At 45.1% G+C, this 71,030-nt stretch overlaps 1 protein-coding gene across 1 annotated transcript; it reads left to right on the top strand.

The window, feature by feature from the left end:
* The first annotated feature begins 20,952 nt into the window (after window positions 1-20,952).
* On the top strand, window positions 20,953-43,956 carry ATP5F1D (ATP synthase F1 subunit delta). The gene is made up of 5 exons (XM_044283953.1): window positions 20,953-21,160; window positions 30,051-30,204; window positions 31,730-31,818; window positions 43,126-43,254; window positions 43,918-43,956. Exons 1-4 carry the CDS (start codon window positions 21,038-21,040, stop codon window positions 43,246-43,248), a joined length of 489 nt encoding a protein of 162 aa, XP_044139888.1. The 5' UTR covers window positions 20,953-21,037; the 3' UTR covers window positions 43,249-43,254; window positions 43,918-43,956.
* Window positions 43,957-71,030: the final 27,074 nt, after the last annotated feature.

Here is a 71,030-nt window from a genome sequence, read left to right as displayed (position 1 = left end):
ACCCTTCAATCTGTTAGGCTCTGATCTTCTTCAGAAAATCCAAGCTAACATACAGTTCAGAGAGGATGAGGCAGCCACCCTCGGTACAGCCCTATAACTGGAAGAAACTTGCCTCCTCATGGCATTAACAACTCTTCAGATCACTGATTCATATGAGCAAGGGGATTCACTGTAAACCCTTTTGCACCTCATCCCTGATACCCTCTGGGCCAAAGGACCCCAGGATATCGGATGCCTCAATGTCCCACCAGTCACTGTGACCCTGAAGGACCCTGCCATACAAAGCACAATATCCTCTTTCTGTCTCACAACAGGATGCTATTACACTCCAAGTGCAGGCTTTTCTGCAGAATGGGGCAATCAAAATCACTAACTCTCTCTGTAACTCGCCCCTTTACCCTGTCCGGAAAAAGAGGGCGAAGGGACAACCTCCTATTTATCACATGGTTCAGTATCTCCAAGCTGTCAACGAGGCCACTGTCCTCAAGACACCTATTGTCCCCAAGTCCCACACCCTACTTGCTGGCATCCCACCCACCGCCACTACTTGATCTGGCCAATGCAATCTTTTCTGTTCCCTTACATGAGGACTGTCAATTCCTTTTTTGCTTACACTCATGCTGGCAAACAGTACACCTGGACTGTTATGGCTCAAGGGGCCCAAAACTGCCCTTCCTGCTTTAGAAAGGCTATGTCCTCTGTTCTGCAACCCTGGCAGTCCGACCACCCAGAATTGTAACTCCTGCAATATGTGGATGACCTACTCCTCTGTGCCTTTTCTCCGCAAGTCTGCCTATCCATCTCTGTTTCCCTTTTCCAGTTCCTGGCTTCTGCTGGCTGTCGAGTCTCACAAGCCAAATTGCAGCTGTGTCTCCCCAAAGTTGTCTTCCTAGATCTTCCTAAATCATGCTACTACTCCTTTCCAGATGACAGTGGAGGCCGGAGAAGCCTTTCAGTAATTGAAGGCCACCATAGCATCTGCCTCTGCCCTTGTTTTCTTGGCCTCCCCAACTACAACCTTCCTTTCCGACTGTATATCATGGAACGTCAGGGCCACGCGACCGGAGTCCTTACTCAAACTCATGGTGGCCGGCTAGACCCCAGGGTTACTATTCTAAGCACTTTGACCCCGTAGCCAGAGACGCCCCTTCCTGTGTCAGAGCCATCAATGCTGCCAGCTCTCTTCTGGACGTCACATCTGACATTGTGCTTGGTCACCCCATCACTATTTTGGCTCCCCATGACATTTCTGCCATCCTCCAGCAGACTTAACCTAAACACCTTACTGCACAGCGCCACCTCCGGCTCCAGTGTAGTCTGCTCCTGCCAGATAATGTCACCATTCAGAGATGCCACATCCTCAAACATGCTGCACTCCTTCCTCTTCCATGGGGGGAGTATACTGGAGATTCTGAAGATTTTATTGATTTACATTCTGAAGAGGATCTTCAGGAAGAAGAACTATGGACCTCAACCGACTCTCTTTATAAGGAATAAGATCATGATTGCATCACAATGATGGAAGCTTAAGTAGGGACACCACCATCAGTCCAAGACATTGCTCTGACAAACCCACATTAGACTCTCTTTATGGATGGCTCAAGGTATTCTGATGACAAAGAGAAGTTCCATACAGGCATGGTGGTCACCAGCTCTCAGACCAGTCAGCACAGGAGGCTGAACTCATTGCCCTCACTGAAGCCTGTCTCATGGCAAAAGACTCTACCGCCAATATCTACACAGACTCTAGATATGCCTTTGGAGTGGTTAATAACTTTGGAGTAATATGGAAAACCTGGGATTAATCACAGCCACAGGAACCCCAATCAAGAATGCTTCAGCAGTAGCGACTCTAATGGCAGCAGTACTCCTGCCCACACAAGTGGCAGTGATCAAGGTAAAGGCCCATACTCGAGCTAACACCTCTGAGGCCAGAGGAAACGCTCTAGCTGACCAAGCAGCCAAGAAAGCAGCAGTGGAAGACAAAAAGAGTCCAGTCAGACCAGATTATGGTAGCACAGGAAAACCTGGAACAAAAAGAAGTCACATGGGACCTACTAAAACAAATGCAGAAACAGGCCACTCCCATGGAAAAGTAAACCTGGTTGAAAGAGTCAGCCCTCGAAGAATAATCTGAACTCTGGACACAAGGAAAGAGAGTGTGCCTACCCAGAGCCCTCTATCCCTTAATAGCCTCAGTGGCCCATGGGCCCACCCACCAATCCAAAACTATCATGAAAGAACTAATTGACAAAATATGGGTGGCCCCAGGAATCACCCCGGTCCTGGTAAGACATACCCAGTCATGCCTCTGTGCCGAATGCAACCTAGGCAGGACTGAACCCACGCCCACCAAATGCCTTTTGAGAGCTCTGTACACATTCCAAAGGATCCAAATCGACCACATCCAGATGCCAATGTGCCAAGGGTTTCAATATGTGCTAGTAGTGATAGACTTGTTCTCTGTGTGGCCAGAAGCCTACCCCGTCCGAAACCAGACTGCAACCACCACTGCTAAGAAACTAATGCAGGAAACTGTTTGTAGGTTCGGGGTACCTGAGGTCATTGAGGGTGATCAGGGCCCAACATTCACTGCTAGTCTAACCCAAGAGGTCTGGAAGATGGCAGGATCACACCTAGCGTTTCACACCCCTTACTGACCCCAAAGCAGCGGCAAAGTTAAAAGACTGAATGGGGTGTTGAAATAAAAAATGCTGAAGATGACCAGGGAGACAGGGTTTAATTGGGTTCAGTGCTTGCCTATCACACTCTTCTCATTTAGGCACAGACCAAGGCCCCCACACAAACTGACCCCATACAAGATACTATTTGGGACAGGGCCAAGAATGGGACAGTATTTTCCGCAGCAGCTACAATGCATTATGAATCTGTTGCAAAATAACATACATGCACCAGTTCTCTCTTCCATTTCAGATCCAGACTCCCTAGAGGATGCCACACTCTGAAATCTGGAGAGTGGGTGGTAGTCAAGAAACATGTCAGAAGCACCCTCGAACCACTATACGAGGGACCCTACCAAGTGCTGTTGACTACCCCAACTTCCATGAAACTGGAAGGGAGACCCACCTGGATCTACGCCTCACATTGTATAGGAGTAAAGGCCATCCTGACGACCCTGGAACAATAACCCATGAGGAAGAAAAAAAGGAAACACCATTCAACACGGTCCCCCTCCCAGCTATGATACCGTGCAGAGATAGGGTAAGATGAATCCCGGGATACTATCATAAGCTCTGAAATCGGGAGCTTATCTATTAGAGATAAGTTAGAGATAAGTTAGGGATAGCCTACAATCAAGTTTCCAAGGGGGGACTGTTATGGACTATTGAAACAGTATGGATACTTGCTTGTTTTATACACTTGTGTCACACTGCTCAGTAGAAAAATCCTGCTTCCTGGATGTACCACCAGGCACGCACACAGCTTTCCCACTATCTTGAACATGGGAGGGGGGAAGGAGTGCATTCCAAGGCCCTAGGTACATGTCAATAAGGGTCTGCGGAGCTGCGCTATTAGATGATTTCATAAGTCAGCCTGATGAAAAAGAAGTGTAAGATTAACCCATTGAATGCTTGCTATTGCCTCCCAATAACCAATAAAAATGCACCACATTCTGTGTTCACACTTACGTGTGAACACGTACAATTAAACTAGAGATTTATTTTGACTCCAACTGGGTGTGTCAGAGTTTGATTTCTCTGTGCACGTTAAGACAATTTTCTACATCAACCTACCTGGTACTTTCACCAGATCCAAAACAGCAGCACAAAATACTGCCTCAGCAGAACCAAATACTACGGTGCAGCAGTAAATACTGCCTCAGCAGAACCAAATACCACAAAGCAGCACAACGCACTGCCCTAGCGGGACCAAAAACCACAGTGCAGCACTAAATACTGCCTCAGCACAACCAAATACCACAGTGTAGCAGTAAATACTGCCTCATCTGGACCAAATACCAAAGTGCAGCAGTAAATACTGCCCCAGCAGAACCAAATACTACAGTGTAGCACTAAATACTGCCTCAATAGAACAAAATACCACCGTGCAGCACAACATACTGCCCTAGCAGGACCAAATACCACAGTGCAGCAGTAAATACTGCCTCATCAGAACCAAATACTGCAGTGCAGCAATAAATACTGCCTCAGAAGACCAGATACCACAGTACTGCAATAAATACTGCCTCCGCAGAACCAAATACCACAGTGCAGCACTGTCACGCCTTACCCTGTGAATGTGCGGAGATCGGCCAGGCTGGCTTCACATGTTTGACTCGTCTCTTTGTTTTGGTTTGAGTTGAGCTGGATCCACCTTCCCTCAGGTGTACTAAGTTATTTGTTAGCGAGGCTATTTATTCCTCCTTCTTCCAGTGGCCTGTGCGGGTTATAGTTCATTCCTGTGGGCTTTGGATGTGTTGTGGATTGTCTGCTACAGCTCAACTCAAGATAAGTCCTCTCAGTTTCTTCTCTTGTTGTCTTTTGTCTAGGCCTCTAGGGAGACGCTTGCTTCCTCCTGCTTGAGGAAGCAGGTCGCCTCTTCCCCTTTTGCTCAGGGTTGTCCCAGGGAATATAGACGTAGGCACAAGGGCATGTGCATATCCACCATCAGGGTATGCACATGTGCACAGCAGTATAGGGAAAGCTTCAGGGATCGCTAGGAGGTGACCCTTTCTCCCTAGCTTTTGGGTCTAGTCTATTGTTCTGTTTGTTTTCCCTGTGTTTGGTTATTTCCCTGCTGATATACCTTCCTTGACATTATAACCCGCCATAAAACTGTCATATCCCTGCTGTTTGCGAAATGGAGGCTATGGATGCTTTGGCTGATCGCATGCAGGGATTATCTCTGGAGGTTGCTGACCTCCGCAGTTCTGTTACACGGTGCCAGAATGCTCTGGCGTATGGCGCTGTTGGAGGAAAACAGGTCTTCTTAGAGCCTAAAGTCGCTCTCCCTGATAGGTTCTCAGGGGGTGGTGATGACTTTATTCGGTTCAAAGAGTCCTGCAAGTTGTATTTTCGTCATGCAACCGATGTCATTTGGTGATGAGAATCAAAGAGTGGGGATCATTATATCTCTGCTCAAAGGGTACGCGCAGTCCTGGGCTTTTTCTCTGCTGACTGGTTCACCATCTCTGCGGTCGGTGGATACATTTTTTAGAGCCTTGGGCTTGATTTATGATGACCCAGACCGCGTCTCTATGGCTGAATCGAAGCTGCGCAGTTTGTTACAGGGAGAAAGTACTGCGGAGTCTTATTGTGCAGAATTTAGAAGATGGACAACTGACTTGGGGTGGAATGATCCTGCACTCGAGTCAGTTTTGTCAGGGGCTATCTGAGAGGTTGAAAGATGCCCTTGCTTTTCACGAGTATCCCGATTCATTGGAGACGGCCATGTCTTTGGCAGTGCGGCTTGATAGACGTCTTAGAGAAAGGTATAAGATTCTTCTCGAGTGGGGGGTCCCATCTGTAAGTGGATCCGTCCCACCTAGTCCCTGGGGTGATATGACTTTTGAATCTGGGGCAGGAGAGGAGCCTATGCAGTTGGGCCAGGTTTCCTTTAGCTCAGGTGATAGGAACTTCAGGAAGCTGAATAAGCTATGTTACTACTGTGGTAAAAAAGGTAATTTTGTTTATGCGTGTCCTTTTGTTAAACCTCAAAACGGTAATGAAAAACTACGGAGGTATTCAGATAAAGAGAAAGAAAAAACCTCCCTGACTCTTGGTAGTGTGAGTAAGCTAATATGAATTCTCCCTGCAATACCTGTTTTCTCCTGCCTGCCATGGTGGCGCTAGACTCAGGAAATTTTGAGGTATTTGTTGACAGTGGTACGGGGGTAAACCTTATTGACTTTCATTTTCTGCAAAATTTTGGTTTTAGAACTAGCGCATTAGAAAAGGTAATACCAGTGTTTGCTATTGATTCCTCCCCTCTCTCACAAAAGAGTCTTACTCATATTGTTCATGACATTTAGTTAAGGATGGGTGATTCACATGTTGAGTCAATTTCTTGTTTTGTTATGAGGGGCTTGCCTGCTCTGATGGTTCTAGGTTTACCATGGTTGGTAAAGCATAACCTGTCACGGCGGACAGGATATCAGATACACAGAAAAGTAAACAAACAAAGTTTCTAGGCGAGAAGCTGAGGATAACGGTCACCTCCTGGCAAATCCCTATCAGCTCTCCCTATACTGCTATGCCCACGTTCAGACCCTTAAGGTGGGAATAACGTGTCCTCGTGCCTGGGCTGAAAATACCCTAAAATCCCTAAGATGGTGAAAAGGGGAATAGAGGCAGCCTGCTCCCTCAGAACCTGGAGGGGACAGGCGTCTCTCTAACAGCCTTGTCACCAAACCACCAGATAACAAAAAAACAACTTATCTTTTCTGAGCAGGAACAGCCAATCCTTCTTTCCTTGCTTTCACAGAGACAGACAGAAGCTATAACCCGCACGGAACACTGGGAGTGGGTGTAATTTAAACCAATGACCCCACCCAGTGCACCTGAAGGGAGGCGGATCTAGCTCGACTCTGAAACAAAACAAAAGACACGTGCTGCTAATCTGGCAGACCTCCGCACGTAGCCCGAGCAGGGCATGACAGTACCCCCCCCCCCCCTTCTACGGGTGACCTCCGAACACCCCGGACCAACCTTTTTCTGGGTGGGATCTGTGAAAAGCCCTCACAAGTCGGCTGGCACTGACAACCCACATCCTTTCTTCAGGACCGTATCCCCTCCAGTGTACCAGGTACTGAAGGGAACCCCGAAGAACTCTAGAGTCAAGAACCCTGTAGATCTTGAACTCTAAATTTCCAAACCAGCACAGGAGGAGGAGGCAATGGCGATGGTTCCACCGGTTTCACATATTTTTTCAGTAAAGACCTGTGGAACACATCATGGATCCTCCAAGTCTGCGGAAGATCCAGCCGAAACGCTACTGGATTGACGACCGCAGATATTTTGTACGGTCCAATAAATCTTGGACCCAGTTTCCAAGATGGCACTCCCAGTTTAATATTTTTAGTGGACAACCACACCAGATCAGCCACACACAGGTCCGGACCAGTCACACGTCTCTTTTCAGCCATTCGCTTATACCTCTCACCCATCTTCTCCAAATTCACTTGGATCCTCCGCCAGATAGAAGACAAGGCAGAAGAAAATCTCTCCTCATCTGGCATCCCAGAGGAACTAGTCCCAGAAAAGGTACCAAACTGAGGATGAAAACCGTATGCACCAAAAAATGGCGACTTACCCATGGACTCCTGCCTACGGTTATTCAAAGCAAACACTGCTAGGGACAAGAATGAGGACCAGTCCTCTCAAAGCACCTCAAGTAGGTCTCCAGTTTTTGATTAGTACGCTCTGTCTGCCCATTCGACTGCGGATGAAAAGTCGAAGAGAACGAAAGTTGAATACCAAGCCGGTGGCAGAACGCCCTCCAAAACCTGGAGACAAACTGTGTGCCCCTATCAGAGACCACATCCGAAGGAATGCCATGCAATTTCATGATATTATCAACAAAAATACGCACAAGAGTCTTGGCATTGGGCAGACTAGCTAACGATATAAAGTGAGCCATTTTACTAAAACGGTCAACAACCACCAAAATTACTGTTTTCCCGGAGGAACTCAGCAGATCCGTAATAAAGTCCATAGACAAGTGCGTCCAAGGACGAGACGGAATGGACAAAGGAAGAAGTGAACCAGCAGGTCGAGAATGAGCAACCTTTGACCGTGCACAGGTTTCACAAGCTGCCACATAATCCTCAACGCTCTTACGTAACCCGGGCCACCAGAACCTCCGGGACACAAGATCAAAGGTGGACTTACCACCAGGATGTCCAGCAAGGACAGTATCGTGATGTTCCTTGAATACCTTGTATCGCAGTCCATCTGGAACAAACAACCTCCCTGGGGGACAAGAATCAGGAGCCCCTCCTGGGCTCCCAACACCTCCATCTCCAATTCGGGGTAGCCAAAATCGGAGCAGGATCCTCTGAATCACATCCCCCAGGAAAACTGCGAGACAATGCATCTGCCTTGACGTTTTTGACCCCCGGGTGAAAAGTAACCACAAAATTGAACCTGGTAAAAAACAGTGACCATCTGGCCTGTCTAGGGTTCAGACACTTGGCAGATTGCAGGTAAGCCAAATTCTTATGATCCGTATATACTGTAACGGGGTGCGACGCCCCCTCCAACCAGTGACGCCATTCCTCAAAGGCCAATTTGATGGCCAGCAATTCTCTATCTCCCACATCATAATTCCTCTCGGCGACCGAGAGCTTCTTGGAAAAAAAAGCACATGGAACCCATTTGCAAGGAGATGAACCCTGCGACAGCACTGCTCTGACCCCCACTTCTGATGCCTTAACCTCCACGACGAACGGTTGAGACACACCAGGTTGCATCAGAATGGGAGCAGACGCAAAACATTTCTTAATAGCAGAAAAGGCCTGTAATGCCTCATCCGACCAGACAGAGAGGTCAGCGTATTTTTAAGTCATATCTGTCAAAGGTTTTACAATGGTGGAATAATTCAAGATGAATTTTCTGTAGTAATTGGTAAACCCCAAAAACCGCATCAGAGCTTTCTGATTCTCAGGCCGGTCCCATTCCAGTACCACCCGGACCTTTTCTGGGGCCATACGAAAACCGGAGTCAGAAAGCAGATATCCCAGAAACGGAAGCTCCTGTACAGAAAACACACATTTCTCCAATTTGGCATATAATTTATTCTCCCAAAGAATCGTCAAAACCTGATCAGGAGAGTAAATTAAAATGTCATCCAAGTAAACTACTATGAACCTCCCCACAAAATGATGAAAGATGTCATTGACGAATCGCTAAAATACCGCTGGTATGTTCGTCAACCCAAAAGGCATAACCAGATTCTCGAAATGACCCTCGTGCGTATTGAAGGCCGTTTTCTACTCATTCCCCTCCTTGATTCTGATCAGATTGTAGGCCCCTCTTAAATCCAACTTGGAGAACACCTTGGCTCCAACAATCTGATCAAAAAGATCAGAGATCAAAGGAAGGGGATACGGATCACGGACCGTAATACGGTTCAATTCCCGGAAATCCAAACAAGGTCTCAGCGATCCATCCTTTTTCTTTACAAAGAAAAAACCTACTGCCACCGGAGACTTAGATGGCCTAATATGACCATTTGCCAAACTCTCAGCAATATACTTCCGCATGACCTCTCTTTCAGGTTGAGAAAGATTGTAAAGCCGAGACTTTGGCAACTTAGCCCCTGGGATGAGATTAACTGGACAATCATAGTCACGATGAGGGGGCAATTCCTGAGCCCCACCCTCCGAAAAGACATCCGCTAAATCTGAGAGGTACTGAGGTAGAGCCGTAGTAGATACACCAGAGATAGATGTGCCAAGACAATTATCCGAACAAAATTCACTCCAACCAGTGATCTGTCTTGCCTGCCAACCTAGAATTGGGTTATGTTTTGTCAACCACGGTAACCCTAAGACTATAGGAGCGGGCAAGTCCTTCATGACAAAACAAGACATAACCTCAACATGTGAATCACCCACCCTTAACAGAATACCATGAGCAATATGAGTGAGACTCCTTTGAGAAAGAGGGGAAGAATCACCGGAATCTCTCTTTCTAAAGTGCAAGTACTTAGACCCAGATTTTGAAGAAAAGGAAAATCAATAAGGTTTACCCCAGCACCACAGTCAATGAATACTTCAACAAAAAAAAATCTTGAGTCTAGTGCCACCATAGCTGGAAGGAGAAAACGAGTATTACAGGGAGCTTGCATAACTGCTTGCTCCACAACTCCATTCACACTACCAAGAGTCAGGAATGTTTTTGTTTTTTTCTTTAATTAAACCTCTTTGTGATTCTTTCTCATCAACCTGCGGTCTAACAAGAGGACAAGCAAAAATAAAATGACTACTTTTTCCACAGAAATAACATAGTTTATGCAATCTCCTAAAGTCTCTACTACCAGAACGGAAAGATACCTGACCCAGCTGCATTGGTTCCTCCCTTACCCCAGAGTTACATATAATATGACCCTGGGAAGCAGGTGAGACGAACCACTCACAGAAGAGATCCCTTGCGCGGAGGGAGCCTTACACCTTTCTCTAATTCGTCTATCTAACCTTACTGCCAAAGACATTGCATTCTCCAATGTATCCGTGTATTCATGAAAAGCAAGGGCATCTTTCAATCTCTCAGATAACCCCTGACAAAACTGACTAAGTAACACGGGGTAATTCTACTCTGACTCGGTGGCCCATCTCCTAAACTTAACGCAGTAAGCCTCTGCAGTATGTTCACCCTGTAATAAACTGCGCAGTTTAGATTCCGCCATCGAGACCCGATCTGGGTCATCATAAATCAATCCCAAGGCTTTAAAAAATTCTTCCACCGTCCGGAGGGCCAGAGAACCGGGCGGCAGAGAAAAGGCCCAGGATTGCGCGTCCCTTTTAAGCAGAGAAATGATGATACCAACCCTCTGACTTTCATCACCAGACGAAGATGGACGCAAACGAAAATACAATTTGCATGACTCTTTAAAACGGATAAAGTCATCCACACCCCCTGCAAACCTATCAGGGAGAGCGACTTTAGGCTCCCCATAAATTTGACTTGCACCTGATGCCAGAGCATTCTGACACCGTGTGACCGAATTACGGAGATCCGCAACCTCTAGGGATAATCCCTGCATGCGATCAACTAGTGCATCAATTGACTCCATCTCAAAACCGCTGAGCAATGGCAGTCAAAGTATGGGCGGGTTATATTGTGACGGCGGACAGGATATCAGATACACAGAAAAGTAAACAAACAAGTTTCTAGACGAGAAGCTGAGGATAACGGTCACCTTCTGGCAAATCCCTATCAGCTCTCCCTATACTGCTATGCCCACGTTCAGACCCTTAAGGTGGGAATAACGTGTCCTCGTGCCTGGGCTGAAAATACCCTAAAATCCCTAAGATTGTGAAAAGGGGAATAGAGACAGCCTGCTCCCTCAGAACCTGGAGGGGACAGGCATCTCTCTAACAGCCTAGACAGCAAACCACCAGATAACAAAAAAAACAACTTATCTTTTCTGAGCAGGAACAGCCAATCCTTCCTTCCTTGCTTTCACAGAGACAGACAGAAGCTATAACCCGCACGGAACACTGGGAGTGGGTGTAATTTAAACCAATGACCTCACCCAGTGCACCTGAAGGGAGGCGGATCTAGCTCAACTCCAAAACAAAACAAAAGACTAAACACATGCTGCTAATCTGGCAGACCTCTGCACGTAGCCCGAGCAGGGCATGACATAACCCTACTATTGACTGGCGAACAAGACAAATCAGTAGCTGGAGTGAATATTGTACGGACAACTGTCTCTGTGCTTCTATCTCAAGGGTGTCAACTACGGTCCTACCTCAGTTTCTCAATGCTATGCGGAAGTATATTGCAGAGAGATTGGCAAAGGGACATATTAGGCCATCCAAGTCCCCTGTGGCCGCCGGCTTCTTTTTTGCAAAAAAGAAAGACGGATCACTTAGACCATGTTTGGATTTCCGTGAATTAAATTTTATTACGGTCCGTGATCTGTATCCCCTTCCTTTGATTTCTGATCTATTTGATCAAATTGTCAGAGCCAAGGTGTTCTCCAAGTTGGATTTAAGAGGAGCCTATTATTTGATCAGAATAAAGGAAGGAGATGAGTGGAAAACAGCCTTCAATACACCCGAAGGTCACTTCGAGAATCTTGTCATGCCCTTTGGTTTAACTAATGCGACAGCGGTCTTTCAGCAATTTGTCAATTATATTTTCCATCATTTAGTGGGAAGGTTTGTTGTTATTTATCTTGATGACATACTAATTTACTCACCCGATTTGGAGACCCATCAGGATCACGTGAGACAGGTGTTAATAATTTGTATGCAAAATTGGAAAAATGTGTATTTGCTGTCCAGGAGCTACCGTTTTTGGGATACCTGCTTTTTGACTCTGGTTTTCGTATGGACCCCGAAAAGGTCCAGGTGGTACTGGAATGGGACCGGCCTGAGAATCAGAAAACTCTGATGCGGTTTTTGGGTTTAACCAATTACTACAGAAAATTCATCTTGAATTATTCCACCATTGTAAAACCTTTGACAGATATGACAAAAAAAATACGCTGACCTCTCTGTCTGGTCAGATGAGGTATTACAGGCCTTTCCTGCTATTAAGAAATGTTTTGCGTCTGCTCCCATTCTGATGAACCTGATGTGTCTCAACCGTTCGTCGTGGAGGTTGAGGCAACAGAAGTGGGGGTCGGAGCAGTCTGTCGCAGGGTCCATTCCCTAGCAAATGGCATCCGTGTGCTTTTGTCTCCAAAAAACTCTCCACCGCTGAAAGAAATTATGATGTAGGAGAGAGAACTACTGGCCATTAAATTGGCCTTTGAAGAATGGTGTCACTGGTTGGAAGGGGCTACTCATCATATTACTGTATATACTGACCACAAGAATTTGGCTTACCTGCAGTCTGCTAAGCACCTAAATCCTAGACAGGCTAGGTGGTCAGTTTTTTACTAGGTTTAATTTTGTGGTCACCTATCGCCCTGGGGTTAAAAACGTCAAGGCAGATGCGTTGTCACAAAGTTTTCCGGGGGGGAGTGATTCGGAGGATCCCTCTCCGATTTTGCCTGATGGAGTGGTGGTTTCTGCTCTGTACCCCGAATTGGAGATGGAGGTGTTGGGGCCAAGGAGGAGGCTCCTAATTTCTGTCCTCCAGGCAAGTTGTTTGTTCCTGCTGAACTGCGATACAAGGTGTTCAAGGAACATCATGATACGGTCCTTGCGGGATATCCTGGAAGCAAATCCACCATAGATCTTATTTCCTGGAGATTCTGGTGGCCAGGGTTGCGTAAGGGTGTGGCGGGTTATGTAGCAGCTTGTGAGACCTGTGCACGGGCGAAGGTGGCTCACACTAGGCCTTCAGGATCCCTTCTTCTTTTGTCCATCCCGTCTCGTCCTTGGACGCATTTTTCCATGGACTTTATTACCGATTTACCGAGTTCCTCTGGGAAAACTGTGATTTTGGTGGTAGTGGACCGCTTCAGTAAGATGGCTCACTTTATACCGTTAAATAGCTTGCTCAATGCCAAAACTCTCGCTCAGGATTAAAGTGGCCATGGTCCCTGGTAATAAACTTTGCCGACTTTCGACCCCCAGCCCTACTGGCTTGCATCTGTGGTGATCTGGGTGTGAGGTATCTTCTTCCATGTTACTCCTCTGGTCAAGTTCTCCTGGATCCTCCACCACTAAAGTGATTTTATTCTCTGAGGTATGGTAACCCTGTGATCTAGAGAGAAAACTTGTTTGTTCCATACTCTGAGTATCCACATTTGAAGAGGTCTGAAGTGAATCTGACACCATTGCACTGATGGGATGCAGAAAGTGAGGACGCCTAGAAGACTCATTGAGTCTCTGATGGAATAGGTTCTTTTGGATGAAAGTACCTTGATCTTCCGTTGGATGTTGGATATCTTGTCCCGAGGTAGACTGGTTCGCTGTTTTTGAGAGTCCAGGATAACTCCTAGGAACCTGATTTTGGTTGATGGTACAAGGTTCGATTTCGTTCAGTTGACCATCCATCCCAGTCTGTCCAATGTTAGTAGAAACACTTCCAGGTCTTTTTGTAGTTGGGAAGAAGAATTGTTGGTTATTAAGAAATCGTCCAGAAATGCGAAGATTGTTAATCCTTTTTTCCTCAGATATGCTACTACTTCTATTATCAGTTTTGTGAACACCCGATGAGCTGAGGATATGCCGAAAGGGAGAGAGGTAAATTTGTAGTGGAGAACAGCGCCCCTGTGATCCTTTATTGAAAACCTCAGAAATTCCTGGGAATTGTGGTGTATTGGGACGTGGTAGTAAGCGTTGCTTAAATCCACCGTGCACATCACTGACTCTTTCTGTAAGAGGGAAATAAATCTGATCAGAAATAAATCTGTTTAGGAGCTGCAGGTTTATAATGGTTCGAAAGGAACCCTCTTTCTTTTTCACCAGAAAGAGAGTCGAGTAGAACCCTTTCCCTCTTTCCAATGGGGGGTACCTCTGTTGTTACATGTTTGGATATTAATTCCTAAACCCCTTTCCAAATTGGGCTTTGATATATTGGAGTAGGGAGCCTTGAGACTATAAATCTTCTTATGGGAAGGGTAGAAAAATGAATCCTGTAGCCTGATTTGATAATCTTTAGCACCCATGGGTTTAAAGAGATTTCCTCCCAGAAGGGAAAAAATTTCTTCAATCTTCCCCCCACTCTGGCGTCACAAATTTTTGTTTCCTTTCTGGGATAGGGCGAGGAAACCCCTTCGTCCTTTGGGATAACTATAACGCCCCGTTTTTCCTTTACCACTGTACGGTTTTCTCTGATTAGAGGGGGCACAAAAGGGGTATTTCCTTTTGTAGGACTTTTCTTCTGGGAACCCCTTCTTTTTATCCAAAGCTTTTTCAAGTATTTTTTCTTATTCGGGCCCGAATATATACTCCCCCGAGAAAGGTATAGAACAAAGTCTCGATTTAGAGGCCTTGTCTCCAGACCAACATTTTACCCATAGGGCTCTCCGGGACGCATTTGAGAGTCCTGCGTCCTTAGCCGCAAACAAAACGGACTCTGCGAAGGCATCAGCAAGAAATGCCGTGGCATAGTGGGAGTGCACTTAGAAAACCGTGTCTCTGATAAGGAGGAAATCTTAACTCCGAAAGCTATACAAACATGGATCTGGCTACAGAGTTAGCAGCTATGTCAGATTTTAGATTGTACATAGCCGCCTCCCAAGACCTACGTAATAGACCATCGGCCTTCCTGTCCATAGGGTCTCTTAGTTGTGATGAGTCTTCAAAGGGTAGAGAGGTCTTTTTATTGACTTTCGCTACCTGAGCATCTATTTTAGGAATCATATTAAATATTTTGGCTTCCTCCTGATCAAAAAGTAGACGGCTCTGATAAGCTCTGGAGATTCCTAGACGATTTTCCGGATCAGACCATTCGTCTAATATCAAACCTTTAATGTTTTCATTAATAGAGAAGACTCTAGTTATTTTCACACGCAGTCCACCGAACATTTCTTCCTGAACAGAAGGGGTGGGTTGAATTTCTTCTACCCCCATCGTTGCCCTGACTGCTTTGAGTAGCTCTGGCTACTCTCAAGGATATCCCGTTCGGATTGTCTGTCATCCTCCTCCCATGCTTTGGAGGAAGAGGCGCCGTCAAATTCATCTGACTGAGGAAAAAGAGTCCCCTGTTCTCAGGCGCTTGTGTGGGGGCTCAACCTGAGGAGGGGTATCTTTGTGTAATACGGACAGAGATGCCAAGGAAGATTTATGTTCCTCCTGCATCATGGTTCTGAACTCATCCATTAAAGATGGTTGTTCGTCTCGTATAATCTTGGTAATACAATCACTACATAACTTTTTCAGATAGTCATCAGGCAAACGTTTAAAGCAAGAAATGCATTTTGTGGATTTCTTGGGCTTCCTTTGCGCTTCTTTAGAAATCTAAGGGCAGAGGAATAAAGCCCCATTAGAAGATAGAGAAGCCCAATGTATCCCAATATGGCCAGAAAAAACAGAAAACAGCATTGGATTAGATCTCCCCCACAGGGGGACTTACACAAGGCGGCGCAGCGGCTTCTGAGTGCTCCGATGCGGACATCCTGGAGGGATAGAGGAGACAAACTCACCACAACCAGAAAACGCTGGGGGAAGGAAAAGATTTCAAATTTTCTTCTGGTCCCGCCTAATATGCGCCACCTTCGTCACTTCCGGTGATGTCATCCCGGCGCCGGAAGTGACGTAACTTATATAGGCGAGCAACCCAGCTGGAACTAACGGAGCTTAAGCGGGAGACAGCAGCCCCGGCAGCAGGCCCCAGATAAGACCGGAGCGAGGCCTCCCGATCCACTCCCTGCCCAGCGTTAGTACGGAGACCGCGGGACAAGACAGGAAACACTGATGGTGTTGGTGGTGGGTATTTAAACCTTTCTCTGCTTCCTGCCCCTACAGAGGTCAGGGGTCAATCTCCTTGTGTTGCCGTCGTGGTGATGCTATGGAAAGGGTCTGTGCACTTTACAGGTAGAAGCCAGTACACAGGATGTCACAATACATAGTAATGGAGGCCCTAGACAGGCTATGAACCATGTTGCTCAGGCACCCTCCCACTGGGGAACCTCCCCTGGTATTCATCCTACTATCCCTGTTCAGGGATCTGGACTTCACTGCAGGGGGCCTCCAGGCCACTACCACTAAGGGTAGTCTCTGTTCAGTGGTTGCTGACTCAGGCAGGAAAAGAGACACTGGTGCATGGTACCAAAAGAACAGGCAGGACGTAGACAGAGGGCAAGCCAAGGTCTAAACAGGCAGAGTTCATACAAGGTAAAACAGGCAATAGGTTAGGACAGGTGGCACAGGGTCTATTTCAGTGATGGCTAACCTTGGCACTCCAGCTGTGGTAAAACTGCAACTCCCAAGATGCCCTGCTTGCTTGGCTGCTCTCAGAACTCTATAGAAATAAATAGAGCATGCTGCATGGCGAGTTCCTAGAATTTTTTATTTTTTGTCACAAGTTAGCGGAAAATGATGATTTTTTTTTTCTCTTTTTTCCTTACAAAGTCTCATATTCCACTAACTTGCGACAAAAAATAAAAAATTCTAGGAACTCGCCATGCCCCTCACGGAATACCTTGGGGTGTCTTCTTTCCAAAATGGGGTCACTTGTGGCGTAGTTATACTGCCCTGGCAATTTAGGGGCCCAAATGTGTGAGAAGTACCTTGCAATCAAAATGTGTAAAAAATGGCCTGCAAAATCTGAAAGGTGCACTTTGGAATATGTGCCCCTTTGCCCACCTTGGCAGCAAAAAAGTGTGACACATCTGGTATCGCCGTACTCAGGAGAAGTTGGGGAATGTGTTTTGGGGTGTCATTTTACATATACCCATGCTGGGTGAGAGAAATATCTTGGCAAAAGACAACTTTTCCCATTTTTTTATACAAAGTTGGCATTTGACCTAGATATTTTTCTCACCCAGCATGGGTATATGTAAAATGACACCCCAAAACACATTCCCCAACTTCTCCTGAGTACGGCGATACCAGATGTGTGACACTTTTTTGCTGCCAAGGTGGGCAAAGGGGCACATATTCCAAAGTGCACCTTTCGGATTTTGCAGGGCATTTTTTACAGATTTTGATTGCAAAGTACTTCTCACACATTTGGGCCCCTAAATTGCCAGGGCAGTATAACTACGCCACAAGTGACCCCATTTTGGAAAGAAGACACCCCAAGGTATTCCGTGAGGGGCATGGCGAGTTCCTAGAATCTTTTATTTTTTGTCGCAAGTTAGTGGAATATGAGACTTTGTAAGGAAAAAAGGAAAAAAAAGAAAAATCATCATTTTCCGCTAACTTGTGACAAAAAATTAAAAATTCTAGGAACTCGCCGTGCCCCTCACGGAATACCTTGGGGTGTCTTCTTTCCAAAATGGGGTCACTTGTGGCGTAGTTATACTGCCCTGGCAATTTAGGGGCCCAAATGTGTGAGAAGTACCTTGCAATCAAAATCTGTAAAAAATGGCCTGTGAAATCCGAAAGGTGCACTTTGGAATATGTGCCCCTTTGCCCACCTTGGCAGCAAAAAAGTGTCACACATGTGGTATCGCCGTACTCAGGAGAAGTTGGGCAATGTGTTTTGGGGGGTCATTTTACATATACCCATGCTGGATGAGAGAAATATCTTGGCAGAAGACAACTTTTCCCATTTTTTTATACAAAGTTGGCATTTGACCAAGATATTTTTCTCACCCAGCATGGGTATATGTAAAATGACACCCCAAAACACATTCCCCAACTTCTCCTGAGTACGGCAATACCAGATGTGTGACACTTTTTTGCAGCCTAGATGCGCAAAGGGGCCCAAATTCCTTTTAGGAGGGCATTTTTAGACATTTGGATCCCAGACTTCTTCTCACACTTTCGGGCCCCTAAAAAGCCAGGGCAGTATAAATACCCCACATGTGACCCCACTTTGGAAAGAAGACACCCCAAGGTATTCAATGAGGGGCCTGGCGAGTTCCTCGAAATTTTTTATTTTTTGCATAAGTTAGCGGAAATTGATTTTTTTGGTTTTTTTCTCACAAAGTCTCACTTTCCGCTAACTTAGGACAAAAATTTCAATCTTTCATGGACTCAATATGCCCCTCAGCGAATACCTTGGGGTGTCTTCTTTCCGAAATGGGGTCACATGTGGGGTATTTATACTGCCCTGGCTTTTTAGGGGCCCTAAAGCGTGAGAAGAAGTCTGGAATATAAATGTCTAAAAATGTTTACGCATTTGGATTCCGTGAGGGGTATGGTGAGTTCATGGGAGATTTTATTTTTTGACACAAGTTAGTAGAATATGAGACTTAGTAAGAAAAAACAAAAACAAACAAAAAATTTCCGCTAACTTGTGCCAAAAAAAATGTCTGAATGGAGCCTTACAGGGGGGGGGGGTGATCAATGACAGGGGGGTGATCAATGACAGGGGGGTGATCAATGACAGGGGGGTAATCACCCATATAGACTCCCGGATCACCCCCCTGTCATTGATCACCCCCCTGGTAAGGCTCCATTCAGACGTCCGTATAATTTTTACGGATCCATGGATCGGATCCGCAAAACACATGCGGACGTCTGAATGGAGCCTTACAGGGGGGTTATCAATGACAGGGGGTGATCAGGGTGATCACCCCCCCTGTAAGGCTCCATTCAGACATCCGTGATTTTTTACGGATCCATGGATACATGGATCGGATCCACAAAACACATGCGGACGTCTGAATGGAGCCTTACAGGGGGGTTATCAATGACAGGGGGTGATCACCCCCCTGTCACTGATCACCCCCCCTGTAAGGCTCCATTCAGACAGCCGCATGATTTTTTACGGATCCATGGATACATGGATCGGATCCACAAAACACATGCGGATGTCTGAATGGAGCCTTACAGGGGGGTGATCAATGACAGGGGGGTGATCAGGGAGTGTATATGGGTGATCACCCGCCTGTCATTGATCACCCCCTGTAAGGCTCCATTCAGACGTCCGCATGTGTTTTGCGGATCCGATCCATGTATCCATGGATCCGTAAAAATCATGCGGACGTCTGAATGGAGCCTTACAGGGGGGTGATCAATGACAAGGGGTGATCAGGGAGTGTATATGGGGTGATCATGGGTGATCAGGGGTTTATAAGGGGTTAATAAGTGACGGGGGGGGGGGGGTGTAGTGTAGTGTGGTGTTTGGTGCGACTGTACTGACCTACCTGAGTCCTCTGGTGGTCGATCCTAACAAAAGGGACCACCAGAGGACCAGGTAGGAGGTATATTAGACGCTGTTATGAAAACAGCGTCTAATATACCTGTTAGGGGTTAAAAAATTCGGATCTCCAGCCTGCCAGAGAGCGATCGCCGCTGGCAGGCTGGAGATCCACTCGCTTACCTTCCGTGCCTGTGTGCGCGCGTTCACAGGAAATCCCGGCCCTCGCGAGATGACGCATATATGCGTGACTCTGCGCAGGGCCGCCACCTCCGGACCGCACATCTGCGTTAGGCGGTCCGGAGGTGGTTAAAGTGGTTATGTCACTTCAGCAAGTGGCATTTATCATGTAGAGAAAGTTAATACAAGGCACTTACTAATGTATTGCGATTGTCTATATTGTCTCCTTTACTACCTGGATTCATTTTTCCATCGCTTTATACACAGTTAATATCCAGGGGTTTATGGGCACCGTTGCAGCACAGATATGAGGTGGCTGGGACAGGAGCTGGGTGCCTACATGCACTCCCCCGATACCGGCCAACAGAGAGGCGCTTTTTCCTATAGTGTACAAATAAGGCCACCACTGATGGATTGCAGGGTGATCGTAGCCATGGAAACAAGCCATGTATAACGTGATTTAAAAATGAATCCAGCCAGCAAAGGAGACAATATGGATAATCACAATACATTAGTAAGTGCCTTGTATTAACTTTCTCTCTATGATAAATGTCACATGTTGAGGTGAGACAACCCCTTTAATTCCTATACACTGAGATCCCCCTAATGGTGGCTGTGGGCAGCCAGCTTTATCGTGTGGAGGGAAAGCAGGGATTTACATCTGAATGGAGTGGCTTTATCAATGTACACCGCTGGAAAATGAGGTGCATCCTTTATATCCCCTCCGTTCCGGTTCTGCATTTGTCCATCTTCTGGTCCGCAGCTTATTTAATTCATCCCTGGCATGATCATTTGTTCCACTGCAGCCCATAACTGGCTTCTGTGGCGATGTGTCTCTTGTGGATATGTCCCTGCCAGGAGAAGTAAACAAGGATGGGACCGAAAGATGGACACACAGGAACCAATGGCAGTACCAGATCAGCAGGTATGAGTCGGTCCATAGCAGGCCTTTACTCCCAGACAACCCCTGATTAGAAGAGCTCCACTTTGTACACGTTTCTTATACTCCCAATTACACTTCCCCCTAAAAAATGCCCTTTTTAATAAAATGATAACACACTTCATCCATTTACTGCCCCCTAGACCACCACAATTAACCATTTCACCATCCTCAAATAGCCACTAAGATTAGGGGTTAACCCAACACCTGACAAACCCTCCACTATCGGGTGTTAACCCCTATACGTCCAAGAACCTATTAGGGGACCCACTGGAGAAGTACAGACATAATGTATTAACCCTTCCCCACCACAGCTCTGTTCTCCATATGAGGGAAAGCTGCCAGTAGCGGCGCCCGACTAGACCGATAAACCCCAGAGCAGCCCTGCAGTACGCCGTCCTGTCACGTACGCGGCCTCTGACGTAGCTCACGTCGCACGCCGGAACTTGTAGTTCCTGCAAGGTCGTGGGCGGCGCGTTACAGTCAGGGTCACACTACAAGTCCCGTCATCCCTTGCGCGCCGGCCTAACTTGTTATCCGGTGTCCTTGCTTCGGTCACAGTTTGCCCGGCTTCATCATGCTGTCTGCCCGTGGTCTTTTGGGTCTCCGCCGGGTAGTGCTGGGCCACATAAGATGTTACGCCGAGGCTGCACCGGCTGGCTCACCCGCCATGAGCTTCACCTTCGCCTCCCCTACCCAGGTTGTATGCTGTAGCGTCTATGTCATGTGTGTCCTTATTCTACATGTCACAGTTTCGGGGTGGCACTCAGCCTGGCACTACCGCCTCAGTGTGAATGTGACCTTACCCGGTAGTAATATAGTCAGGTGGGTATTGTCCTTCCTAGAACCCTGGCCCAGTGTGAAGGAATGGCCTCCTCACAGGTGTAAGGTGCAGAGAATGTGGTCCCCTGTATACTGGGCTTCTCTCAAGGTCACTGATGCAATGCATTGTACCCAGGATTCTAACAAAGGGTTAATGGCTCCGGTCACTACAAAACGCAAGTGTGAAAGTACCTTAGATAGGTCACCAATAAATAACTTTCAGGATACCCCTTATTAAAGTTTAGAGTGGGTATCTAGGGTTAGAAAAGCTTGCCCGCTTCCAGAAACGGTTCCACATCTCTCCAAGGGTATGGCATCTCATCTAAACTAGAATACCATACCACAACCTGTGGACTGTGTGACACTGATTCTGAAGCCTCTTAATACTGTACAACTCATCTTAATGGGGTTTCGCTGAGGGTCTGCGCTGATCAGCTGTTTGAGGAAGCCCCGGCACGCGCAGTAGTGCAGTTGCTTTCTCCAGCTTAGTGATATCATGTTCATCGTCACGTGGCCTAGGTGCAGCTCGGCCCCACTGGGGAAGAGAGAGGGGCCGAACTATACCATGCACAGCTGCTACACTATGTACAGCACTATGAGCTGAGAGAACGCTGCAGCGCTATTGTTGGTGTCTTCTCAAACAGCTGATCAGCGGGGTCCTGGGTGTTAGACCCCCACTGATCAAATACTGACGACCTATCCTGAGGATAGGTCATCACTATAAGTGTCAGAAAACCCCTTTATTCTAAATTGCGCCCACATGATACTTGGCTGAGGACTATTAGGCCTATGGTGCTCGATAGGTGGTAGCTTCATAGCGCAGTCTGCTCCTTGTATGTATTGTACGTTTCTAACATTTCGGGCTGTCCAATGTCATACAACCCCATCTCATGACAACATGTTACATGTATTTTTGAATAACACTTTCAGTATCTACAGTTGAAGTCAAGTTTATTCAGCCTTTGCAATTTAGGTTTACTAGCCAGATTTACATAACTGATATAACAAGTGGTTTCTCCAAGTTTAACCCAAATTGACAATTTGAATGACTATTGCCATCTGAGAATGATTCAACCCCTGAATAGAATCCCTCATAAGAGCACACATTTACATACCAATGGGGTCGTTTATCAAACTGGTGTAAAGTAGTACTGGCGTAGTTACCCACTGCAACCAATCAGATTACACCTTTCATTTTGGACAGCTCCTTTAGAAAATGAAAGATGGAATCTGATTGGTTGATATGGGTAGAGATGAGTGAAGTTCACACTTTGTTTGTTGGTTAAAGGTGAATTGCGTTATGGATTCCGTTACCACGGACCATAACGCAATTCTATGATGGAATGCATTCGGTCATAGAATTGCGTTATGGTCCATGGTAACGGAATCCATAACGCAACTTGCCTTTAACCAACAAGCGAAGTGTGAACGAATTTCATAAGCGGAAATGCTCTCCTCTCTAGTTATGGGCAACTAAGCTAGTTCTACCTACTTTACACCACTTTGACAGATGACCCCACAAGTGTAGTCACAAGCACATCAAGGGCTTCATTAGTGGCATCGGGTGAGCAAGAGAGTGGTCCAGATACTAAGGCCCCTTGCAGACAAGCGTTCCTCCCGCAGCGGGTCCGCAGAGCAGCTCCCGGCCTGACCTCCCAGCACTGACAGGATTCACATGGCATTATATTGATTTATGATGCTATGTAACCCTTACAGTTCTGGACTGTATTGTATGTAACGGACAGCATTATGCCAGTCTTATCCAATACATTCCAGAACTGTAAGGGTTACATAGCATCATAAATCAATATAATGCTATGTGACCCCCGGCAGTACTGGGAGGTCAGGCCGGGAGCTGTGTTGCGGACTCACTGCGGGAGGAACGTTCGTCTGCAAGGGGTCTAAGTGTCATGTTTTTTTTTTTGTTTTTTTGATGTGTAGGGACAGAGATGGGGATCATTTTTCTAAGGCTACTTTCACACTAGCGTTAATATTTTCCAGTATTGAGATTCGTCATAGGGGCTCAGTACCAGAATTTTTTTTTTCCGTTTTGTCCCCATTCATTGTCAATGGGGACAAAACGTAACGCTCCAAAATGCATTCCGTTCTCATAGCTCAGGGCAAACCACAGCATACTGTGGTTTTCTTTCCATCCTGGGATGCGCAGCAAGACTGATCCGTTTTCTCTGACACAATAGAAAACGGATGCGTCTCCCATTGACTTTCAATGGAGTTCAAGACTGATCCGTCTTGGGTATGTTTAAGATAATACAACCGGATCCATTCATAATGGATGCAGATGGTTGTATTATCAGTAACGGAAGCTTTTTGCTGAACCCTGCCTGATCCAGCAAGAACGCTAGTGTGAAAGTAGCATAATACAGTTTATTTAGATACATCTTACATTTATAGTAGAAAATTTGCCCAGAAATGTGCCTTAGCAGCGCTCTCTTCATGAGCATTGCTAAGACACATCAGTCTTCCTAAGGCCTCATTTAGACGGCCGTAGTGTTTGGCGGATCTGCAAAACACAGATACACGGCCGTGTGTGTTCAGCAATTTGCGGACCGCACATGGCCGCAACCATAGTAGAAAATGCCTATTCTTGTCCGCGATTGCGGACAAGAATAGGGCATGCTGTATCCTTTCTGCGGATCGGAACCACGGATGCGGACAACACACGGTATGCTATCCGCATCTTTTGCAGCCCCATCGAGATGAATGAGTCTGCACCTGTTCCGCAAAATTGTGAAATGGGTTGCGACTCATTCATACGGCCGTCTGAATGGGCCCTAGTGCAGTGCTGTATTGACTAGGAAGACTGGCTGGGCTGCTGCCCTCTCATAATGGATAGTAGATTAATATCTATACCCGAAATACATATTCTTCTCCCCACCATGGCCTGCACTGTCAGTGAGTGCTTCTGCTGTATTCCTGGGGCGCTGAGTAACTAACCAGCCGCCAGGAGATGCATGACGGGAAGAAGCTATTCTACAGTATATAGCGGCAGTTATAGTATACTCATACTTATAGAGTATTCTACTATAAATGTACAAAGTGCTCTTTATTTACTATAATATTAGAAAAATGTTCACTATCGCTGTCCTTACACATTAGAGGAAAAAAACAGTCATGCCAGTTAGACTTGGTAAGACAACTGCTTAGCACGAACAAGGATTCAAAAAGATAGCAAAGGCACTGAATGCTCCTTGAGATACAGTTGGAAGCATGGTTTGTAAGTTTAAAGTGGATACATTACCTGGATGTGGCAGAAGAAAGAAACGGTCACCGGCTGACACCAGATTCCTGAGGAGGAAGGTGGTCTACCCTCGACTGACTGCAAAGGAGCTGAAGCAAGATTTCCTGGCAGCAGGCACTGATGTTTTAGTTTAGGGCTCATGTACACAGCCGTAATTGGCCTGGCAATATCAGTCCTTGTGTCAGCCGCATCTACCGGGCCCACCGCAGCACCCCTGGCCTGAGCTGACTGTATCAGTCATATATGGTAGTCAGTTTGTATCCGATTGTGAGGCTATTGTAGTGTGCTCCATGATGACATGAGTACACTGCAATAGCCCCACAATCAGAGGCTTGACTGTATCTTCCATTACTTAGATAGTCAGGTCAGGGGTGCCGCAGTCAGCCAGGGAGATACGGCTGACACATGGACCACATTTCCAGGGCTGATCAGTTTTGTGCATGAGTCCTTACTGAGTAAGGCCCCTATTAAACATTGAAGTTCTTCTTGCCTGAACTCAGACGTCTACCTCTACAGACCCAAAAGCAGAAGAAGTCATCCTCAATATGCTCAAAACCATATAAATAAGCCACAGATGTTTTGGGCTTTTGTTCTGTGGAATGATGAAACATAACTGGAACTTTTCAGGCCAATTGATCAAAAGTATGTCTGAAGAAGGAAGAATGAAGCATAGGCTGAAAAGAACAGCCTGTCTACAGTAAAGCATGGTGGTGGCTCAGTGATTCCCTGGAGCTGCTTTGCCTCCTCTAGGAGTGGAAACCTGCAGCATATGGAGTTCAAGATTGATTTAAACAAGTATCAAGAAATCCTAGGAGGAAACGTCATGCATCCTGTGAGGAATCGGAAGATCATTGGACCTTTCAACAGGACAACGATCCCAAGCATATTTATAAATCCACCAGGCTTACTTTCAGAAGGAGTCCTGGAAAGGATCTGGAGTGACAGTCAGTCACCTGATTTGAAGAAGGTGGTTGTAGAACCAGAACGCAAACCTAAGAATATTAGTGAACCAGAGGTCATTGTCCATGAGGAATGGGTGAAGATTCCTCAGGAACACTGCTAGAAGCGTGTGTCTGGCTATGCATCCGGTTTGGAGCAGGTCTTAAAAGGGTGCAATACTAAGGACACTTGTCATAAAGGACTTGAATAATTCAGGGATGGCAGTAGCCATTTAGAGTGCATGTGTTGAGTTTGGATAAACGTGTTATTAGTTGTGTTGAGCTATTTAAAGGGAACCTGTCACCGGGATTTTGTGTATAGAGCTGAGGACATGGGTTGCTGGAAGCGGTGAGTACAGAGACGGGGGAGCGCTGCATTCACTCCTCCCCCGACCTCTGGTACTAATGAGCACTTCCATAATGGAAGCGGGGGGGGGGGTGGGGGGGTGTCCTTATGGGGTTGTTGTTGTACATGAGCCCTCTGATTGTAAAGATGTAAAGAGTGCCGGAATATGTTTGTAAGGAAACCAAGTATATTTAAACCACATTCGGTAGTTTCCTCCTGAACCGCCAGAGCCTGGTGAATATAGCGCTCCATTCGGCAGTTGAAGTAGACAAATTCCATCCGAAATGCCAATAACTTTATAAGATGATTCCCTTAATAAAGCATGCGGATCCCCAAACATCAGCCGAAGTCAAGAAGAATGGTACAAATAGAACACCCTTTAATTATCACACACAGGCTTTTTATGCAAGTCCCCATGCAAGGAGACATCTCACAGGGAGGGACACAGTATAGCCAATCCAGTACAATGGAAACATAAAACCATTCCAGCATAAACATTCAATGCCTTCCTCTAGTCCTGGAGATGATCAAGCCTGATAAAGTAACAACTTGATTATCTCTAGGCAGAAAAGTCGGTTTTCCCCAATATCTGGAACACCCCTTTATACATGAGGTATCCCCACAAATCATATGTCCCCTGATAGCCCCGATCTGGGTGATCAACATATTCCAATTTCACCCAGATCGGTTTAGGGGTTCTCAGAGACATGGAAGTCTTCTGTGACCGGTTCACCCTGGGTGGGCTTCGTTCGGTAGTTACACCTACTGAATGGCATAGGAAGAAATATTGAAAGAAAAGGGGATTTCTTCACAATGTTGACTATATAATTAAAGGTTAATATTACTAATAAGCCTAATTTGCATTGGGGGTTAATTAATTTTGAATGCAAGTGTGTATCGTTCGTGTATGAACATGTGAAGTGTGGTGATGTGACCCCATCCGTAGTGCTGCTTGGAAACTGTGTTAGGTCACGTCCATTTGCCTTCTACAGTAGCCATTTGTATCCCAAATTGCTGTGCAGACCTATTAACTTGAATGGATCCGCGATTCGCATGATACGGCTAAAGACCCCCCATCCCCTTCCTTTTTCTTGATTGACGGGGTCTGGCGTCAGAGGTGTCCTCTCACCTGGCTCTGTAATCGATAATGAACTGAACAGTGCAGGTGTGGGATGGCAGTGCCAGGTGAGAGGACACATCAGACACTTGGCCCTGTCCATTAAGTAGAGGGTGGAGGTAGGGGTGGGCTGTATAGGCGATATGTGATATAAATTTGTGCCACAATATGGATTTTGTGCATATTGCCTATATCGCCGAACTGCGATATGACCACGGAGCGGCAGTTCCGATCGGAGTCCCAGCAGTGTAATGCTGGGGCTCCGATCGGTTACCATGACAGCTAGGACGCTACTGAAGTCCTGGCTGCCATGGTATGTCGGTGAGCAGCATTATACTCGCGTGCGCCGTGGCCGCCGGGCGCTCCTTCTTCTGTCTGTGCGGCGCATTGCTAATGCTTATAGCTCACTTGCGCCGTGGCCGCTGGGCGCTCCTTGTCATAGGTCTGTGCGGCGCATTGCTAATGCTTATAGCAATAGCTATGCGCCGCACAGACAGAAGGAGCGCCCGGTGGCCACGGTGCACGTGAGCTATAAGCATTAGCAATGCGCTGCACAGACAGAAGGAGCGCATGTGAGTATAATGCTGCTCACTGACATACCATGGCAGCCAGGACTTCAGTAGCGTCCTGGCTGCCATGGTAACCGATCGGAGCCCCAGCATTACACCGCTGGGACTCCGATCGGAACTGCTGCTGCCACCAATGATGGGGGGAAGAGGGGGCAACTGCGCTGCCACCAATGATCAATACTGGGGGAAGAGGGGGGGGGCACACTGCCTACTGCCACCAATGATGAGGGGGACCCTGTGGCCACTGCCACCAATGATTAATACTGGGGGGGTGGGTTTGAGTTACCAGAGGGGGCTGATAAGAGGGAGAGGCTGGGGGGCACATGAGAGGCTGGCTGCCATGGTCAGCTCCCTGCTGTTGTGTGCACAGGGCAGCAGGGAGAGTGTAAAGTCGTATTCACCCTAATAGAGCTCAATTAGGGTGAATATGACAAGGGTTCTAGCCCTTAAGGGGGCTAATAGTTATTAAATAAAAAGTTTAACCCCCCCCCCCCCCCCCAATATAGAAAACAATATATTGCGATTATATATCGCATATAGCACATGCTTAAAATTATATCGCAATATAGATTTTAGGCCATATCGCCCACCCCTAGTTGGAGGAGTGTCTTAGGAAGAGGCTAGGGCCTCTCTCATTGCACTTAAACCTAATCTGCATATACAGTAAAGCAATGGTTCTTTCAAAATGGTGCAATGAGTTGGGGTAATAAATGATTTCAATCTGCAGGGTCAATCCTACCAAGCATTATGCCTGATCCTGCTGTTGCCCTTTGACCAGTGACCCCTGCTGTACATGTACGATGGAAGTTGGCACTTTAAAGATGGCGCGTGCAACGGACGGGTTTCTGCTGTTTGAAACAGCAGAGGCCTGGGGCGACTGTATGCGATCAGCCATAATGCTGATCGTATACATTTAACCCGTCATATGCCGTGACCACAGCATCTGAGCTGTGCAGACACGGGAGCCGCACACTCCCGCACCTCTAACAGCATTCCCCGGCAGGGACCAGTGAAGCTGTAATATCCCAGTGATGGCTTGGAGCTTCAAGCAAGCTCGTTATCCATCACTTGTATATACCAACACAGGCCAGCAGGTGGCAGCACTGTATTGATATATAGTGAATGGTGTGTTCTGTGATTGAGATATAGATAGATATAGATAGATATAGATAGATATAGAGATAGATAGATATAGATAGATAGATAGAGATACCCACCCACCCATCACAGAACGGAATCTAATGATTACCAGTTAGTCACCTAGGATGACTTTGGCTGGTTTCACACGGGCGTGACGGATTTGATCCGGATGCGTTCAGGGTGTGTTCAGTGAAAATGCTGCAATTTTGGCACTAAAGTCAGTTTTGTCTGCGATTGCGTTTAGTTGTTCAGTTTTTTCCGCGTGGGTACAATGCGTTTTGATGCGTTTTTCACGCGCGTGATAAAAAACTGAAGGTTTACAAACAACGTCTCTTAGCAACCATCAGTGAAAAACGCATCGCACCCGCACTTGCTTGCGGATGCAATGCGTTTTTCACGCAGCCCCATTCACTTCTATGGGGCCTGTCCTGCGTTACAGACGCAGAATATAGAACATGCTGCGATTTCAAAGCATTGCAGAAGTGATGCGTGAAAAAAAACGCTCATGTACACAGCCTCATTGAAATGAATGGTGCCGGATTCAGTGCGGGTGCTATGCGTTCACGTCACGCATGGCACCCGCGCAGAAATCACGCTCGTGTGAAAGGGACCTTAAAGTAAAAAAAAAAAATATATAAAAAAATACATATTTAATTCGCCCCCTTTCCCCCAAAAAAAAAAAAAAAAATTATAGGCATTGCTGCATCAGAAAACGCCCGTGCTATTAAAATATAACAATATTTATCCCATACGGCGAACAGAAAACCTGCATTTTTTTATTTTTTTTGTCACTTCACCTCCTCAAAAAAAATCCTAAAAAGTGATCAAAATGTCACACACACTTTTTAAGGTATCACTGAAAAGTACAGATCACCCTGTAAAAAATGAGCCCTCACACAACTACAAAAAAGTTATAGTGATCAGAATATTGTGATGAAAAGAGAAAATACATTTTTCTCTGTGGCAGAATTTCCATTTCCAGCCCCCCACTACATCATATGCAATATTAAATAGTGCCATTAGAAAGTACAACTTGTCCCGCAAAAAAAAAACAAGCCCTGATAAAGCGATGTGAATGGAAAAATAAAAGTTATGTCTCTGGGGAGGCGGGGAATGAAAAATGAAAATGCAAAACTGGAAAATTACAAGGTCCTCTAAAAGTTAGAGGTTCTCCAGGATTTACATATTCATGACCTATCCTCAGTGGAGGAGTTGCCTACGGCAACCAATTAGGTAGCTGATTTCATTTTGATTAATTAAGGATGGAAACATTCATGGGTTCAGGATTCAGCTCACCATGTATAGACCATTTGCATTGATGGCATGTTTGTATTGGTTTCTTGTAGTGTATTTAGTGTCATGTCTGTGGCTGTCATTGTGACCAGTGTCTTCTCTGCAGGTGTTTTACAATGGTGCTAATGTGAAGCAAGTGGACGTTCCCACAACAACAGGAATGTTTGGAATCCTCGCGAATCATGTCCCCACCCTACAAGTTCTCAGGCCTGGCCTTGTCACAGTGTCGAGTGAAGATGGGGCCACAACCAAATACTTTGGTGCGTATACCTTATGTGCTCAACCTACAGACCATATAGTTCATATAGTTTAGTACATAAGTGCAATAAATTACATGCAGGTATATCTGCAGAATAGCATTTGTAGGCTTTAGCTTGCCTTGAAAGATCACTGGAAATACCTATTTTATAAAAGGGGAAAAAGCTTATGAGGTTTATCCTCAGGATAGCTCATCGTTATCTGATCAGTGGTGGAGAAACTCGAGGAACCCCCACCATGAAGGGGCTGCTGCTGCCTTTTTATTGTATGCAAAGCACATTGCCCTACATGGTATAGTGGCTGTGCTTGGTATTGCACCTCAGTGCCATTCTCTTGAATGAGTGATGGGTGTGATGTCACTGGCCTAGGAAGAGACCACGGTGCCCTCCGAAGAACCACAGCACTTACTAGCAGCTCATCGTCAGGTGTGCTGGCAGTCTGACCTCCACCGATCTGATAATAATGACCTCTATCCTAAGGATAGGTCGTCGATATTTAAATTCCGGAAAACCTTTTTAACAGTAATTTACAAATGGTTAGTTTCAAGTACATGTGTATGGAGAAATGTATACTTATGGCATTCGCTGCATTAGTGACTGCTGAGCTTACACTATAAGTGACTCAGACGGATCACTTAGTAGCTCATTTATATGGGGGAAGCGTAGGTTTTAGCCTGGATGTGTTTAACATTCTTTTTTTTTTTTGTTAACCCCTTCCTGACTGCAGTTTTAAACAGACAGCCAGGGCTATTATCGGCCATCAGGGGGAACTGTTCATTGTCTGTGAAAGCATGGGACTCTAAAGAAACCCATGCTGTTGTAGTTCCTGTCAAACCCTGCAGGTGTCCATAAGAACACAGCAAATCTGCAATGCATTGCAATGTAAGGGAGACGCAATCTAATAATTTCTTCTTATAAAAACAAACAAATCGGTTATTTTTTTTCATCGCTTCACCTCCCTAAGAAAATTGAATGAAAAGTGATCAAAAAGGCATGCACACCGCAATATATCAATAAACTACAGATCTTCCCGCAAAAAAAATAGCCCTCACTCATAGAGCTCAGTAGATGCAAGTTATGGGGGTCAGAATATGGTGATGAAAAGAGAAATTAAATTTCCAAGAAAAACTATATAAATGTGATATCATTGTAATCGTACTGACCCGGAGAATGAAGGGAACAGGGCAGTTTTACTGCATAGGGAACGCTATAAAAGCAATACCCATAAAACTAGCTAGAATTGTGTGATGCAATATTAAATGGTGCCATTAGAAAGTACAACTCTTCCTGCAAAAAAGAAGCCCTCATACGGCTATGTGAACAGAAAAGTAAAAAAAATAATTTGGGATCTGGGAATGCAGGGAGTAAAAACGGAAACTCAAAAAACCTAAAATCCTCTGGGGATAAGCGTTAATGATCACTTAGGATCTAAAAAAAAATAAAAAATCAGACTATATATTAGTCATGCTACTAAAAACCTGTTTTAGTGATGTAGAGATGTTTTATAACGGTGCCATCTTCTCTCTAGTGAGCAGTGGGTCGGTGACTGTGAATGCAGATTCCTCTGTGCAGCTGTTGGCTGAGGAAGTAGTGACGCTGGACATGCTGGATGCAAGTGTAAGTAAAGCCAGTGCCACATAATCCCTCCGTATTGTCCTCATTACATACGGTAGAGAGGAGACCAGTGCTTGCATACAAATCATTGGTCATAATTCTGCCCTGCTCAAACATCAGTGCACATGGGACTACTTCTGTGTCAAAAGAACATGGTCTCCTCTCATTTCCTTATCAAGCACATTGGATGCAAGGAAAACTCATAAGGCTAGTTTCACATGTCCAGCAGAGCCTCCGGCAGACTGTTCTGCTAGATAGTTCATCAGTATTAAAATATCAGAAAACCCCTTTAAGTTTGTTTGCCTCAGTGAGAGACCATCCCAGAGATGCCTCTTTATCTTCTTCAGGGTTCTGTTCTCCCTAATTGGGTTTAATAATAATTTTTATTTGTATAGCGCCAAACTATTCTGCAGCACTTTACAATCAGTGGGTACCACCAAGATCAGGCATCACATACTATCAAACTAATCAACTCATACAGTAAAAGTCAGGGCCCTGCTTGCAAGATCTTACAACCTATGAGGAAGCAGGGGAGGCACAAAAGATAAAAACTGCTGTTGTGCCCAGTGAAAAGGGGAGTACATACAGGTCCTTCTCAAATAATTAGCATATTGTGATAAAGTTCATTATTTTCTGTAATGTACTGATAAACATTAGACTTTCATATATTTTAGATTCATTACACACCAACTGAAGTAGTTCAAGCCTTTTATTGTTTTAATATTGATGATTTTGGCATACAGCTCATAAAAACCCAAATTTCCCATCTCAAAAAATTAGCATATTTCATCCGACCAATAAAAGAAAAGTGTTATTAATACAAAAAAAAGTCAACCTTCAAATAATTATGTTCAGTTATGCTCTCAATACTTGGTCGGGAATCCTTTTGCAGAAATGACTGCTTCAATGCGGCGTGGCATGGAGGCAATCAGCCTGTGGCACTGCTGAGGTGTTATGGAGGCCCAGGATGCTTCGATAGCGGCCTTAAGCTCATCCAGAGTGTTGGGTCTTGCGTCTCTCAACTTTCTCTTCCCAATATCCCACAGATTCTCTATGGGGTTCAGGTCAGGAGAGTTGGCAGGCCAATTGAGCACAGTAATACCATGGTCAGTAAACCATTTACCAGTGGTTTTGGCACTGTGAGCAGGTGCCAGGTTGTGCTGAAAAATGAAATCTTCATCTCCATAAAGCTTTTCAGCAGATGGAAGCATGAAGTGCTCCAAAATCTCCTGATAGCTAGCTGCATTGACCCTGCCCTTGATAAAACACAGTGGACCAACACCAGCAGCTGACATGGCACCCCAGACCATCACTGACTGTGGGTACTTGACACTGGACTTCAGGCATTTTGGCATTTCCCTCTCCCCAGTCGTCCTCCAGACTCTGGCACCTTGATTTCCGAATGACATGCAACAGTCCAGTGCTGCTTCTCCGTAGCCCAGGTCAGGCGCTTCTGCCGCTGTTTCTGGTTCAAAAGTGGCTTGACCTGGGGAATGCGGCACCTGTAGCCCATTTGCTGCACACGCCTGTACACGGTGGCTCTGGATGTTTCTACTCCAGACTCAGTCCACTGCTTCCGCAGGTCCCCCAAGGTCTGGAATCGGTCCTTCTCCACAATCTTCATCAGGGTCCGGTCACCTCTTCTCGTTGTGCAGCGTTTTCTGCCACACTTTTTCCTTCCCACAGACTTCCCACTGAGGTGATACAACTTGATACAGCACTCTGGGAACAGCCTATTCGTTCAGAAATTTCTTTGTGTCTTACCCTCTTGCTTGAGGGTGTCAATGATGGCCTTCTGGACAGCAGTCAGGTCGGCAGTCTTACCCATGATTGCGGTTTTGAGTAATGAACCAGGCTGGGAGTTTTTAAAAGCCTCAGGAATCTTTTGCAGGTGTTTAGAGTTAATTAGTTGATTCAGATGATTAGGTTAGTAGCTCGTTTAGAGAACCTTTTCATGATATGCTAATTTTTTGAGATAGGAATTTTGGGTTTTCATGAGCTGTATGCCAAAATCATCAATATTAAAACAATAAAAGTCTTGAACTACTTCAGTTGGTGTGTAATGAATCTAAAATATATGAAAGTCTAATGTTTATCAGTACATTACAGAAAATAATGAACTTTATCACAATATGCTAATTATTTGAGAAGGACCTGTACAGTGTGAAGCTGCATGAGCCAGTCACCAGTGTATGGCACTGCTTACTGTCAGGCTCCCAACATGATAATGTACTCTGCATGTTTTCTGCTCATTACCACTGGCCTGTGTCCTGAGCCGCTTGTGAATTAGGAATAGCTAGCACTGGTGGAGTACCTTGTATGCAGTCTCACAGACAACTCTTGGCATTGCTGCTTGAGTGGTGGTCTGGCCCATGATAAAGCTTCAGAGTGGTAGAGGGCAGTGGGGATGGGTAGGATGATGGGTCTACCCAAATATGCAGTAAGCTCAGACAAGTTATTCTTAGAAAGTTGAATTTTTGAACAGTTTTTGCATTTTTTTTTTTTATTTACTTTGTAAAAATTATGAAAGGTAGACATGACCCGGCATCAAAGTCTTCATTTATGTAAAACTGACAGAATAGTTGCTGGAACAGATTTGAACAGTCAAGTGAGTTGTCCTGCGATTAAGAAATATCAGTCACTTGGGGAAGTATTTGCCAGTTAATGGCATCTCATCCATAGACCATCCCATTAAAGAAGACCTGGCACCACTCCTGACATGTCTGTTTTAATATGTCCATGCATTCCCCATGTAATAACAATTCTGGAGCATCTATTCTTATGGCTCTATGCTGTGCCTTTCCTTTATTATTTCTACCAGAAGTTATGAATTGCTAGCAGTCTGCAGTAAGGGTACAGAGGGGAGGTAACCAGTTGGAGGGGTGTACCTGCACAGTCTGAAAATGGCAGCACTGATTGGATATAATGAGTCTGTGTAGGTACACGCCCCCAACTGGTTACCTCCCCTCTGTACCCTTACTGCAGACTGCTAGCAATTCATAACTTCTGGTAGAAATAATAAAGGAAAGGCACACCATAGAGCCATAAGAATAGATGCTCCAAGTTTGTTATTACATGGGCTGTGCATAAAGCTATTAAAACAGGCCTGTCAGGAGTGGTGACAGGTCCTCTTTAAAGAAGTTATCCCATGATTAATGTGATTAATGTAAAAAAAATCTGACAGACAGGACAATCTCTTTCTAATAATCTTAAAACCAGCTCTGTACCTTACACGGAACCAGAGATCTCTCCATGCATTTCTTCAATTGCTTTGTTAGATTTATTTCTTATGGGGCACTTTATCAGGGGGCATGTCCTTTCTTCTGCCGCTGGTGGCAGTTGAAGGATGAAACGGAGCATGTGCTTCCATCTCAATGAGCAGGACAGAGAAATTAGAAAAGGAGCAAACAGCAGGTGGTGCTATACAGATGCAGCTAATTAAATATTTCACTGGCTATACTGGATTTTTTTTTATTACACGCAATTGCAAAAGTATTCAGATCCAGGTGCTGGTTTGGAAACTGTAGAATCCTTTTCTTGGGACGACCCCTTTAATATCAGAGCCGCCAGCCTGACACCATATTCCCACCCCCAGTACACGACCATTCAAATCTGTGGGCATGTCATGGTAGGCCAAGTAGGCCAAAGCGAGTGGCTTGTTAGTCATTCTCCAGTCTGGCTCATAAAGGATCGCCTCAGGTAAGGCTCCTGCTCTGTGACATCCATGTTCCCTAAAATATCATATGGATTCAGGTTGTGTAAAACTGTCCCTAGATGTCTCATCAGAACAAAATGTAGCCCTGGGCAAAAGTGGGGCCCCAGATGCCGAAATATCATACCAGCAATACAGTCACATACTATGGTCAACAGTCACTATAAAATGACCAAAATAACACTAATACCATTGTACAAGGTCCAAATATACCGGAATTACACACCTTGACCACATATTGCTACCACATACTGACTGAAAAATACCACCACGCAGCATTCCTGATTAAAAACATACATTTCTGAACTAATATGTAAATGAGCTTTTAAAAAATCACTGACATTTCACACAGCTTTGCATAAATCAATATAACAGGTGAACATGAAGTTTGAAATATCTCCTCAAAGAACAAATGCCTGCTCTCTGGGGGATTAGATTATATTGTTCCATAGAAGTCTGTATAGAAAGGAGGAAGTGCAGAGACGGACACAACAGACATGACTCAGCAGCCAATACTGACGAAAGATCTGTGTACTGCGGTAGCCAGTACTGGGTGAAAGGCTTTAGATTAAAAGGGAATTTCAAATCCAAGAAGGACAGGATAGTCTGGGAGTATGAGCTCATGACTACCTTTGACACACTCTGATCAGGAATGAATGTGTTGCATGGATTTATGTCCTACATCTCTTAAGGAATTCGCCCTTCAGACGGGGCTCATCACATTCATGGACTGGATCTATATCGGGGACAATAAAACTTTCAAACTCGCGTTTGGTGCGGATCCGTCATAGATCTGCACAGACTGACCCGTTCAGATAATAAGACCGTCTGCATCTGTTCAGAACGGATCCGTTTGTATTATCTTTAACATAGCCAAGACAGATCCGTCTTGAACTCCATTGAAAGTCAATGGGGGATGGATCCGTTTTCTATTGTGCCAGATTGTGTCAGAGAAAACAGATCTGTCCCCATTGACTTACATTGTGTGCCAGGATGGATCTGTTTGGCTCAGTTTCATCAGAGCGGAACGGAGGAAAACTGATGCATTCTGTCCGGATCCTTTTCCATTCAGAATGCATTGGGGCAAAACTGATCCGTTTTGGATCGCTTGAGAGCCCTGAACGGATCTCGCAAACGGAAAGCCGAAACGCCAGTGTGAAAGTAGCCTATAGCTGTAACTGCTACAAATGTTTGTTTCCTTTTCCCGTCATATTGATTTGCTTTTCATCTGTTATTACATCCACCTTACTGTTCCAATGTATTTTTGGGTATAAATATGTAAATCTTCAGATGCTGTGTCTTAACATTTCTAAAGAGACCCGAGGAGTCTCGAAAGCTTGCAATTTTAGCATCTTTTCAGTTAGCCATTAAAAGGTATCAACCACAAAGTTAGTCATTCTTAACCACCTCCGGACCGCCTAACGCAGATGTGCGGTCCGGAGGTGGCAGCCCTGCGCAGAGTCACGCATATATGCGTCATCTCGCGAGGGCCGGGATTTCCTGTGAACGCGCGCACACAGGCGCGCGCGCTCACAGGAACGGAAGGTAAGCGAGTGGATCTCCAGCCTGCCAGCGGCGATCGCTCGCTGGCAGGCTGGAGATCCGAATTTTTAACCCCTAACAGGTATATTAGACGCTGTTTTCATAACAGCGTCTAATATACCTCCTACCTGGTCCTCTGGTGGTCCCTTTTGTTAGGATCGACCACCAGAGGACACAGGTAGGTCAGTAAGGTCGCACCAAACACTACACTACACCCCCCCCCCCCCCCCCCGTCACTTATTAACCCTTATTAACCCTGTCATTGATCACCCCCCTGTCAGGCTCCGTTCAGACGTCCGTATGATTTTTACGGATCCACGGATACATGGATCGGATCCGCAAAACACATGCGGACGTCTGAATGGAGCCTTACAGGGGGTGATCAATGACAGGCGGGTGATCACCCATATACACTCCCTGATCACCCCCTGTCATTGATCACCCCCCTGTCAGGCTCCATTCAGACGTCCGCATGATTTTTACGGATCCATGGATACATGGATCGGATCCGCAAAACACATGCGGACGTCTGAATGGAGCCTTACAGGGGGTGATCAATGACAGGCGGGTGATCACCCATATACACTCCCTGATCACCCCCCTGTCATTGATCACCCCCTGTAAGGCTCCATTCAGACGTCCGCATGTGTTTTGCGGATCCGATCCATGGATCCGTAAAAATCATGCGGATGTCTGAATGGAGTCTTACAGGGGGGTTATCAATGACAGGGGGGTGATCAGGGAGTCTATATGGGTGATCACCCCCCTGGTAAGGCTCCATTCAGACATTTTTTTTGGCACAAGTTAGCGGAAATTTTGTTTGTTTTTGTTTTTTCTTACTAAGTCTCATATTCCACTAACTTGTGTCAAAAAATAAAATCTCACTTGAACTCTCCATACCCCTCACGGAATCCAAATGCGTAAACATTTTTAGACATTTATATTCCAGACTTCTTCTCACGCTTTAGGGCCCCTAAAAAGCCAGGGCAGTATAAATACCCCACATGTGACCCCATTTCGGAAAGAAGACACCCCAAGGTATTCCGTGAGGGGCATATTGAGTCCATGAAGGGCATATTCAGTCCATGAAAGATTGAAATTTTTGTCCTAAGTTAGCGGAAAGTGAGACTTTGTGAGAAAAAACCAAAAAAAATCAATATCCGCTAACTTATGCAAAAAAAAAAAAAAATTTCTAGGAACTCGCCAGGCCCCTCATTGAATACCTTGGGGTGTCTTCTTTCCAAAGTGGGGTCACATGTGGGGTATTTATACTGCCCTGGCTTTTTAGGGGCCTGAAAGTGTGAGAAGAAGTCTGGGATCCAAATGTCTAAAAATGCCCTCCTAAAAGGAATTTGGGCCCCTTTGCGCATCTAGGCTGCAAAAAAGTGTCACACATGTGGTATCGCCGTACTCAGGAGAAGTTGGGGAATGTGTTTTGGGGTGTCATTTTACATATACCCATGCTGGGTGAGAAAAATATCTTGGTCAAATGCCAACTTTGTATAAAAAAAATGGGAAAAGTTGTCTTTTGCCAAGATATTTCTCTCACCCAGCATGGTTATATGTAAAATGGCACGCCAAAATACATTCCCCAACTTCTCCTGAGTACGGCGATACCAGATGTGTGACACTTTTTTGCAGCCAAGGTGGGCAAAGGGGCACATATTCCAAAGTGCACCTTTCGGATTTCGCAGGCCATTTTTTACACATTTTGATTGCAAACTACTTCTCACACATATGGGCCCCTAAATTGCCAGGGCAGTATAACTACGCCACAAGTGACCCCATTTTGGAAAGAAGACACCCCAAGGTATTCCGTGAGGGGCACGGCGAGTTCCTAGAATTTTTTTATTTTTTGTCACAAGTTAGCGGAAAATGATGATTTTTTTTCTTTTTTTTTTTTCTTTTTTCCTTACAAAGTCTCATATTCCACTAACTTGCGACAAAAAATAAAAAATTCTAGGAACTCGCCGTGCCCCTCATGGAATACCTTGGGGTGTCTTCTTTCCAAAATGGGGTCACTTGTGGCGTAGTTATACTGCCCTGGCAATTTAGGGGCCCAAATGTGTAAGAAGTACTTTGCAATCAAAATGTGTAAAAAATGGCCTGCGAAATCTGAAAGGTGCACTTTGGAATATGTGCCCCTTTGCCTACCTTGGCTGCAAAAAAGTGTCACACATCTGGTATCGCCGTACTCAGGAGAAGTTGGGGAATGTGTTTTGGGGTGTCATTTTACATATACCCATGCTGGGTGAGAAAAATATCTTGGTCAAATGCCAACTTTGTATAAAAAAAATAGGAAAAGTTGTCTTTTGCCAAGATATTTCTCTCACCCAGCATGGTTATATGTAAAATGGCACGCCAAAATACATTCCCCAACTTCTCCTGAGTACGGCGATACCAGATGTGTGACACTTTTTTGCAGCCAAGGTGGGCAAAGGGGCACATATTCCAAAGTGCACCTTTTGGATTTCACCGGTCATTTTTTACACATTTCGATTGCAAAGTTCTTCTCACACATTTGGGCCCCTAAATTGCCAGGGCAGTATAACTACCACACAAGTGACCCCATTTTGGAAAGAAGACACCCCAAGGTATTCCGTGAGGGGCATGGGGAGTTCCTAGAATTTTTTATTTTTTGTCGCAAGTTAGTGGAATATGAGACTTTGTAAGAAAAAAATAAAAATAAAAAATCATCATCATTTTCCGCTAACTTGTGACAAAAAATAAAAAGTTCTATGAACTCACTATGCCCATCAGCGAATACCTTAGGGTGTCTACTTTCAGAAATGGGGTCATTTGTGGGGGTTTTCTACTGTCTGGGCATGTAGAACCTCAGGAAACATGACAGGTGCTCAGAAAGTCAGAGCTGCTTAAAAAAGCGGAAATTCACATTTTTGTACCATAGTTTGTAAACGCTATAACTTTTACCCAATACCCAAACCATTTTTTTTTTTTTTGCCCAAACATTTTTTTTTTTATCAAAGACATGTAGAACTATAAATTACTTTAAATTTATATATGGATGTCGTTTTTTTTGCTAAATTTTACAGCTGAAAGTGAAAAATGTCATTTTTTTGCAAAAAAATCGTTACATTTCGATTAATAACAAAAAAAGTAAAAATGTCAGCAGCAATAAAATACCACCCAATGAAAGCTCTATTAGTGAGAAGAAAAGGAGGTAAAATTCATTTGGGTGGCAAGTTGCATGACCGAGCGATAAACGGTGAAAGTAGTGTAGTGCCGAAGTGTAAAAAGTGCTCTGGTCATGAAGGGGGTTTCAGCTAGCGGGGTTGAAGTGGTTAAAGGGGTTGTCCAGGTTCAAAGCTGAACCCGGACATACCCAGAATTTCACCCAGGCAGCCCCCTGATGTTAGCAACAGAGCATTTCATGCTCCGATGATTTTCTTTGCCCTATGCTGAATTGCGCAGGGCAAGGGCATTTTCAGGAGATCCGGCGACATACCGGGCTCTCCATAAGGCTGCCAGTCGGAGGCTTCCACCTAGCAGTGAGCCCGCAGACGTCACCGGCACTTATGGGTGGGCTTTAGCACTTCACTAGTCTTTAAAATGGCTAGGACAGCACTAAAGCCCACCCATCAGAGCCGGTGATGTCACCGAACGCACTGCTGGGCGGAAGCCTCCGCCCGGCAGTGTGTTATTGTAAATAAGAGCCCTTGCCCTGCACAATCCGGCACGGCAAGGCAGAGCATTGGAGCAGAAAGTGCTCCGATGCTAACATCAGGGGGTCTGCCTGGGTGAAATTGAGTGAGTCATGGAGCATATTCTGCTGTCTGTGTACTCTATTGGCAGATATCATTACAGCCTATCTTGGGGTCAATTGAGAAGTATAGCTTCCAGAGGGTTATCGACCATGTACACACGGTAGCTTATTTCAGTTGTGAAAGTGTAGGTATGTGTACAGAGAACAGGCATGATTCCCCCCCCTCGCCCACTGTTCTCTTCAAGCCACTACCTCTAAGGCTACATTCACGGCTGTTATTTTAACGTTATATTTTTTGCCATTTTCATGGCAGCCCCCATAGAAATTAAAGGGGCTGTTCGGTTAGGCAGAAGTGCACCCGTCTAACACTTTTTTTATAAACTGGTACACTAGTGCAGTATGGCCTTTTAGGGGTTTTCAAAATTATTCACCTCATCCAGAGGTAGTCGCTGCTCTTTTGATTCTGAAGGACCTGCGCTCAAGCATGATGACGTCGCCATGCTATCATGCTGGGAGTGCGTGGTGTTGTCATCACACTTGAGTGCAAGTTCTTTGGCAGGTCCTTCAAAATCAAGAGCAGAATCAGAATACAGCTAAGGGCCACTATGGTGGGACATTATGCATATTGCAGGGTTTAGGATTTTACTTAAAAAAAAAAAAAAAAAAGCCAATGAAATTCATCCATTTTTAAATGCCATAAAAATGGATGCAAAACGGCTATTAAAAAAACAGCCATATGGCCAGAAAACAGAGGCAAAAATAGTAAAAATAAATGGTGATGAAAAACTGACATATTGGTTTAAAAGCATTAAAAGGAATAAGTAGCATGGGGAAAAAGTTAGTTTTATTATACTGTGAACGCAAGGCTAAGGGCTCTTTCACACCTGCGTTCTTTTCTTCCGGCATAGAGTTCCGTCGTCGGGGCTCTATGCCGGAAGAATCCTGATCAGTTTTATCCTAATGCATTCTGAATGGAGAGAAATCCGTTCAGGATGCATCAGGATGTCTTCAGTTCCGGAACGGAACGTTTTTTGGCCAGAGAAAATACTGCAGCATGCTGCGCTTTTTGCTCCAGCCAAAAATCCTGAAGACTTGCCGCAAGGCCGGATCCGGAATTAATGCCCATTGAAAGCTAAACGTCGTTTCTGCACATTGCTGGATCCGACGTTTAGCTTTTTCTGAATGGTTACCATGGCTGCCGGGATGCTAAATTCCTGGCAGCCATGGTAAAGTGTAGTGGGGAGCAGTATACTTACCATCCGTGCGGCTCCCGGGGCGCTCCAGAGTGACGTCAGGGCGCCCCACGCGCATGGATCACGTGATCGCATGGCACGTCATCCATGCGCATGGGGCGCTCTGACGTCATTCTGGAGCGCCCCCGGAGCCGCACGGACTGTAAGTATACCGCTCCCCACTGCTACTATGGCAACCAGGACTTTAAGAGCGTTTCTAATATTCCCATTCAGACCTTAGATCAGACTTCCATGTTAATAAGTTCTCCACCTCAATCAGACCTCACAGCAGACAAAAAAAATTAAATCGACTTGCCTCTCCTGCTTCAGACACTGCCACTGCACCTGAAACCCGCGCTCTTCTTGATCTTCCTGCTGCGCTGTGCTGCGACCTGATGTCACACCATGAGGTCACAGAACGTGCCGGCGTATTCGCACTGTGCGCAGGTCACAACACAGCGTGAGGAAGACCGAGAAGCGGTGAGCACAGGGGCCGCTCTCCTCCTACTACTGTATCCTATCTAGAGGATAGGTCCTCAGTTACAAAGCGTCGGATAACCCCCTTTAAAGAGCACCTCTCAGCAGAATCAACATACTGCCTGGTTGGGTTGATCCTGCTGACTGATACCTGTCTTGTACAAATTGGTTGCAGCGTTCCTGAGATTTTTATTCTTTATAGAAATGAAGGTTTCAGTACAGTGAGGGTGGGGCTGGCCATGAAAGCACTTTGCATAGAGAATAAATGTCTTGGTTTTGTTTTTCTTGGGAACATGGCAACAGATTTTCACAAGACAGGTCTCATTTTAATCAGCAGGATAAACCCTGCACCGTGGTATGCCTGGTTTAATAGGGTTGAGCCTTCTGAGTGATGCTGTTTAATACTCAGACTTTCCAAAACTGTCAAGCGAGACAAAAATGGTTGTTGTACTGATTGCGTTTGTCCTCCATGTATTCTTTCTGATCATGTGTGATATTTGACATGAGACCTTTTTGTAGGGGTAGAGATGGTTGTGGGGAATATTTGTGTATGTTCCCTTCCTGTCATGTATATGACTGGAGAACAGTGGTAATAGTGGCTTGTATTGTCTGCTCTTCAATAGACTGCAAGGTCAAACCTGGAAAAGGCCGTGGCAGAGCTGCAGAGCGCCGGAGATGAGGTGGCAAAGGCAGAGGCACAGGTTAACCTAGAGGCTTGTGAGGCCATTGTTAAAGCCCTGGAGTAAGGGCAGGTGAGTATCTTTACATGGGTGGGTGTATTTTTTCTTTTCATTTCCTCATTTGCTTGTCGTCTGCTGCACCCTCGTGCTTCTCGGATCAGACTGCTCTGTATACACTGCTTCCTCGTACTTGAAATCTGTTTCCCCTTGAGCATGGCTTTAACCTCTGCGTCTTTTTGCTGTGCTCTTCCACCCACTTGTGACACATCACTCACCCACCTTACATCTGGTATCCCCTCGCTATGCACATGCGGACCTGCTCTTTCATTCTGTGAATGTAGATGCTCTGCATACCGCCCGCACATTCTTCGTCCTGCCATCTTCTGCATGCATCCACATAGACCTTTTAACTTGTAACATGAAAGCTCTCACAGTTTCTCTTAGGTTAAGCTTTTCAGTATAGCGCTATGTAGAAAGCAATCTGCACTGGTGTGCCGTACAATAGGCAATAAAACGCACATCTCCATCCCGCCGCTGCCGGCCAGTAATGTTTTTGTGCCTGCTATTCTTCTAATGAGTCTCCTATAGCTGTAATTGGCTTTCCACGCAGAGCATGTAGTTTTACCACAAGGTGGTGGTAATGTGATATTTCTCATGCTCCACCATATAGAAGCACAAGGGAAGTTTATTGCTCTTATTTTTATCTTTTTTTTTTTGTCTTTCTTTCTTTTTCAGGGGTTTTGTCTCACATACACCACAGTTTCTGGCCGCCATCCCCCCCCCCCCCCCGAAATAATAAAAATGTTAAAAAAAATGGACTGTCTTGTGTGTTTATAGTGCTGTTTTACATTGCCTAACCTTTCCTTTTCGAATGCCTTCTGAAGTATGGGGAACCATACTGTTGTTTAAAAGATCACAGGTAGCTATGTGGGTTGACCTAAAACCTGTATTCATTTCGGGCAGCATCTTACACCTAGATGATTATTTAAAATGATAGTCATGCTTGGCAAACAGCTAAGACGTGCGAGGCTTTTAAAGCAGACATAAATGTCACCTTACATTGTAGATTATCATGCGTACCCCCCCCCGCCAGCTGTCTCCCTATTACGGTGTATAGGGAGAAAGCTGTCAATCAGTGGCTGGATTCTGGGGGTATCCTGTGTATCATGAATACATTGGGCACCCTTCCTGACACTGCTGGCATCACACTGCAATGCTTAAACTGAGTTTCTCCAGAATGCAACCTGTTTATGCAGGAAAAATACATGGCTGTAATCTGCTTGCTCGGCAGTGCTACATTTGACGTGATGACACGTGACATAGCTGTTGTTCCTATCGCCTCTGACCTCCCCATAAACATGCTCCATTGGCTCAACTTGGCATGTATGCCTATTTCAATGGGTAGAGGGGAAAGCTCCTGCTATGCTTCTGGTGGTGGCTTGTCTTCTGCAGGAGCAAAGGATCAGATCTTTCTTCCCCTGACATTTGCTCTTGGTGAATTGTCTGGAGGGCCCGGATTGTGGCAAAATCTGCCGGTTTGGCTGAATTTAGGGCTGTATTACACCAACAGATTATCTGACCAATTTCTCTCCAATCAGACCAAATGTTTGTGTGTTTAACAAAAGTTCTGTGTGTAAACGTCCATCTGACCAATGATTGGTCAGAAAATGTTTGATAGGGCTCATGCACACGACCGTATGCCCTCCATATGAGTGCGGGACAATAGTCCAGCGGGCAGCCCGATGCGCACAGCATCATAGTAACCTATGATGCTGTGCGGTCCCGTGCGCACGATGTATGCCGCTCCAGGACACATGGCCCGCTCACGGACTGTATGTCTCGGAGGGCATACGGTCAGGTGCATGAGCCCATAATCTGTTGGTGTAATACAGCCCTTAAGGCCCCTTTCACACGAGCGAGTCCCTCGCATCCGACTCGCAGCGTGTGAGCATGGCATCTGTCCTGAACTGTGAGCACTGCTGGGCTCACACAGCATTATATTGATTTATGATGCTATGTAACCCTTACAGTCCTGGAATGTATTGGATAAAACTGCCAGCATTATGTCACTGTTATCTAATACATTCTAGACCTCTAAGGGTTATATAGCATCATAAATAAATATAATGCTGTGTGACCCCGGCAGTCCTGGTAGTTCTGGACGGGTGCTCTCCCTGACGCACTCTAAGAGTCCTATGCATGGGACTCACTTGTGTGAAAGAGGCCTTAGGCTGTGGCTACACAGGTTGTCCAGAATTAGAAAAACCTGGCTGCTTTCTTCCAGAAACTTCTTCAGGCCTCCTGCACACGAACGTTGTGTGCCCATGGCCGTATTGCGGCCCGCATATGGTGGGTCCGCAATACACAGGCACTGTCCCGTGTGCGGTCTGCAATCACGGAGATGTGGAACGGAAGCATGGATTGGAACCCCACGGAAGCACTACGGAGTGCTTCCGTGGGGTTTCTGTCCATGCCTGCGCACCGCAAAAAAAAAATTAACTTTTTAAATGGGTCTTGATCCGTCCCGGCCGCCCAATGATTGTTGCCTGTGCATTGGGGACTGCAAATTGTGGCCCCCAATGCACGGAACGGATGCACAACATTCGTGTAAAAGAGGCCTTATACTCCTCAATGGTGTCTGGTATTGTAGCTTGGCTCTATTCAAGTAAAAGGGACTGAACTGCAATACCACATGAAGCCTTTGGACAGGTTTGGCTCTGTTTTTGGAAGAAAACAGACATGTTTTTGTAGTTTTAAAAGCTATTTCAGGGCTCCAGATGGCGACCAGAATGGTCGCCAATGTGACTTAGAATTTACAAATGGCGACAAGACTTCTTAGTCTTGTCGCAATTTGCGACTAGACCCTCCGCGGCAGCTCTGCAGTTGAACAGCGGCGGGCACAGGAGATGATGGTTCTCTGCCCCGCCGCCGATGTTCTTCTCAGTCAGCTCGGTCACAGCACACAATAGCGGAGCCGCTGGCAGCAGGGAGGGGAGGGGCTCGGGAGGAGTGTAATCTGATCCTAGAGTGGAAGCTGCTTCTGCCAGCCCCTCCCCTCTCCGCCCACCAACCAATCAGAGCTGAGGCAAGGCAAGCACTAGCAGCTCTGAGTCTGAGTCACACACTGTACAGGGAGTCTAAGAAAGAATCGACTGAGTCTCAGGTGAAAAGAATCGAAAGATTTGACTTAGTGACTCATTTGATTCTTTCTTAGACTCCCTGTACAGTGTGCCCCCCCCCCCCCCCAACACACCAGTATAAGAAACATTGGCACAGTGTGCCCCAACACCCCACTGTGCCACCAATGTTTCTTATACTGGGGTGTTCGGGGGGCACACTGTGCCACCAATGTTTCTTATACTGGGGTGTTGGGGGGGGGGGGGGGGGCACACTGTGCCACCAATGTTTCCTATACTGGGAAGTGCCAATGAGGGTTAAAAAATTTACTCGCCTCCTCCAGTTGATAGCTGCCGGTCTCCTGTTCTTTCTTCAGGACCTGTGGTGAAGTCACTGAGCTCATCACATGGTCCATTAACATGGTGATGAATCATGTGATGAGCACAGTGATGTCACCACAGGTCCTTTGACAGGTCCTGAAGAAAGAACATGAGACGATCAATTGGAGGAGGCAAGTTAATTTTTTTTAACCCTCATTGGCACTGCGCCACCAAAGTTTATTATACTGGGGTGTTGAGGGGTGCACACTGCGCCACCAATGTTTATTATATTGACCTTCTACTATGCATTCTGTATTAAAGAATGCTATTTTCCCTTATAACCATGTTATAAGGGAAAATAATACAGTGAATAGACTGTCTCCTAGAAACCATGAGTGAAAGTTGCACCGCATCCACACTTGCTTGCATTAGCTTCTATGGGGTCTGCGTTGCGTGAAAAACGCACAACATAGAGTATGCTGCGATTTTCACGCAATGCACAAGTGATGTGTGAAAATCACCGCTCATGTGCACAGCCCCATAGAAGTAAATGGGTCTGGATTTAGTACAGGTGCATTCCGGTATTTTGAATGCCAGATCCGGCACTAATACATTCCTATGGGCAAAAATGCTGGATCCGGCATTCAGGCAAATCTGCGGTTTTATCTTTTGCTTGATCAGTCAAAAATGACTGAACTGAAGACATTCTGAACGGATTGCTCTCCTTTCAGAATGCATGGGGATATGCCTGATCAGTTATTTTCCGGTTTAGAGCCCCTGTGACGGAACTCTATGCCGGAAAAGAAAAACGCTAGTGTGAAAGTACCCTAAAATATTAAGTTTAAATCCCCCTTTTCCCATTTTTACATATAAAATATATAAACAATAAATAAACATATTACACAGCGCTGTCCAAACCTATTAAATTATAAAAAAAAAAAATCTCCTATGCGGTGAGCATTCGCCCAAAAAAATAGGATAGGACTGTTCTATTATGGGCCGAATGTTTCATAAAATGCGAAATGCACGCGGCTTTTTTTTTTTTTTTTTTTTTTGGCGCGGTATTGAGTATCGCAATACTTTTTTATGGTGACGAAAGCGAATCAAAATATTGGTATCAAAACAACCCTATGCCGATCTGATCGGCGTAGCGTTGTCACAATACCCAAATTTTGATTCTGTTTCGATTTGGCGACTAAAAATTTGATTTGGCTCCTAAATTTTTCAGTTCAGGAGCCAATGGCTACTAGGTATTTTTTTTAGTCTGGGGCCGTGTATTTTAAAGTAATCTGGAACTCTGTTTCAGTGCAATAAGTTGTATATGATTTCGTTGTTTTTTGTCTCCGTAGGAGATTAATAGAAGTTGGTTTGCTGCTCTAAGGTGCCTATAGACCCCTTTTGACTGCCTGATGCTTGGGTTACGAGCGTAGCTGGTTAGCGATTATATGCCTTTGTGAAGGTGCGAAACGCCAATTCATCGGGTAATAGGATAATTTGTGTGGAAACCTAAATCATGCTATCTAATCACGCTCTTCTGCCGTCAGAACAATGATTCAGTATTGGGATGAGCGATGACATTAGTGATTGTTCCTCCCCATACTGTGGAGGAGATCACAGCATGTAATAGCAGCGGTCTCCTTCACTGACGAGCAGGCGATCGTCAGGAAGGAACGCTTCCCTTCCGACAATCTTCTGCTCCATTGGGCAGTGTAAAGGGACCTTTAAGCTAAGGTTTCCCATGACAGTCATATCTTAGGTTTTGTATTGTGGCCACAACACCTGTACCTCCTGCAGTTCAGAAACACAGGGCCAGTTGTTTTGGTCAGAATCCAACCCTTAGATGTGGTCTAATCTCCGTTGTGTGAGACTGGCACGAGTATATTTTTGATGATGTGACTTATTTGCATGTTCCTATATGTTGTAACTCAGTTACGGGCAGCTACCATATGCTTAGTTTACTAGATGTGTTCTCAGACCAGCTACTGGCAGTGCATGACTCATCTACGCAATTGCATGAGGCCAGGATGACATGAAGCAATGCTAGAAGATCTTCAAGTACATCCGATCACCAGCGACACTCCGTGAAGCTGAAGCATTGCACCATGTATGGCCAGCTTTAGACCTCTTTCACATGAGTGATACAGAATGAGCCAGGATCTGTTCAGGGAAAAACTGATGGTTTTGCGCACGCAAGTTCAATAAGTTTTGTCTGCGATTGCGTTCAGTGTGTGCGTCTTTTCCATCCAGATGGTATCACGATAAAGAAGAAAAACTGAAGACTAAGACTGCATTCACACGTTGCAGAATTTCCTTATAGACTGGCATGGAGGATGTCTTTTATGGGGTGTATTTTGTTGCGGAAAAATCCAGTAAAAACGCATTGCATCTGGTTTTCACGTAATCCCCATTCACTTCTGTGGCCAGGGCTGCGTGCAAAACGCACAGTATAGAACAAGCTATATTGGTTTCTGAGCTTAAAAAATGAGGCATGAAAACCGCTCACTACACGTATTGCATCTGGACAGAAAACTCACTCTTGTGAAAAGCCCACAGCATGTGTACCATTCTTGTCCTGTTTTTCTGTCCAAGGCTCATTCGCTCAAGTGAATGGGTCGGGGGGGGGGGGAGGAATGGATGCACCTGGACATAAACAGAATGGCTGTTTGAATCCGGCCTAAGGCAGATCAGCCCTTACTACTTAACATCAGACCTGTTCTGACATGAGTGGGAATCCGGGAACTGTAAAGCGTGTGTGGTGGCGTTCTTTTCATATATATACCCCTTCTTCTGGTTATAAACCTTGGGTGCAGGTGAGACTCGCCCAGGTTTTTTCATGCATCATTCTGAGGTCATATCAGGTCTTGCCATTGAGTCCTCCTGAACACGTCACTTGTGTGACTCAGCTAGGTTGTGACCGTGACAAAGTCCTGCTTTGATTAACTCCTTCCTTGGTAGGGATATAATCTAATGGCATAATGGATCATAAATTAACAGAGATCCCTTTTTTTTTTTAATATTTATTAAATTCAGACATCTGTTCATTCTCTATGGGTCCGGAAGAGATGCGGACAGCACACACTGTGCTGTTCGCATTTCCGGAGCGTGGTCCCGATCTTCCGGTCCGCGGCTTCCGAAAAAAATTGACCATGTCCTATTCTTGTCCGCAATTGCGCGCAAGAATAGGCAGTTCTATGGAGGTGCCGGCCAGGTGTATTGCAGATCCGCAGTAAACTACGGACGTGTGAATGGAGTCTTGGGCAATTGACATTCTTGGAGATTACTGGTCTTTGTGACCATAGTTTCCCCATGAGGCCAGAACTGAATCATCCTGAGGAAATCTCCATTCAATCATACATAATGACTACGGTCTTCACGGTGAGGAATTACCTTAAATCTAAGTGCTGCAGGCAGGGAACAGGTTAACTCCTGCTTCCCCCACCACTCCTCCTTTGTCCTAGCTCCCTTACAGACTGTTCTGCTTTTTCTTGGAAGTCCTCTCCTCCCAGCTTTCTCCCCCCTCCTCAACCGCCTGCCCCTTCTTTCTCCCTCCCTGTTCTCTCCTTTATTATTATCCTCCCTCCCTCCCAACTCATACCTCTTCCTCGGTCCCCTCCCCTCCACGTCACACTCGCATAGCTTTCTTACAATCCTTCACAGTGTCAGGGGGAGTCTGACGCACACTGTTAACCATTTAGGCAGATGGTCTGTATTTGAACTCCTGCATGGAATGTACCCTTCAAGTCTTTTTTTTTTTTTCTCTGAGCCTCTGGCAGGATTACTCAGGAATTACAGGAAAATGTTCTGTGTCCAAACTAGAAAGATGTACGGTGTGACCCATAGGAAAATGACAGAGGGCAGAAATGACACGCATGTGACACACATGATCAGAGACACTCCTTGTTCGAGGAGTTCCAAATTTCAGGAATTCATTGCATCCTTGTGTGTCATTGTATGGAATGTGCATATCCTGTGTGTCACAGCAGCCTACTCCTCCAGCACACACCTGGACAGGTGACAGGATTTATGGATGACTCGTATAGCACTACCACTGCCAAGCAGGATATATATACATACCCGGTATAAATGGTAACCACTTCACACCTGCTAGAAATGCCACCTGCGTTACTGATATCCGCTGGGTTGTAGTACTTTAAGCTGTGGACAAAATTAGTTTTTTTTTTTTTTTATCCACTCCATAGGAGATATGCCTTTCTAGACATCTGAAGATAGGCTGAAATGTATGCCACGGGATAGATGTCCACTGACTGCCATTGTAAAAAGAAAAACTGAAGATGTATGTTGTGGCCATGAATGTTTACTCTGTACAGGAGCGTGCAGCAGACTATGCTTTCATATTGCAGATAACTGACTGGACAGATGTCTTTTTTCAGCCTTATTGTTCTTTTGTTACACTATATAGTATGTATAGAGGCTGAGCCTACTGTATGCCAGAAGGTGGCCTTTTTGGTATATGCTGGGTGCACGGGACCCTAGGGATAAGATTATTGTAGACCCAGAATGTGGACAAAAAAAAGATCTGGACAGAGCCTTATATGGGCCAAGGAAGAAAAATGCTGGTCTTTATAAAGCCCTGCACCTCTTCATAACTTCGGCGGATCTTCCGCTAGTTCTAAATGTAAGACAACTTCCTAGCCGCCTTACAGTAAGATCTTTTTTGATGCCTAAACCAGGTGTAGAAAATTGTAAATGAGACAGGCCTACCGCTGCACCGCAATCTGCGCCTTAAATACACCTAATATAGGCGTATTCCAGTATAATAAAGGACCCCCCCCCATATTTGCACTCCCTAACAAACATAATAAATGCGCAGGTGCGCATATTTTTAGTTAATTGCATTACTGCTTCACTATACACAAGAAATGTGAGGATGTTAATGCACATTTTAACTAAGGCCTCCTGCACACAAACACCGTGCATTGCGCCCCGGGCCTCAATGCACAAACACAGACCGTGGGGCAGCCGCAGCGGAACGGAAGTACGGGACGAAATCTCATGGAAGCACTCTAGTGCTTCCGTAGGGTTCCGTTCCGCATCTCCAAATTTGCGGACCCATTGAAGTTAATGGGTCTGCATCCGTGATGCAGAATGCCCACGGAACGGCGCCCGTGTATTGTAGATCCGCAATAGGCCTAAAACCTTCATTAGATTGGCCGATTCATTGTTGACGAACACTCGTTAGTGATGATCTGAAGTCTAATACTGCCGACGATTACCCGATGAATGAACACCGTTCATTGGGTAATCCGGATTTTTAAGCATCCTTAAAAATCATGGTTTGCTGGTGTCAGATCACACTGTCTAATCACAATCTGCTGCCAGCAAGCAACTGGACAAAGTGGGGATGAGTGATGGCATAACAATTGCTCCTCATGCTGTGGAGGAGACTGCTGTAATAGCAGCAGTCTCCTCCACCAGCGAGCAGGTGCTTGCTGGGAATTGATGCTTCCATCCCGACAATCGCCTGCCTGATCTGGCTTTCTAAACAGGTGCGTGAGCCCTCCTGCACTGGCAAAGCAGTCTCTTGTAGATGGGACAGATTCCTGTCTCTTTGGGCCTAGGTCTCCAAATGAACTCAGAACATATGGGCTGCAGCTGTATGCAGAATCCATGTATGCTTTTTGCAGTGTGCTGTGCATTTATATTGCAGCCATGGTGTGTATTTGCACCTGCACATTAATTACATTTTGTAGGCTGTGGTAACAAACTTTGTTTTTATTTCATTGTACATTTGGGAGGTGTTGCCTCCTCCATAGGCTACTTTCACACTTGCGTTGTTAATTCTGGTATTGAGATCCAGCAGAGGATCTCTATACCGGAATTGAACAGGTCTGTTTTAATTTTGCACATTGGGATGCATCCGTTCCGTTAGGATGCGGTTGTGTGAAATAAAAAAGTGGAAAAACCGATCCGTCACTAAATACATTAAAAATCAATGGGTGACGGATCCGTTTTTTTTAGACTAATGCCGGATCTGTTTTCATGACCGGACACAAAACCGCAGCTTGCAACGGTTTTGTGTCTGGTCACAAAAACGGAATGCTGCTGGAAAGTAAAACAGCCTGATGCATCCTGAACGGATCTCTTTCCATTCAGAATGTGTGAGAAACATTTACTGAGATCCACTGCCAGATCTCAATACCAGAAAACAACAACTTAAGGCCTCTTTCACCTGAGCATGACGGATTAGGTCCGGGTGCGTTCAGTGAGACTTGCACCATTTTGCAAGCAAGTTCAGTAAGTTTTGTCTGCGATTGCGTTCAGTTTTTTCTGTGCGGGTGCAAAGCGTTTTTCACGCGCGTGATAAAAAACGGAAAGTTTACAAACAACATCTCTTGGCAACCGTCAGTGAAAAACGCACTGAATCCGCACTTTTTTGCGGATGCAATGCGATTTTCACTGAAACCCCATTCACTTCTATGGGGCCAGGGCTGCGTGAAAAATGCAGAATATAGAACATGCTGCGATTTATACGCAATGCAGAAGTGATGCATGAAAAACAACGCTCATGTACACAGACCCATTGAAATGAATGGGTCAGGATTCAGTGCGGGTGCAATGCGTTTACGTCACGCAATGCACCCGTGCAGAAAAATCGCTCGTGTGAAAGGGGCCTAAATGTGAAAGTAGCTTTAGTCGCGAATCCTATCCACCTGTCTGTCCAAGGCTTTTCAATTAGAGTGGAATATAGCTTGATTACTTGAGTATAATTTGGCGGCCTAGGCGGATGAACAGCGAGCAGTTGTTGGGCTGATTATCAGGAACAAACGTTAATACAAACGCTTGTTCCCAATGACTGCTGTGTAAAGGTGCCGCACCAAAAAAACACACTCATTGGGTAAAATGATTATTTAACCTTAACTCTGTATGAGTAGTAGCCATTGCTCGTTCCTATTCCTTGGATGTGACTTCTGCATGTACAGTGCATTAAAAAAAGTATTCATACCCCTTGAACTTTTTCACATTAAACCCACAAACCTAAATGTATTTTGGGGGAATTTTTTGTAGTAGACCAACACTATGTAACATTTATCTGTGAAGTGAAAAGGGACTGACTTTAATAAATAAAAACCTGAAAAGTGTGGCATGCATTTGTATTCAGCCCCCTGTACTCTGATACCCCTAAACAGAATCCAGTGTGACCAAAATCCTTCAGAAGTCACCTAATTAGTACATAGAATCCACCTGTGTATAATTTATTCTCTGTATAATTACAGCTATTCTGTGAAGGCCTTAGAGAACTAGAGATCAAACAGAATTATGAAATCAAGGCACACACCAGACAGGTCAGGGTTAATGTTGTCAAGTGTAAAGTAGGGTTAGGTTATTGGGGGGGGGGGGGGAAATAAAATATATATATCCCAAGGTCAGAACACCTCACGGAGCATTGTTCAATACATCATCTAAAATTCGAAGGCATATTGCACAACTGCAAACTTACCAAGACATGGCTGTCCACCTAAATTGACAGCCCAGGCAAAAAAAAAGCACTAATTGAGGAAACTGCCAAGAGACCCATGGTCACTCTAGAGGAGCTGCAGAGATCCACAGCTCAGGTGGGAGAATCTGTCCACAGGTCATATAGAGGACACACTAAACGTATAGAACAAGGTGTTCTGGTCAGATCATACCAAAGTTGAACTTTTTGGCCTAAATGCTATGTGTGGTGGAAAGCTAACACTGCACTTTACCCTAAACACACCATCCCCACCTGCTTTTTTTCAACAGGGATAGGGAAGTTGGTCAGAGTTTATGGGAAGATAGATGAAGGTAAATACAGGGCAATCCTGGAAAAAAAAAACTGGTAGAGGCTGCAAAAGATTTGAGACTGGGGTGGACTCGCGTGTTAGAATGGCCCAGTCAAAGTCCAGATCGAAATCCCATTGAGAATCTATGGCAAGACTTGAAATTTGCTGTTCATAGACACTCTCTATCTAATCTGATTGAGCTTAAGCTATTTTGCAAAGAAGAATGGGCAAAGCTGGTAGAGACATACCCCAAAAGACTTGCAGCTGTAATTGTAGTGAAAAGTGGTCCTACAAAGTATTAACTCAGGGGCCAAGATTTCAAATACACGCCACACTTTCCACATTTTTAATTATTAGTTGGCGCGTGTAAATTCACCTTAAGTTATGATTCTGAGGTGATGCCCCCCAAGGATCAGACTTTTTTCATCAAATCACACAGTTCGAATTGAGATCTTAAGAATGTGGAGGCCACATCAACATTTTAAACGCTTTTTCATGTTCCTCACACCATTTCTGTCACCAGTTTACCAGTGGTCCTTCCCTGGACCAGTTTTGGTCAATACTAACCACTGCAAATTGGAAACAACCCTCAAGACCTATTTTGGAAATACTCTGACCCAGTCACTAGTCATTACAATTTGGCTCTTGTTTGAGTTGCTCAGGTTCTTCATTATAGTATTGTTGGCCAAACCCGACTCTCCTCCGATGGATGATGTCAATGGATATAATGTTTAGGATAAATGAATAGCTTCACCCAATTTTTTTTCTCCCAGAGGATAAACTGCTGCCACAAATGTCTGGCAGTGGCTTTTTCCCCATCGAATACACATACATGTTCGGCCAAGCCACCAGTGTGTGAGAGAGTCAGGAGAGATAACTGTCAGCTGAACGATAAGCTATCGAATGCGTATGGCCACCTTTACAGATGAGCGATATGGAACTTGTCCATGTTCCATCAGTAAGTTTTTCTTCAGTGTGCCTTAGCGTTTTCTGCTAATATGTTTAGTTCTTTGCTTTTTCTGCATGGATGTCATGAGTTTTCATGTGTTTTCACACCTGTGAAAAGAAACTGAATTAAAACACCTGAGTCACTGACCCTTTAAATTGAATAGACCAGTCCTGCATGATGATCTGATTAAAGTAGAACATGCTCTTTATATTTATTTTTCCCTTTAGTCTAGTTTCACACAAGTGCTAAACTATTCCAGCAGGCTGTTCTAGTAGAGGAGTATATCGCATCTGGCATAGCCAGAAACTGCCAAGCCCCAGAGACTACAATGGGATCTGGCCTGCTTCTGGCGTTAGTGCAGAGATTCAGCCAGACAAATACCGCTGCAAGCAGCAGTTCTTGTCAGAGCAAATCCATGCACTAATGCTAGAAACGGGCTGGTTCCCCATCGGGTCCCATTATAGTCAATGGGCTCCGGTCGAAAAGATATTGTCTGCCAATGTCTGATACGATGAACTCCAGCAGGCTCTTCTTCTACCGAAACAGTTTAGCGATAGTTTGAAGCTAGCCTTAACAGACAGCTGGTCAGTAAAAAAAAGACGTTAATAAACCCATTTAGTTTAATGTGTCCAGTCCAGATGCTGGCCATTGTAAAAATGTACGGCACCTGGGCAGTAATATCACCTACGTGAAATTAGCTAACGGGACCATCCACACATAGTACTTGATGGACTTCTACTCTAGTTAATATGGTTGACAAAAGACATATTTTGTAAACCGTGTCCTCCCACTGAAAACAATGGGAGACGGTTTCTGCATACCACCCAGTGTTTTTCGGCGCAGAGTCCGCGACAAACTCTGCATGCAAAAAACTCTAAAACATATTTCATTTGCAGATCCCACGCTGAAATTTTTCAACTTAAAGGGGTTCTCCAGGAATAAATAAAAAAAATATTAAAATACTTAAATATTATATTATAATAAATATATTCACAAGTACCTTTCATTACTTAGAATGGCTTGTTTTGTCTAGGGAACACTCATTAGGAGAAATAAAATGGCCTCCGTCCTATCAGTACACACAAAACCTGTTCTAATCACACAAGAGGACAAGTTACTTCACCACAATGAGCCATATGCTGCCTCATCCTCCTCTCTGCTTGTCAGGAATTATGATCCAGAATACAGGTGAATCTCTGTGGGAATGGAGAAGATGAGGAGACCTGAGAGGAGGGTGAGGTGTGGCTGATGAGCAGCAGCACTTGTTCACAGTCTCCATTACCACAGCAACACATTACCACAGCCTGTCTGTCCTCTCTGTGCTTCATGTCTCCTCATGAACTACATTTGCCAGAGATTCAGCTAAAGTTCTTATCTGTATTCAGGACCATAATCCCTGACAAGTAGAGAGGATGATGAGGCAGCTCTTTACCTCAGTGTTGTAAAGTAACTTGTCCTGATGTGTGATCAGGTCAGGTTTTGTGTAAACTAATGGGACAGCGGCCATTTTGTTTCCCCTGATGAATGCTCCCCAGACAAAATGAATATAAATAATGAAAGGTATTTGAGAATATATTTATAATAAAGTAATACTTAAAGAGGACCTTTCACTAGTTTAAAAAGTAAAAACTAACTATATCTGTGGGCAGAGCGGCGCCCAGGGGTCCCACTGCACTTACTAGTATGCCTGGGCGCCGCTCCGTTCGCCCGGTATAGGCTCCGGTGTCTGCAGCGCCCTCTGTTGTACTGGGTGGAGTTTTTGTATTAGGGTTGTCCCTTGCTGCAGTGCACAGCTCATAGCCTGGCTATGATCTGTGCGCTGCGATTGGCCAGCACTGCAGCAAGGGACAACCCTAATACAAAAACTCCGCCCAGTACAACAGAGGGAGCCTATACCGGGCGAACGGAGCGGCGCCAAGACATACTAGTAAGTGCAGGGGGACCCCTGGGCGCCGCTCTGCCCACTGATATAGTTAGTTTTTAGTTTTTAAACTAGTGAAAGGTCCTCTTTAAGTATTTTCATTTTCTTAATTCCCAGAGAACCTATTTAATGTGCTATCAGTTGTGGAGGTTTTGACTCCAATCTTCATTGCTTGCCATGCAATGCATAAATTGTTGATTTTTGGGCAGATTTAAATCAACAACTTGATGTGTGAACTCTCCTTTAAGCTTGTTTCAGATGGGCATATTTTGGGTGCATTTATGTGCCTGTCAGAGTATGTTTACATCTGTGTAGGAGGCTGTGTTCGGAGCTGCCGTCACAGAGTTCATCAAAAATATTAGCGAGAAAAGTTCTCCCGAACGAAAACCAAGCGGATCCTATTATAGTTAATGGGATCTGTTAGGTTCTGTTCTGCTCATGTCAGTTATGCGCAGAATCCACCACTTAACGTTCTTAGTTGTAATAACAGCGGTGATGTGAACAAGCCTTAATACAGACGTGTGTTCTGGCCTGACTGCCTTCTATCACTTTGCGGGTCCCAGAAATGTCTGGCCGCAGGATTGACAGGGCCAGACATTTAGCCCTGCCCTGACAATTTCCTGCCTGCTTCAGCTTTGGAGCAGCATCTGTGCAGGCAGGCACAGAATGTATTACAGATCTGTGTGGTAAAGATCGGTAATGCAGTATCTATAAAATTCTATAGGCCTATACATACAGGGGAGTATAGTTATTTATTTTTTCCTCATGGAAAATGTGAGCATAATGGATTATGAAAGTATTCTACCCTAGAATTGTAGCTTCTAGGGGAAAATTCAGTTCATAGAACAGGTCAATATGAACTCTTATACACTACCATTTAGAGTCACAGGCAATACTGTGTGTGTGTCCTAAAGAGTACCTGCGGAAAAAATACAGCGTAAGGGCTCGTTCATGTGATGCCCATCCGGAGATGCGGAACAGAACACTACGGAAGCACTACGGAGTGCTTTCTGGGGTTCCGTTCCATGCTAGAACTCGCTCTATCTTTTTGTGGAACGGAAGGATCACAAACCCATTCAAGTGAATGGGTCTGCAATCCCCATGCGCCTGCCCCACGGACGGTGCCCGTGCATTGCGGACCGTAATTTGCTTCACACATAGACATGAATAATGCAAGTAAACTGGATATTTTAGCCTAAACTCAAATAATAGACTTGTTTTTCTGAAAATCAATGGGATTGACAAATCTGTTGATTTATATATAAAATGAATAGTGAGGGGTGCAGTGGTGTGAACCAGCCATTTCTGCATTTCTAGGTGTATGTATTTGCATTAAGCTGGAAAATGGTCATTTCTAATTGTTTTGCCAGTTGGTGAATCTTGGCTCCCCCCCCCCCCCCCTTTCTTGTAAAATGTCACGGAAAGATGATGGAGTGACAACCCTATAAATTAATTTCTAGTGTAAATGTCAGCCGTCTGTTGTACAGGATGTTGTAATTCCAACCTTCCTGAAAATATCCCGTGTGACGTTCAGGGAAAGCCCTTGACGTTTGGGAAAAGGTAGGGGGAAGGGCCTAGTGCTCTGCTAGAAGAGGGCCGCTGCAGCAAGATTATGGTGGGGTAGACATTTGCAGGGGTAAATGTCGAGGTTATTTGCTAAATCGAATATATAAAGCTGAGTTTTTGTATGTCCGCTAAAGGACATACATACATTTACAATCACAACATTTTGCACAGCTGCCTCCTGTGACTCGGGGAACATCATAGACTACGTTTTAAGTGGAAATTTTCACTCAGCGCTTTCCAATTATTTGGCAAGAAATACGCTTAGTAACCTAATCGCCAAACTACAGGAGCCGTTGGCTGTTGCGGCAGTTAGTCTAGATATTTATCAGGTTGCCTGTAGCAACCAATCACAGATCAGCTTCTATTTTTCTACAGGTCATTAATATGAGCTCTGATTGGTTGCTATAGGCAACGAAAGCCATTCTTAGTATAAGACCGCTTATGAGTGAGTTATTTAGCCAACGTTGTTGTAGAGGCCGATGTAACTCACATGACCCTGAGTGTATACTAATTCTGTCAATTAAAGACAATAATGACCTGTAAGAAAAGGAATATGATTGGACGATTGTCAGGCCGCTGTGGAGGTCACTGTTAAGGGGACAGGGGACTGTGGAGGACACTGTTAAGGCAGCAGGGTACTGTGAGGTCACTATTAAGGGAGTGGGGTACTGTGGCAGTCACTGTTAAAGGGGCAGGCGCTGTGGAGGTCTCTGTTATGGGGGTAGGCGATGGTGGAGGTCATAGTTAAGGGGAATGTCCCCTATGCACTGTTAAGGGGCGGTGTGCTGTAGAGGTCACTGTTAAGGAGGCGGGCCCTTGTGGAGGTCACTGTGAAGGGGATGGGGTGCTTTGGAACTCACCGTTAAAAGGGCAGGCTGCTGTGGAGGTCCCACTTTAAAGGAGGTGGGTCACTGTGGGGGTCAGTGTTAAGGGGCGGGGTGCTGTAGAGGTCACTCTTATGGGGGATACTGTTGATATCTTTTAACGACACACACAAACATTAAATGAAATGGATTAAGTATGCCCGTGCAAAGCCGAGTCCTTCTGCTAGTATAGTATATATTTCATGTCTGCAGCATGTTTAATATTTAAAGGTGTTCTCTCACATCAACAAAAGGCATATATCATGTAGAGAAAGTTTATATAGTGGCACTTACTAATGTACTGTGATTCTCCATATTCCTTCCTTTGCTGGCTGATTAATTTTCCAACACATTATACACTGCTTATATCCATGGATATGACCACTCTGCAATCTAGCAGCGGTGGTCGTGCTTCAACACTATAGGAAAAGGGGCCAGCCTATTTGGTGATCGGGACGTTGGGAGTGTGTATAGGCTGGAGCTTTTTCCTATAGTATGCAAGCATAGCCACTGCTGCTGGATGGCAGGGTGGTTGTAACCATGGAAATGAGCAGTGTATAATGTGATGGAAAATGAATCAGCCAGCAAATGGGTCAATATGCACAATTGCAATTAGTAAGTGCCTTCTATTAACTGTCTATGTCTGACAGTAAAAAAGAAAAAAAAGAAAAAGTACATTTTCTGTAAGAAAAAAAATAGCAATCATAAATCCCCACCACCACAACTGCTCGCACACACATAATAGTACTGATACTTTGGTTTATGTTTACGTCCCTGAAGTGATGACTAGACTGCTGCAGCCAATTGCTGGTCTCAGGGATCATGTGCTGTCCTTCATTCCCACAATTGCAGGTGTAAACATGCCCACAAGATGCTGGTACAAAACCCTTTGTTTCATTTTATTTCTTTACTTCATTTACTTCATTCCAATATAAAATGGTACATCATGAGGGACGCAGAGACCGACATCGTTCACACCTCCTCCCCTCCACGCGACGTTTCGGGAGAACACGCCCCCTTACTCATGCGTGCAGGGGGAGGTGGGGTATTTAGAGCACCAACAGCTGATATCCAAACATATCCTTTATTCAAAATACATAGCCATAAATATCCCTAAAACATGAAGGAAATCAATCCTATAAATGCACTAAAAGTACAAATTTCATTTAACCCTCTAGGTATTAAAGACTGCAGTTTCACTATCCAAAAAGCCTCCCTTTGTAACAATCTCCTACTGTTCTCCTCCTCATTGTCTCCACCTGATGGGGCTGATCATAAAAATGTCGAGCAACCGTCGTTTCACCTTGTTTTTTCACCTCCACTGTATCCATCTTGCTTCCTAATGCTGGACATATCAGGTGGCAGATCTCAGGTGGCAGGTCGTGGAGGTAGTAAAAAGTGGAGACAATAAGGAGGAGAACAGCAGGAGATTATTACAAAGGGAGACGTTTTGGATAGTGAAACAGCAGTCTTTAGTAACTAAAGGGTTAAATTAATTTTGTACTGTTAGTGCATTTATATGATTGATCACTTTCATGTTTTAGGGTTATTTATGGCTATGTATTTTGTATAAAGGCTATGGTTTGGATATATGTATCAGCTGTTGGTGCTCTAAATACCCCACCTCCCCCTGCACGCATGAGTAAGGGGGCGTGTTCTCCCGAAACGCCGTGTGGAGGGGAGGAGGTGTGAACGATGTCTGCCTCCGCATCCCTCATGATGTACCATTTTATATTGGAATGAAGTAAAGAAATAAAAAGAAACAAAGGGTTTTGTACCAGCAACAGTGAGGTAAAAAGAACACACAAGTATGTATGTTTGAAAGACTGCCAGTGCTGGGTTAAGCAGAGCTCCCGCTGTGGACTTGTATTTGCTACAGGGGACTGAAGTGCTTCCTATTATACAGGTGTAAAAATGCCGCCATCGGCAGCCAGTCGCCCTTTATAAGCAGAGATCTGCTGCCGACCAATGAAAACTGGATGGAGACAATGATGTTAACGATCACATATCTCCACACTCACAATAGCCACATTTAAATGCTGTAGTTTCGCTCAGTGAAGAGGCCCCTTTCACACGAACAATACGGATTGTGTCAGGGTGCGTTCAGTGAAACTCGCACCAGTTCACAAGCAAGTTCAGTCAGTTTTGTCTGCAATTGCATTCAGTGTTCGTTTTTTCTCCACGGATGCAATCCGTTTTGATGGGTTTTTCACATGCGTGAAAAAACAAACCCCTGAAGGCTTAGAAACAACATCTCCTAGCAGCAACCATCAGTGAAAAACGCATTGCATCCGAACTGCAGCCAGGTTACATACGGATGCAATGCGTTTTTTTTTACTGAAGCCCCATTCACTTCTATGGGGCCAGGGCTGCATGAAAAATGCAGAATATAGAACATGCTGCGATTGCACAAAACCATTGAAATGAATGGGTCAGGATTCAGTGCGGGTGCTATGCGTTCACTTCATGCATTGCACCCACGTGGAAGGCTTGCTCGTGTGAAAGGAGCCTTAGGCCTTGTTCACACTTCAGTGTTTGGTCAGTGATTTCCATCAGTGATTTGTGAGCCAAAACCAGAAGTGGAGCCTCCACAGACATGAGGTAGAAGGGAAAGATCTGCTCCTGTTCTGTGTTTAGAGTTGCACCTGGTTTTGGCTCACAAATCACTGATGGAAATCACTGACCAAACACTGAAGTGTGAACGAGGCCTTACTGTCATCACTGCTCTTGCAATGTAAAAAAAATATCTGGCGGGGCAGGGTTTTCTAAACCTCATATTCCGATGACTTATCCTCTAGCTAGGTCCTCAGTATCTGATTGGTGGGGGCCCAAACCCCGGGATCCCCACCGATCAGCTGTCTGAGAAGGCAGTGGCACTCTTGTGAGCGCTGCAGCCTTCTCCCTGCTCACCAAGCACAGCTCCAAACATTGTATAGCGACTGTGCTTGGTATAGCAGCTCGGCCCCATTTGCTTCGATGGGCCTGAGCTGCGCCTAGACCATGTGACCAATTAACGTGACATCACATGACCTAGGGAAAGCTGCAAGGAGGCTGCAGCATTACTGTGGGCATCGTTGCCTTCTCAAACAGCTGATTGGTGGGGGGTCTCGGGTGTCAGACCCCCACCGATCAGATACTGATGACCTATCCAGAGGACCCACACCGATCATGAGAACTTGGGCCCTGTACCCCGTGGAGCCGCTCTGATGTGGACAGAGTGGCTGGTAGGAAAAGTGCCAAAAGATAAGCAGCACTACAAAGTCCAGCAATTGGAAAAAATGTATCTACCATTGATAGGAGAGATGTGCTCGCAGGTAGAGATCCTGGCTGAGGGTCCCGGCATGTACCAGTTATATGTAAAGATCCACAGCACACATCCACTGTCACTATGCTGCTGATTTTAAAATAAATCAATTTGTATTTTGCACAAATGGATGAGTGCTGCGCATCTTTACGTGTAACTGGTAGGAAAAGTGCACCACTGCTCCATTATTTTCTTTGGGAGTGCAGGATATAGCCAAGCGCTGTATTCAGCCATCTCCGTGGGCTAACTTGTTATAACTGGAGTACCCCTTTAAGCCACTGCCAGACTCCTTATTCCTGCCAGGATAGGCCATGTTTAAAGAAAACCTGTCACCACAAAATGCAGCGCAATCTGCAGGCAGCATGTTATAGACCAGTAGGAGCTGAGCAAAGTGATAACACAGTTTATAGAATATATATATATATATATATATATAAAATTTATTTATTTTTAGGGGGGGGGGGAGAATCTGATAACACTGCCCCCTTGTACAACTGAACTCAGAGAGCAGAGGTTTGGATGTATAAATTACAAGTTGTACTGAACTCCCTGTGCTCTGTCACGCTGACTGCAGAATGGTCACAGGTTCTCTTTAAATCCAACAGTCCAGTCCTCTATCCATAGAAAAAACTGCCCCATTAATACACATAAGATGGTTCTCTATGGTGCTTTAGATGGTTATCCAAACCACAATGCCTGACCCCTCAAACAGGGAAGGATACAGGCGTCTGTATGAAAGGCCCGGGCATTGTGTGTGTGGGTTACAGGTTTGGATAACCCCTTTAAGACCTTTCAAAAAAAAAAAACAGCTTTCAACCTTAATCTCTAGATCACACCTTACCACCTGTGCCCTTGACCTGGTCCCATCCCACTTCATCCCTAACCTCACCACTATAGTTGTCCCTTACCTAACCCACCTCTTCAACCTAACACTAACCACTGGCATCTTCCCTTCCCTTCTTTTAAGCATGCAACCATCACGCCAATACTCATCCCCCCCCCCCGGGCCCATCCTCTTTAACCAGCTATCGCCCCATCTCACTACTCTCATTCGCATCAAAACTCCTAGAACAACATGTCAATCTTGAACCTCTCATCTCACTCAATCTTTGATCAGCTACGGTCCGTCTTCAGACTCAATCACTCCTGAAGATGTCCCAACAAAAATTGACAACAATCTGCTAGCTGACAAAGCTAAACATCATTACTCTGTACTCCTCCTTCTTGACCTTTCCTCTGCCTTTGACACAGTTACAAACCCTCTTACCCTTCTGCATCAGAGACCTGGCCCTCTCCTGGATTTCCTCTTACCTCACTAACAGAACCTTCATTGTTTCCCATTCATACACCACCTCCTCACCATGCCCCGTCTGTTAGTCTTTCTCAAGGCTCTGTCCTGGGTCCCCTACTTTTCTCCATTTATACATTTGGCCTAGGACAACTCAGAGTCCCAGGTCTTCTAATACCACCTCTATGCTGATGATACTTAAATTCACTTCTCTGGCCCAGATGTCACTTTACTGCTATCCAGAATCCCAGAATGTCTGTCCCCTACAGTATATCTTCATTCTTCTTCTCCTGCTTCTTAAAACTCAACATGGAGAAAACTGAATTTATCATCTTTCCTCCAAGTCACTCAGCCCCTCTACTTGACTTATCCATTACAATAAACAGCGCCATGCTATATTCAGTCTCACAGGTCTGCTGCCTGGGGATAACATTTCAATCAGCCCTGTCCTTCAAGCCATACATCCAAGTCAAGAACTCCTTTCATATTCGCTCCTTCCTCACCCCTAAGTCAACTAAAATGCTAGTGCACACCCTTGTAATCTCCCGCCCCGCCTAGACTACTGCAACATCCTGCTCTGTGGCCTCCCATCTAGCACTCTCACACCCATCCAATCTTTCCTCAACTCTGCTGCCCAGTTAATCCACCTCTCCCTTTGTTTCTCCTTTGCTGCTTCTGTCCGTCAATCCCTTCACTGGCTTCCCATTGCCCAGATAATTCAGTTTAAAATACTATTAGGTATAAGGATCATGAGAACTTGGGCCCTGTACCCCGTGGAGCCGCTCTGATGTGGACAGAGTGGCTGGTAGGAAAAGTGCCAAAAGATAAGCAGCACTACAAAGTCCAGCAATTGGAAAAAATGTATCTACCATTGATAGGAGAGATGTGCTCGCAGGTAGAGATCCTGGCTGAGGGTCCCGGCATGTACCAGTTATATGTAAAGATCCACAGCACACATCCACTGTCACTATGCTGCTGATTTTAAAATAAATCAATTTGTATTTTGCACAAATGGATGAGTGCTGCGCATCTTTACGTGTAACTGGTAGGAAAAGTGCACCACTGCTCCATTATTTTCTTTGGGAGTGCAGGATATAGCCAAGCGCTGTATTCAGCCATCTCCGTGGGCTAACTTGTTATAACTGGAGTACCCCTTTAAGCCACTGCCAGACTCCTTATTCCTGCCAGGATAGGCCATGTTTAAAGAAAACCTGTCACCACAAAATGCAGCGCAATCTGCAGGCAGCATGTTATAGACCAGTAGGAGCTGAGCAAAGTGATAACACAGTTTATAGAATATATATATATATATATATATATATATATATATATATAAAATTTATTTATTTTTAGGGGGGGGGGGAGAATCTGATAACACTGCCCCCTTGTACAACTGAACTCAGAGAGCAGAGGTTTGGATGTATAAATTACAAGTTGTACTGAACTCCCTGTGCTCTGTCACGCTGACTGCAGAATGGTCACAGGTTCTCTTTAAATCCAACAGTCCAGTCCTCTATCCATAGAAAAAACTGCCCCATTAATACACATAAGATGGTTCTCTATGGTGCTTTAGATGGTTATCCAAACCACAATGCCTGACCCCTCAAACAGGGAAGGATACAGGCGTCTGTATGAAAGGCCCGGGCATTGTGTGTGTGGGTTACAGGTTTGGATAACCCCTTTAAGACCTTTCAAAAAAAAAAAAAACAGCTTTCAACCTTAATCTCTAGATCACACCTTACCACCTGTGCCCTTGACCTGGTCCCATCCCACTTCATCCCTAACCTCACCACTATAGTTGTCCCTTACCTAACCCACCTCTTCAACCTAACACTAACCACTGGCATCTTCCCTTCCCTTCTTTTAAGCATGCAACCATCACGCCAATACTCATCCCCCCCCCCGGGCCCATCCTCTTTAACCAGCTATCGCCCCATCTCACTACTCTCATTCGCATCAAAACTCCTAGAACAACATGTCAATCTTGAACCTCTCATCTCACTCAATCTTTGATCAGCTACGGTCCGTCTTCAGACTCAATCACTCCTGAAGATGTCCCAACAAAAATTGACAACAATCTGCTAGCTGACAAAGCTAAACATCATTACTCTGTACTCCTCCTTCTTGACCTTTCCTCTGCCTTTGACACAGTTACAAACCCTCTTACCCTTCTGCATCAGAGACCTGGCCCTCTCCTGGATTTCCTCTTACCTCACTAACAGAACCTTCATTGTTTCCCATTCATACACCACCTCCTCACCATGCCCCGTCTGTTAGTCTTTCTCAAGGCTCTGTCCTGGGTCCCCTACTTTTCTCCATTTATACATTTGGCCTAGGACAACTCAGAGTCCCAGGTCTTCTAATACCACCTCTATGCTGATGATACTTAAATTCACTTCTCTGGCCCAGATGTCACTTTACTGCTATCCAGAATCCCAGAATGTCTGTCCCCTACAGTATATCTTCATTCTTCTTCTCCTGCTTCTTAAAACTCAACATGGAGAAAACTGAATTTATCATCTTTCCTCCAAGTCACTCAGCCCCTCTACTTGACTTATCCATTACAATAAACAGCGCCATGCTATATTCAGTCTCACAGGTCTGCTGCCTGGGGATAACATTTCAATCAGCCCTGTCCTTCAAGCCATACATCCAAGTCAAGAACTCCTTTCATATTCGCTCCTTCCTCACCCCTAAGTCAACTAAAATGCTAGTGCACACCCTTGTAATCTCCCGCCCCGCCTAGACTACTGCAACATCCTGCTCTGTGGCCTCCCATCTAGCACTCTCACACCCATCCAATCTTTCCTCAACTCTGCTGCCCAGTTAATCCACCTCTCCCTTTGTTTCTCCTTTGCTGCTTCTGTCCGTCAATCCCTTCACTGGCTTCCCATTGCCCAGATAATTCAGTTTAAAATACTATTAGGTATAAGGCTGTCCCCTCCTTACATGTATTACCTGCTTTCCCGATACATCCCCAAATGTAATCTCCAACCCACACAGGACCTCCTTCTTTGTTCTCCTCCCGTCTGTTCTTCACACAGTTGTCTACAAGATTGTTCATGTGCATTCCCCATAATCTGGAACTTTCTACCCCAGCACATAAGACTCTCCCCCAACATCCAAACCTTCAAAAGCAACCTGCAAACACACTTCTTCAGGAAAGCCTACCACCTGCAATGAACATGCTTCCACCATACAATCTGATGAGAAGCTTTTACCCTCACCTAATGTGTCCTTCCCCTTCCCTGGTAGATTGTAAGATCTTGCAGGCACGGCTCTCTCCCCCTCTGTACCAGTTTAATAGTTTTATGTTTATCGTATTTGTATTCTTTTATATTCTGTATGTGTAACCCTCTCTTGATGTACAGCGCCAAGAAATGATTGGCACTTTCAAATAAATAATAATAAAACAGCTATGAAATTGTAATAGGCCTCATTCATACATAAGTATTTGATCAGTATTTTTCATTAGCCAAGGGTGATCAGATCAAGAGTGGATTCAAGAAAGAGAAATACAAATGCACCCATTTTAAATATTTTTACTTTTAGGATCCACTGATTATTTTGACTATGAAAAATACTGTAGTGTGAGTAAGGTCGATCCCTGTGTTGTGTGATACTGCAATCAAGCTGCCTTGTGTCTTCTAGCTTGCATACGTTTATTAGGTTAGCAGCGGGTCCGATGAAAGAGAGGAACGGCTACAGGATCAGCAGGGCCGAGGAATAGCAGAGCAGGGAGAGGCTGGTGTTGATACTAGGGGGGCCATATCATGGGGGAGTAATAAAGCCCACCATAATGCTCCCCCAGTAGAAATAATTCTCCTTATAATGTGATGGTGCAAAAAATACCCCCTTGTAATGCCCCCAGTTAAGCTAATATCCCCATAGTGCCCCCATAATGTACCAGTATAAAATGCCCCATATATAGTGCCCCAGTAGATGCCCTCAGTGTCCCCCATAATTTGCAAGTATAAAATAACCCTTATTAGTGCCCCCATAGATGACCCCATAGTACTCTTCCCCCTTCCCCATAGTACCCACCATAATCTGTCACAGTATAAAATGCTACTGTACAGAGCCCCCCATATAAAATACCCCTCCTTTGTGGCCTCAGTAGATGCCCCTATAGTGCCCCCATTGATGTCCCCCATATCATGTGCCAGTAATAAGAGCCCCTCCATATCATGTGCCAGTAGCCTGAGCCCCTCCCCCATCATGTGCCAGTAGCCAGAGCCCCCCCATCATGTGCCAGTAGCCAGAGCCCCCCCATCATGTGCCAGTAGCCAGAGCCCCCCCATCATGTGCCAATAGCCATAGCCCCCCCTATCATGTGCCAGTAGCCATAGGCCCCCCTATCATGTGCCAGTAGCCATAGGCCCCCTATCATGTGCCAGTAGCCATAGGCCCCCCTATCATGTGCCAGTAGCCATAGGCCCCCCTATTATGTGCCAGTAGCCATAGGCCCCCCTATTATGTGCCAGTAGCCATAGGCCCCCTATCATGTGCCAGTAGGCAGAGCCCCCCAATCATATGCCAGTAGCCATAGCCCCCCCTATCATGTGCCAGAGGCCTCCCTATAATGTGCCAGTAGCCATAGGCCCCCTATCATGTGCAAGTAGCCATAGGCCCCCCTATCATGTGCCAGTAGCCAGAGCCCCCTATAATGTGCCTGTAGCCATAGGCCCCCCTATCATGTGCCAGTAGCCAGAGCCCCCCTATAATGTGCCAGTAACCATAGGCCCCCCCTATTATGTGCCAGTAGCCAGAGCCCCCCCTATAATGTGCCAGTAGCCAGAGCCCCCACTTGCCGTCACGGGGGACGGGGCCCACGAAAATATATTTAGTTGAGGGCCCCTAGGACTTGGGGGCAATTGCCCCCCTTGCCTTAATGGAAGCGCCGGTCCTGAGGATCAGACTACACACAGGGTTTGTATGTTACTATGTTAACTATGTTACTATGATCTGCATTGCGGCAATGGACAGGAAAAGGTGTGTTTTCTAATGAAGACATTTGCAAAGTTGAATTGGAACAATTAAAGTGGATGAAAATTTAATGGATTTTTTTTAGCAATTCTATAATATCAAGAGTTTCACTTTAGAATATATTCAGACTCTGCATTGCAGCTCAGATACTCAACACAATTGCAATGTGAAGGTATTTTATTCCAGCTAAAAAAAATGGCTAAATCCCACAAACTGGCAAATTGGACACGGTAAAGTTTAAAATAAGACATATTTAGCAGTTGCTGTGGCTTTTTAAAATGTACAAATTTATGTAACATCTGGATGCAGCAAAAAAAATAAAAAGTCCACTCTTTGACCAATGACCACTTGATTCACAGGGCAGTAGTGGACATTTCCCACAGCACGTAATTATTGGAATAGTCCCACTTTCTATATGTACTACAGTGTCGGACTGGGATGCCTAGGGCCCACCAGTAAAATTTATTTTGGGGGCCCACCGTACAAATACATTCAAATATAATAAATAATCTAACAAGTTTTTTATATGAACATAGGCTGGTTGAGGTGCTGTACATTGAATATATGTATGTAGTGTACTAAATCTAATGTGTTATGTGCCACTTGTGCAGGGGGTGGGAGACTAGGGGCCCACCTTGCTCAGGGGCCCACCGGGGGATTCCCCTGTACCCCTGTGGGCCAGTCCGAGCCTGTGTACTATATAATGTGAACATAGTGTAAAGATTTATTTATATGACAGAAACTAGACCAAATGCAGAAGCTGTGTGTGAGTGAAATAAGCACACCCTTACTGCTTCCATAGTAATGAAGAGGGTAAGTAGCAGCCAAGTTTTGCTATTCAAATGCCCTTGAGCATGTGTGACCACCTCTATAAAGGCAGGTGTTTTGGCAGTTTGCTGGTCTGGAGCACTTATGCATGTGTTAACACAATGCCAAGGAAGAATGACCCGAGCAATAGTCTTAAGGTGGCCATATACATTAGTCTAAAGTTGAGCAAAATGGACAGTTTCAACCAAAAAGAACGTTTATTGTGTGAAATTTGACAACAAAAGATTGTTGTAGCCGATCAGTAGCAGATTATTATCATTTGAAATGAAGTCGCCCGTGTTTAATATTTTCATCTGACAGTTGGACCAAAGATCATTCGGGAACAAACGATTGATCTTTCTTGGAAAGAATGTTCCCAGAAAGATTGTTCATCTGTTGCCCGGTTTCATTGAACATGTATGGACAGTTCAAACAAATGTAACGGCCAATATGGACTAAACTGTGTATGGTAGGGTCTGCAAAACTATCCTTCTCTAGATGTTTGTTCAACTGTTGTGAGCCATCAACCAACTTCTAATGTCTATGCCTTAATTTAGAGAAGCAGTTGATGCTGCCCATCAGTCTTGGAAGGGTTATAAGACCATTTCCAAACCTGTCGTTCTACAGTCAAAAAGATTATTGGCAAACTCAAAACATTCAAGACAGTTGACATCCCAGCAAATTCACCCCAAGATCAGACCATGCAGTGCTCAGAGAAATTGCAGAAAACTCATGGGCTACATGCTCAGCATGTTAAATGTTTATGTTCATGACAATACAATTAGGAAAAGACTGAAAAAGTATTGCTTGTTTGGAAGGAAGGCAAGAAAAAAGCTTCTTCTTTCTAAAAAGAATATGGCAGCATGGCTTAAATTTTGCAAAGTGCATCTGAACAAACCACAAGACTTCTGGAACAACTTTCTCAGGACAGATGAGACCAAAGTGGAGATGTTGGGCAAAA

This window comes from Bufo gargarizans, chromosome 1 (genome assembly GCF_014858855.1).
Source record: "Bufo gargarizans isolate SCDJY-AF-19 chromosome 1, ASM1485885v1, whole genome shotgun sequence".
Classification (NCBI taxonomy): domain Eukaryota; kingdom Metazoa; phylum Chordata; class Amphibia; order Anura; family Bufonidae; genus Bufo; species Bufo gargarizans.
This window is presented reverse-complemented; position numbering and strand designations above follow the sequence as displayed.

Excerpts from the sequence above, each read along its gene's own strand:
- ATP5F1D (XM_044283953.1), top strand. The coding sequence starts at position 21,038 with ATGCTGTCTGCCCGTGGTCTTTTGGGTCTCCGCCGGGTAGTGCTGGGC. Across the intron at positions 21,161-30,050 it reads CCTTCGCCTCCCCTACCCAG|GTGTTTTACAATGGTGCTAA; the intron begins GTTGTATGCTGT and ends TCTTCTCTGCAG. Across the intron at positions 31,819-43,125 it reads TGGACATGCTGGATGCAAGT|ACTGCAAGGTCAAACCTGGA; the intron begins GTAAGTAAAGCC and ends GCTCTTCAATAG.